This window comes from Nycticebus coucang, chromosome X (genome assembly GCF_027406575.1).
Source record: "Nycticebus coucang isolate mNycCou1 chromosome X, mNycCou1.pri, whole genome shotgun sequence".
NCBI classification, from domain to species: Eukaryota; Metazoa; Chordata; class Mammalia; order Primates; family Lorisidae; genus Nycticebus; species Nycticebus coucang.
The window spans coordinates 180754370-180825599 of NC_069804.1; the positions used below are offsets into that span (position 1 = coordinate 180754370).

Genomic DNA, 71230 nt, shown 5'->3' on the forward strand with positions numbered 1-71230 from the left:
TTAAAGCTTAGCTTAGCAGGATATAGAATTCTGGGCTGGAAATTGTTCTGTTTAAGTAGATTAAAGGTAGATGACCATTGTCTTCTGGCTTGAAAAGTTTCATTAGAGAAGTGTGCAGTCACCCTGATGGATTTTCCCCTGTAGGTCAACTGGCACTTATTACTGGCAGCTTGCACAATCTTTTGGTTTGTCTTGACTTTGGACATGTTCATCACAATGTGTCTTGGAGAAGCTCTGCCAGCGTTGAGGTGACCTGGGGTCCAACATCTCTCTGAAAGGAGTGTGTCAGAATCTTTGGTGATATTTGGAAAATTTTCATTTATAATATTCTCTTGTATGTCTTTCATTTCTCTGGTGCATTCTTCTTCCCCTTCTGGGATACCCATAACTCATATGTTTGAATGCTTCATCAAGTCCCATAATTCTGTCACTGAACATTCTGCTTTCTCTATCTCTTTTTTCTGCCTGTTTAACTATTTATCTCAATGGTCTAATCTGTTGTTGATACTTTCTATTGCATCTTTAAGTTCCCTAATTGACTGCTTCAATTCCTTCAGCTCTGCTATATACTTTCTATATTCTTGATATCATTCATCTCTTATTTGATTCCTTTTTTGGATTTCCTTTTGGTTATTTTCCACTTTATCAGCAGGTTCCTTCATTGTTTCCATCATTTCCTTCATTGTTCTCATCATCTGTATTCTAAATTCCCCTTCTGTTATTTCTAACATTTCTTTATAGGTGAGATCCTCTGCAGTAGCTACCTCATAGTCCTTTGCTGGGGTGGGGTGGGGGTGTGTGCTCTGGACTGGTTTTTCACATTGATGGGATTTTTCTGCTGATTCTTCCTCATGAGTGTTTTCTTTTATCTGTTTCCTTGCCCTAATGTTCCTTTCATTTCCTCTTGCTCTCTAAGTTACCATGCCTCTGGCCTAGGGTTTCGATGAGTCCTTTTCGTACAGGACCACAAGGATGAGGTTGAAGAGCAAGAAGGGAAAAAGATTTAAAACAAAAAAAAAAGTAGAAAAGAAGAAAAAGAAAGGAAAGGGGATGAGTAAAAGGAAAAAAAAAAAAAACAGAGGTACAGAAAGAGGGAGACAGGAGCAATATAGGTGTACAGTACGGTACTTTGACCCAACTTTAAAAAACCCCAACCTCTGGTGTTGCTGGCTGGGTGGTTCCATTGAGGTCAGCAGCTCTTTGCCTGTCAGTTCAGACACAGTACCCCACTTCCACCTAGTAGAGAGGAAACATAAAAATGGTATAAATCAAACCGAAACAATCAAACAGAAAACTTTATGAGATAAAATTGGGGGCAAAACTAAATAATAGGAGTAGAAAAAATGCACTAGCAAAAATGAAGTTCTAATTGTGAAAGAAGGCAACAATGGAAGATAATATTTTATAATATATAAGATGTATTTTATAAACTAGAAAAATGAAGAAAGAAAAAAAGAAGTATCTAGAGGGAAATTTAAAAAACAAAAACAAAGCAGTATACATATATATCTTGATGAATATTGTCTAGGCAACAGGTGATCTTCTGGGGTATGAGATGTTAATCACAATGCTGATACAGCTATACAAGATGGAGACTGGAGGCCTCTGCTGATTTGTCAAACCCTGCAGGGTAGAGAGCCTAAATCTCTCCTCAGTCTGCTTAAAAAGCATTTTAAACTGCTAACCTTGGCTAAGCAGAGGCTTTTCCAGGAAAGCACTTATCACTGGGATCCCTCCTCAAGTGGGTGCCTGCTTAGCCAGTGTGGCAAAACTGGTCTCACTCTATGCCCCTGAGGGCCAAGGCTGTGAGGTGTCTCAGTCCCCACTCTTAGGCTGCTCAGTCACTAGATTACTCACCCGAGGTCTCCCGACCAATAGATACTCATTCTGCTATCCTGAGGGCAGAGCTTGCTGGGGAAGTACTCTTACAATGTCTCTGCAAGTCCCACAGCCGAACACTATTAGCTCTGTTCAGGCTCAGCAGCTCAGTCCAGGGCCGTAGACAACACTTAAAGTCCTCCACACTCTCACCCAAGTTCTCCCAAGGTAGTTCAATTGAGTGCAAAGTCCAAAAAAAAAAAAAAAAAAAAAAAAACAGCTCACAGGTAAGGCCTTTTCAGTTTGCAATCTCACTGGTGCTGTACTTACAGCTATGAGTGCAATTAGACTGAACAAACACACGCAACCACTGGCCAGTTCTCCACTGCTTTTGTTCTCCTCAAGGGGTCCTGAAGTCTCTCGCTGACTCCCAATTCCCCAAAGGGATGTTTCTGGGCAGATCCCACCAGTCAGAGATGCCTGGAGTCTTCTCTCCCCAGTCTCATCATGCCCAGTTGCAAGAAAGCTGTTACTTGGCTGCCATCTTTCTCCTACCCCCTGAACTCAGTTTGCAATATGCAATGTCAAAGCACAATAAAAAAGAGCAGGCATCAGATATGGTCGACATGTTGGAATGATCAGACTGGGAATTTAAATCAACTATGGTTCATATTCTAAAAGCCATAATGGAAAAAGTGGATAATGTTTGAGAACAGATGTGTAATCCAAGCAGAAAGATGGAAAATCTTTAAGAAAGAATCAAAAGGAAATGCTAAAAATAAAAATGAAGAATGCCCATGATGGGCCTATCAGGTAGACTTGGCAGAGCCAAGGAAAGAAGCAGTGAGCTTGATTTGTTATTATTCGATTATTGCATTATTGAAGAAATGTCAATAGAAATTTCCAATTTTCCAATTTTTATTGCCATTATTAGAAAATATGATTTTCATGTGTTAAGCTTCTATCTTGCAACCTTGGTAGAACCACTTATTAGTTCTAAGAGATTTTGTGTCGTTTCCTCGGGATTTGCTTCAGTGAAAGTCATGTCTTCTGAGGCTCAGGACAGTGTTATGGAACCCGTACCATTCGGCATGCCTCCTACTACCTCTTTAATGTTCTTGGCTTATTCCACTACAGTCTCACTACCAATGCTGAATAGCAGTGGTGAGAGGGCACATCCCTGCCTTGTTTCTGATCTCAGGGGGAAAGTGCTGTTAACCTGAAATAATCAAAAGGGTCACAATGCAGCATAAATTAGAGTACCCTGAGGGGAAAACTTTGAGGACATGCTTCCCAGAAAGCACAGACTCCAAAGATTGAAGCCAGTGTTCCAAAACATAGAAGTTTGTGATCGTTCATGTAGACAAAGTTCAGGGAAACTTAGCAGAATTTCTACATCTTTCTATGTAAGGCTGGATTCACAGTTACAACGATCTGATTAGTTGAGGTGGTCTTTTCCTTTTGGAAAAGTCCCACACAGAAAATGCAATAGTCACAGGGTCTTGAGCACCATCTGGTCTGAGTTAGGTGCAGGAGAAGAAAAGATCCGGTTAATCCATAACAAATATCAGTGATTGGAAGGGGAAAGTTCTGATGTCTGGCCTCTCCTAGTCATTTCCATAACAAGAACAATGCAAAAGTAGTTAATCTATAATCTAAGAAGAGCTGTAAACATTCTACAGGACTTGTCTCCAGGGCTTACCCCCTCCTTGACAGAATAAAATCAGAGGGTCCTGAAATCTTATTTTCTTTTGTAGCATTCAGTCTTTCACTGTAAGGTGTGATATTTGCTCTAGGTCAGTGGTTCTCAATCTTCCTAATGCCGCAACCCTTTAATACAGTTCCTGTGGGTTGCAACCCACAGGTTGAGAACTGCTGCTCTAGGATTTTGCGGATGTCCTATATTAGTTTTAGTTTAAGTTCCTTTATACTTCTAGTGTTCTGAGAGTTTTGATTGGATTGGCCCCTGGAATTATTCAAAGGAAGACAGACTGTAAACCAATTAGGCTTGCTTGATATGTTCAGTTATATGGGAAACAGTGTCAAATAACAAATGATATTTAGCCTTCTGTGAGCTATATTTGTGTGGATGATATGAATATGCCTTCCAGAAAGTGTATGAAATTCCTAGAAATCTGATATGTTATCAGTCATAATTTTGGCCATTATGTTAAAAGGTCCTGTGCTTCTGAAACAAATTTCCATGTCCGTTATGTCATTATCATCATGAACTCTTTTTTTTTTTTTTTGAGACAGAGTCTCATTTTGTCACTGTTGGTAGAGAGCCTAATGAGATGAGATGGGTAGGTCATTAGTAAGCAGCTCACAGCAACCTCAAACTTTTGGGCTTAAGCGAGTCTCTTGCCTCAGCCTCACAGTAGCTGGGACTACAGGCACCTGCCACAATGCCTGGCTATTTTTTGTTATTGTTGTCAATGTTGCTTAGCAGGCCCTGGCTGGGTTCGAACCCACCAGCCCCAGTGCATGTAGCCGGTGCCCTACCCACTGAGCTATGGACCCGGAGCTCACCAAGAACTCTTATCAGATTTTTAACCATGGCTATTTTAAGTGTTTTCTCCCACACATAATTGTTTCCTGAAAGCTTTAGCAAGCAACCATAATCCTGAAGTGCTTCCTCTATTCAAGGAGATTCACAGAAAGGACTCTGATAAGTGCAGGTTTCTAATAACTATAAGGTCACAACATTCAATCTCAGTAACAATGTCTAGAACTGTAATGAAGAAACTGGTGTCTTCATAAAACTGCTATCCCAAGATCAAACTGAAGAAGAATACAATACACAGGACTAAATGCACTGATGAGGGTAATGTTTTTAAGGTTTTTTTTCTTTGAAATTTTTCCAATTCTTTATTTTAATGTTTTGCTCTGCAGATTTAAGGAAACTTACTCTTTTAAGGTATCTCCAGCTTACAGCCATTTAGTAAAGTAGAATTCTGCAAACAAAAGTGGAAACATTTATTTATTTTTCCTATTTGAGTCCTACACAATTTGGAAAGTATTTGTATTCTTGCTTTTTTTTTTTTTTTTTTGAGTCTCCCTACATCCTCCTGGGTAGAGTGCCATGGCGTCACAGCGCACAGCAGTCTCCAACTCTTGAGCTTAAGCCAATATCTTCCAGTGTTTTTCCTATGCTTTCTTTGAGGATTTTTATTGTTTCATGCCTTAAATTTAAGTCCTTTATCAATCTTAAATCAATTTATGTAAGTGGAGAAAGGTGTGCGTCCACATTCAGTCATTTACATGTGGATATCCAGTTCTCCCAGCATCATTTATTGAATAGGATTCTTTCCCCCAGTGTATACTCTTATATGGTTTATCAAAGATTAGGTTGTTGTAAGATGTTAGTTTCATTTTCTGGTTTTCTATTCGATTCTAAATGTCTATGTCTCTATTTCTGTGCCTGTACCATGCTGTCTTGACCACTATGGCTTTGTAGTATAGCCTAAAATCTGGTATGCTGATGCCCCCGGCTTTGTTTTTATTACTAAGAACTGTCTTAGCTATATGGATTTTTTTTTCTGGTTCCATATAAAATGCAGAATCATTTTTTCCTAGTCTTGAAAGTATGATGTTGGTATTTTAATAGGTATGGCAATGAATCTGCAGATTGCTTTGGGAAGTATAGATTTTAACAATGTTGCTTCTTCCCAGCCATGAGCATGGTATGTTCTTCCATTTGTTAATATCCTCTGCTATTTCCTTTCTTAGGGTTTCGTAATTTCCCTTATAGAGGTCCTTCACTCCTTTGTTAGGTATGTTCCTAGGTATTTCATTTTCTTTGAAGCTATGGTGAAGGGAGTTGTGTCCTTAATTAGTCTCTCATCTTGGCAGTTATTGGCATATACAAAGGCTGCTGACTTGTGGACATTGATTTTATATCTTGAGACATTAGTGCATTTTTTGATGACTTCTAGGAGTCTTGTGATTGAGTCTATGGAGTTCTCTAGGTATAAGATCATATCGTCAGCAAAGAGGGAGAGTTTGACCTCCTCTGCTCCCATTTGGATTCCCTTTTTTTCCTTGTCTTGCCTAATTGTATTGGCTAGAACTTCCAGCACTATGTTGAATAGTAATGGTGGCAGAGGACAACCTTGTCTGCTTCCAGTTCTAAGAGGAAAAGCTTTCAGTTTTACTCCATTCAGTAAAATATTAGCTGTGAGTTTGTCATAGATAAACTTCGATGAGTTTAAGTAATGTGCCACCTATGACTATACTCTTCAGTGTGCTAATTAGAAAAGGATGCTGGATTTTATTGAATGATTTTTCTGCATCTATTGAGAGGATTATATGGACTTTGTTTTTGCTTCTGTTGATATGATGAATAACATTTATGGGCTAACGTAGGTTAAACCAGCCTTGCATCCCTGGGATGAAACCTACTTGATCATGATGTATGGCTTTTTTGATGATAAGCTATAATCTATTGGTTAGGATTTTGTTGAGAATTTTTGTATCTATATTCATTAGTGAAATTGGTCTGAATTTCTCGTTTTGAGTTGGATCTTTTCCTGGTTTTTGTGTCAGGGTGGTGTTTGCTTCATAGAGCATATTGGGGAAGATTCCTTCCTCCTCAATTTTTTGGAATAATTTCTGTAGTATGGGAATAAACTCTTCTTTGAAGGTTTGATAGAATTCTGGTGTGAAGCCATCCGGACCAGGGTATTTTTTTGTTGGAAGATTTTTTTTTTTATTGTTTCTTTGATCTCAGCGCTTAAAGTTGGTCTGTTCAGGAGCTCTATTTCTTCCTGGCTAAGTCTAGGGAGAGGGTGTGATTCCAAATATTGATCCATTTCCTTCACATTGTCAAATTTCTGGGTATAGACTTTTTGGTAGTATTCAGAGATAATCTCTTGTATTTCTGTGGCATCTCTTGTTATTTCCCCTTTATCATTTCTGGTTGAGGTTACTAGAGATTTTGTTTTTCTATTTCTAGTTAATCTGGCCAAAGGTTTATCTATTTTATTTATTTTTTCAAAAGGCCAACTCCTTGTTTCATTAATTTTCTGAATGATTCTTTTGTTTTCAATTTCATTGATCTCTGATTTAATTTTAGATATTTCTTTTCTTCAACTGGGTGTAGGCTTAGATTGTTCTTCTTTTTCCAATTCTATAAGATGGGTTGTAAGTTTGTTGATGCACTCTCTTTCTGTTTTTCGAATGTAGGCATCTCAAGTGATAAATTTTCCTCTCAGGACTACTTTTGCAGTATCTCACAGGTTTTGGTAGCTTGCATCTTCATTGTTGTTATGCTGAAGGAATTTAATGATTTTCTCTTTTATTTATTCCTGCACCCAACTGTCATTCAACAGATGGTTGTTTAATTTCTATGCCTTTGTGTGGGGTTGAACATTTTTTTTGGAGTTGAGTTCCACTTGTAGTGCCTTGTGGTCTCAGAAGATACAAGGTAAATTTTCAATTATTTTGATTCTGTTGAGGTTTGTTTTGTGTCCTAGGATGTGATCAATTTTGGAGAATGTTCCATTGGGCAATGATAAGAATTACATTCTTTAGCTTTGGTATGGAGTGTTCTATATGTGCCTATCAAGCACAGTTATTCTAGGGTCTCATTTAAGCCCCTTATATCTTTGTTTAATTTCTGTTTAGAGAATCTGTCCAGCTCTGTAAGAGGAATGTTAAAGTCCTCTGAATTTATGATGTTATAAGATAGCATGTTGTTCAGACTGACCAGAATAAGGTCTGTTTCAAGAATCTGGGAGCATTTAAATTGGGTGCATAAAAATTTAGAATTGAAATGTCTTCTTTTTGTATTTTTCCCTTGACCAATATAAAGTGACGATCTTTGTCTTTTTTGACTTTGGTTGCTTTAAATCCACATGTATCTGAAAATGAGATTGCAACCCCTTTTTTTCTGAATTCCATTTGCCTGAAAAATTGTGTTTCAACTTTTAACTCTGAGTTTTAATTTGTCTTTTGAAGCTAGGTGTATTTCCTAAAGACAGCAAATGGATGGCTTGTGTTTTTAATCTAACCAGATTAATCTAATCTATGCCTCTTTAGTGGGGGATTCAAGCTGTTAGCATTTATTGAGATCATTGAGAAGTGTGATAGTGTTCTATTCATCTTATTTTGTAAGAGTCCATTGCTTACTTTTATCTTTTGCATCATTGTGGAAGTTAGGTTCTGTCCTTTAATTTCTGAGTTCTTACTTTGCTGTTGATCCATTGTGATGGTCAGTGTGTAGATACTTGCCTGTATGTGGACCTACCCAGCCCAAATCTGTGCTTTTCAAGGGCCTATAGTTAGAATTTTATAATCCATATTTTCTGCAGACTTTTGAATCTCTCATGTCCTCATAATCCTGAAGTGCTTCGTCTATTCGAGGAGATACATATAAAAGACTCTGATAAGTACTCTCACCCTTGACATAAAAAAATTAGAGGGTCCTTGGGCGGCGCCTGTGGCTCAAGGAGTAGGGCGCCGGTCCCATATGCTGGAGGTGGTGGGTTCAAACCCAGCCCCGGCCAAAAAAAAAAAAAATTAGAGGGTCCTGAAGTATTTCCTGTAGGGCTGGTCTTGAGGTGGTGAATTTCATCAATGTTTCCATATCAGTAAATGATTTGATTTCTCTGTGAATTTAAAGCTTAGCTTAGCAGGGTATAGAATTCTGGGCTGGAAATAGTTCTGTTTCAGTAGATTCAAGATAGATGACCATTGTCTTCTGGCTTGAAAAGTTTCATTAGAGAAGTGTGCAGTCACCCTGATGGATATACCCCTGTAGGTCAATTGGTGCTTATTCCTGGCAGCTTGCAGAATCTTTTCTTTTGTCTTGACTTTGGACATGTTCATCACAACATGTCTTGGAGAAGCTCTGCCAGAGTTGAGGTTACCTGGGGTCCAACTTCTCTCTGAAAGGAGTGTGTCAGAATCTTTGGGGATATTTAGGAAATTTTCATTTATAATATTCTCTTGTATGGCTTACATTCCTCTGGGGCATTCTTCTTCCCCTTCTGGAATACATGTAACTCATATGTTTGAATTCTTCAAGTCCCATAATTCTGTCACTGAACATTCTGCTTTCTATATTTTTTTTTACTGCCTCTTTAACTATCTATCTCAATGGTCTAATCTGTTGTTGATACTTTCTATTGCATCTTTAAGTTCCCTGATTGACTGCTTCAATTCTTTCAGCTCTGCTATATACTTTCTATATTCTTCATATCGTTCATCTCTTATTTGATTCTGTTTTTGGATTTCCTTTTGGTTATTTTCCGCTTTATCAGCAGTTTCCTTCATTGTTTCCATCATTTCCTTCATTGTTCTCATCATCTGTATTCTAAATTCCCCTTCTGTAATTTCTAACATTTCTTTATAGGTGAAATCGTTTGCAGTAGCTACCTCATAGTCCTTTGCCGGGGCAGGGTGGGGGTGTGTGCTCTGGACTGGTTTTTCATGTTGCTGGGATTTTTTTATGCCAATTATTCCTCATGAGTGTTTTCTTTTATCTGTTTCCTTGCCCTAATTTTCCTTTCATTTCCTCTTGCTCTCTAAGTTACCATGCCTCTGGCCTAGGCTTTCAATGAGTCCTTTTGGTGCAGGACCAGAAGGATGAGGTTGAAGAGCAAGAAGGAAAAAAGATTCAAAACAAAAAAAAAAGAAGAAAAGAAAAAAAAAGGAAGGAGAGGGGGTGAGTAAAAGGAAATATTGACAAAAAAAACAAAAAACAAAAAACAAAAAAACAGAGGCACGGAAAGAGGGAGACAGGAGCAATATAGGTATACAATATGGTACTTTGACCCAAACTTAAAAACCCCCAACCTCTGGTGTTGTGGGTTGAGTGGTTCCATTGAGGTCAGCAGCTCTTTGCCTGTCTGCTCAGACACAGTACCCCACCTCCACCAAGTAGAGAGGAAAGACAAAAATGCTATAAATCAAACCCAAACAATCAAACAGAAAACTTTATGAGATAAAATTGGGGGCAAAACCAAATAATAGGGGTAGAAACACTAGCAAAAATGAAGTTGTAATTGTTAAAGAAAGCAACAATGGCAGATTATATTTAAACTAGAAAAATGAAGACAGGAAAAAAAAGAAGTATCTAGAGGGAAATTTAAAAAACAAAAACAAAGCTATATATATATACATATATATATATCTCTTGATGAATATTGTCTGGGCCACAGGTGATCTTCTGGGTTATGAGACGTTAATCACAATGCTGATACAGCTATACAAGATGGAGACTGGAGGCCTGTGCTGATTTGTCAAACCCTGTAGAGTGGAGAGCCTAAATTTCTCCTCAGCCTGCCTAAAAGGCACTCTAAACTGATAACCTTGGGTAAGCAGATGCTTTCCCAGGAAGGCACTTGTCACTGGGATCCCTCCTGAAGTGGCTGCCCGCTTACCCAGAGTGGCAAAACTGGTCTCACTCTATGCCCCTGAGGGCCAAGGCTGTGAGGTGTCTCAGTCCCCACCCCTAGGCTGCTCAGTCACTAGATTACTCACCTAAGGTCTCCCGACCAATAGATACTCACTCTGCGACCCTGAGGGCAGAGCTTGCTTGGGAAGTTCTCTCACAATGGCTCTGCACGTTCCATAGCCAAACACTGTTAGCTCTGTTCAGGCTCAGCGGCTTGGGGCCCTAGACAAAACTCTCACCCATGTTCTCCCAAGGTAATTCAATTGAGTGCTAAGTCAAAAAAAGAAAAAAAATAAAAACAGCTCACAGGTAAGGCTTTTTCAGTTTGCAATCTCACTGGTGCTATACTTACAGCTATCAGTGCAATTAGACTGAACAAACACACGCAACCACTTGCCGGTTTTCCACTGCTTTTGTCCTCCTCATGGGATCCAGTAGTCTCTCACTGACTCCCTGTGTCCCCAAAGGGATGTTTCTGGGCAGATCCCACCAGCCAGAGATGCCTGGAGTCTTCTCTTCCCACTCTCACCATGCCCAGTTGCAGGGAAGCTGTTACTTGGCTGCCATCTTGCTCCTACCCCCTGAACTCAGTTATTTTTAATCAGTACATTGTGTCAAGTTTGCAATATGCAATGTCAAAGCACAATAAAAGAGAGCAGGCATCAGATATGGTGGACACGTTGGAATGATCAGACTGGGAATTTAAATCAACTATGGTTCATATTCTAAAAGCTGTAATGGAAAAAGTGGATAATGCTTGAGAACAGATGCATAATCCAAGCAGAAAGATGGAAAATCTTTAAGAAAGAATCAAAAGGAAATGCTAAAAATAGAAATGAAGAATGCCCATGATGGGCCTATCAGGTAAACTTGGCAGAGCCAAGGAAAGAAGCAGTGAACTTGATTCGTTATTATTCAATTATTCCATTATTGAAGAAATGTCAATAGAAATTTCCAATTTTCCAATTTTTATTGCCATTATTAGAAAATATGATTTTCATGTGTTAAGCTTCTATCTTGCAACCTTGGTAGGACCACTTATTAGTTCTAAGAACTTTTGTGCCGTTTCCTCGGGATTTGCTTCAGTGAAAGTCATGTCTTCTGAGGCTCAGGACAGTGTTATGGAACCCGTACCATTCGGCATGCCTCCTACTACCTCTTTAATGTTCTTGGCTTATTCCACTACAATCACACTACTAACGCTGAATAGCAGTGGTGAGAGGGCACATCCCTGCCTTGTTTCTGATTTCAGGGGGAAAGTGCTGTCAACCTGAAATAATCAAAAGGGTCACAATGCAGCATAAATTAGAGTGCCCTGAGGGGAAAACTTTGAGGACATGCTTCCCAGAAAGCACAGACTCCAAAGATTGAAGCCAGTGTTCCAAAACATAGAAGTTTTTTTTTTTTAATTTATTTATTTTTATTAAATCATAGCTGTGTACATTAGTATGATCGTGGGGCACCATACACTTGGTTCATAGCACGTTTGACACATTTTCATCACATTAGTTAACATAGCTTTTGTAGCATTTTCTTAGTTATTTTGCTAAGACTTTTACATTCCACATTTACTAGGATTCACATATACCCTTGTAAGATGCCATGCAGGTGTAATCCCATTAATTCCCCTCCTTCCCCCTCCCTCCCCCTCCCTCCCCTCCCTTTCCCCTTTCTCCTTATTTTTAGGTTGCAACTGGGTTATAGCTTTCATGTGAAGGTCCTACATTAGTTTCATAATAAGGGTGAGTACATTGGGTACTTTTTCTTCCATTCTTGAGACACTTTACTAAGCAGAATATGTTCCAGCTCCATCCATGTAAACATGAAAGAGGTAAAGTCTCCATCTTTCTTTAAGGCTGCATAATATTCCATGGTGTACATATACCACAATTTATTAATCCATTTGTGGATCGATGGGCACTTGGGCTTTTTCCATGACTTAGCAATTATGAATAGGGCTGCAATAAATATTCTGATACACATATCTTTGTTATGGTGTGATTTTTGGTCTTCTGGGTATATGCCCAGTAGGGGGATTACAGGATTGAATGGCAGATCTATTTTTAGATCTCTAAGTGTTCTCCATATCTCTTTCTAAAAGGAATGTATTAATTTGCATTCCCACCAGCAGTGCAAAAGTGTTCCCTTTTCTCCACATCCACGCCAACATCTCTGGTCTTGGGATTTTGTGATATAGGCTAGTCTCACTGGAGTTAGATGATATCTCAAAGTAGTTTTGATTTGCATTTCTCTGATGATTAAAGATGATGAGCATTTTTTCATATGTCAGAAAGCCGAGCGCCTGTCTTCTTCAGAGAAGTTTGTCTTTAAGTCCCTTGCCCAGCCTGCAATGGGATCCCTTGTTCTTTTCCTGCTAATGCGTTTGAGTTCTCTGTGGATTCTGGTTATTAAACCTTTGTCGGAGACATAACCTGCAAATATCTTTTCCCATTCTGAGGGCTGTTTGCTTGCTTTACTTACTGTGTTCTTGGCTGTGCAGAAGCTTTTTCGTTTGATCAAGTCCCAATAGTGTATTTTTGAAGCAGCTTCAATTGCCCGGGGAGTCCTTCTCATAAAAAACTCGCCCAACCCAATTTCTTCAAGGGTTTTCCCTACACTCCCTTCTAGTATTTTTATAGTTTCATGTCTTAGGTTTAAATCTTTAATCCAGTGAGAGTCTATCTTGGTTAATGGTGAGAGGTGTGGGTCCAGTTTCAGTCTTCTACAGGTTGCCAGCCAGTTCACCCAGCACCATTTGTTAAATAAGGAACCTTTTCCCCACTGAATGTTTTTAATTGGCTTGTCAAAGATTAAATAATGGTAAGTAGCTGGATTCATCTCTTGGTTCTCTATTCTGTTCCAGACATCTACTTCTCTGTTTTTGTGCCAATACCATGCTGTTTTGATCACTATCGATTTGTAGTATAGTCTGAGATCTGGTAGCGTGATTCTTCCTGCTTTGTTTTTATTTCTGAGTAATGTCTTGGCTATTCGAGGTTTTTTCTGATTCCATATAAAACGAAGTATTATTTTTTCAAGATCTTTAAAGTATGACAGTGGAGTTTTAATGGGGATTGGGTTGAAATTATATATTGCTTTGGGTAGTATGGACATTTTAACAATGTTGATTCTTCCCAACCATGAGCATGGTATATTTTTCCATTTGTTAACATTCTCAGCTATCTCTTTTCTTAGAGTTTCATAGTTCTCTTTATATAGATCTTTCACGTCCTTTGTTAGATAAACTCCCAAGTATTTCATCTTCTTTGGCACTACTGTGAATGGGATAGAGTCCTTAATTGTTTTTTCAACTTGACTATTGTTGGTATATATAAAGGCTACCGATTTATGGATGTTGATTTTGTAACCTGAGACACTGCTGTATTCCTTAATCACTTCTAAGAGTTTTGTAGTAGAATCCCTAGTATTTTCCAGATATACAATCATATCCTCTGCGAAGAGCGAAAGTTTGATCTCTTCTGACCCTATGTGGATACCCTTGTCGCCTTCTCTTCCCTAATTGCAGTGGCTAAAACTTCCATTACAATGTTAAAGAGCAATGGAGACAATGGGCAGCCTTGTCTGGTTCCAGATCTAAGTGGAAATGATTCCAATTTAACTCCATTCGATATGATATTGGCTGCGGGTTTGCTGTAGATGGCCTCTATCAGTTTAAGAAATGTCCCTTCTATACCAATTTTCTTAAGTGTTCTGATCATGAATGGATGTTGGATGTTATCAAAAGCTTTTTCTGCATCGATTGAGAGAATCATATGGTCTTTGTTTTTTAATTTGTTTATGTGCTGAATTACATTTATAGATTTACATATATTGAACCAGCCTTGAGACCCTGGGATAAAACCGACTTGGTCATGATGTATGATTTGTTTGATATTTTGCTGGATTCTGTTTGTTAGAATCTTGTTGAATATTTTTGCATCTATATTCATTAGTGATATTGGTCTATAATTTTCTTTTCTTGTTGGGTCTTTTCCTGCTTTGGGGATCAGGGTGATGTTTGCTTCATAGAATGTGTTGAGTAGTCTTCCTTCTTTTTCTACTTTTTGGAACAGGTTGAGTAGTATAGGTACTAATTCCTCTTTAAAGGTTTGGTAGAATTCTGACATGAAACCGTCTGGTCCCGGGCTTTTCTTTTTGGGGAGATTTTGTATGGTTGATGATATTTCTGAACTTGATATGGGCCTGTTCAACATTTCCACTTGTTTTTGATTAAGTCTTGGAAGGTGACGTGCTTCCAAGTAACGGTCGATTTCCTTCAGATTTCGTATTTTTGAGAGTAAAGTTTCTTGTAATGTTCATTAAGGATTTTTTGGATTTCTGATGAGTCTGTTGTTATTTCGTCTTTGTTATTTCTGATTGATGAGATGAGAGATTTTACTCTTTTTTTCCTGATTAGGTTGGCCAAAGGTTTATCTATTTTTTTGACCTTTTCTAAAAACCAGCTTTTTGATTTATTGATCTGTTGTATTATTCTTTTGTTTTCAATTTCATTTAGTTCTGCTCTGATTTTGGTTATTTCTTTTCTTTTACTGGATTTGGGGTTGGAGTGTTCTTCCATTTCCAGTCTCTTGAGATGTCCCATTAAGTTGCTTACTTCCTCTCTTTCTGTTCTCCTGAGGAAGGCTTGCAGTGCTATAAATTTCCCTCTTAGAACTGCCTTTGCTGTGTCCCAGAGGTTCTGATAGTTTGTGTCTTCATTGTCGTTTTGTTCCAGAAATTTGGCAATTTCCTTCTTGATCTCAACTCTGACCCAGCTATCATTCAGCGTAAGGTTATTTAACTTCCATGTTTTTGTATGTGTATGCAGATTCCTGTTGTTACTCATCTCAAGTTTTATTCCATGATGGTCCGAGAAGATGCATGGAATAATTTCTATTCCTTTAAATTTACTGAGGTTAGACTTGTGACCTAAGATGTTATTGATTCTGGAGTAAGTTCCGTGGGCTGATGAGAAGTATGTGTATTCAGTTTTTTTGGGATGAAATGTTCTGTAGATGTCTGCTAAATCTAAATTCTGGATGGTTAGATTTAAATCTAGAATTTATTTACTCAGCTTTTTGTTGGAGGATCGATCTATCACTGCCAAAGGAGTGTTAAAATCTCCGGCTATTATAGAGTTGGATGAAATCAAGTTGCTCATGTCTGTTAGAGTTTCTCTTATAAATTGAGGTGCATTCTGGTTGGGTGCATAGATATTAATAATTTAAATCTCATCATATTGAGTGTTACCCTTAACAAATATGAAGTGACCATTTTTGTCCTTCCTTACTTTTGTTGGTTTAAAGCCTATTGTGTCTGAAAATAAAATTGCAACTCCTGCTTTTTTCTGGTTACCATTTACCTGAAATGTGGATGACCATCCTTTCACCCTGAGTCTGTATTTGTCTTTTAAGTTAAGATGTGACTCTTGTATGCAACAAATGTCTGGCCTGAGTTTTTGTATCCAGTCAGCTAACCTATGTCTCTTTAGAGGGCAGTTTAAGCCATTCACATTAATGGAGAGTATTGATAAGTTTGGTGAAATTTGGGGTATTGAGTTTTTTGAAAGTCCAGTGGGCATTTTTAATCCTTTTGCCATTGTGGAAGTTGGAGTTTGATCAGAAGTTTCTGAGTGAGTTTACTTCTGTAGTAGAGGATTGGGTTGGTTATTATGGAGGATAGGTCTGAGAATATCCTGAAGAGCTGGTTTGGTTATGGCAAATTTCTTTAGCATATGTATGTCATTAAAGTATTTAATTTCTCCATCGTAAATGAAACTCAGTTTAGCTGGGTACAAGATCAGGGGTTGAAAGTTATTTTGCTTGAGGAGATTAAACGTTGATGACCATCCTCTTTTGGCTTGAGAAGTTTCAGCAGAGAGATCTGCAGTCATTCTAATGTTCTTCCCTTTGAAGGTAATAGATTTCTTTTGCCTGGCTGCTTTGAGAATTTTCTCCTTCATATTAACTTTAGTGAAGTTAATTATGATATGCCTTATTGGGGTTGAGTCGTGCTGTGGTTCTGAAGCTATCTGCTATCTGAATTTCAGGTTCTCTAGGCATGTCTGGAAAATTCTCTTTCATAATTTCATGCAGAAGGGCCTCTGTGCCCAGTGAGGCCACTTCATCTGTTTCAGGAATTCCTATGAGATGGATATTTGCCTTCTTCGAGTTATCCCAGAGCTCTCTGAGTGGGTGATCCATTTTTGCTCTCCATTTCTCTTCCTCTGTGAGAGTTTGGGAGCATTCAAAGGCTTTATCTTCGATGTCGGAGATCCTTTCTTCTGCTTGGTCCATTCTGTTGCTAAGGGATTCTACTGTATTTTTCACATCTTTGAGGGCTGCAAATTCTTGTTTCAGTGTGTCTAAGTCTTTCATGGTTTTGTCTTTAAATTTGTTAAATTCTTGAGACAGCTTTTGAATTTCTCCACAAATTCCTAATTCCATTTTGTTAATCTTGTTTGCCATCCAAATTCTGAATTCGATTTCTGACATCTCAGCCAGTTGTTTGTGAATGGGATCTTCAATTACATCTGCTGTATCTTTTCTTGGGGGGGTTGATCTATTCTGGTTATTCATGTTGCCAGAGTTTTTCCGCTGATTCCACCCCTTGATTGTTTTACTCCCTTTGATTTTCCTCTGGTGTTTTGTTGAGGACCCGTACAGTGCTGTGGCCTGAGAAACTGGGGCCCTGTTTGGTGTAGAGGTGCTAAGTGGTTCTGATTTGTTTTCAGCTGGTTTCTATGTGACCCTAGTGAAACAGTTACTCTGGGTTGAAGTCTCAGCTGTGGAGAAATACCAGCAATTAAGTCACCCCACCCACCACAGGCAACAAATGGAAAAGGAAAATCAAACCTTCCTACAACCATACACTCAGGGCACCACCTGGATAGTTCCCAGGTGAGTGACTCAGTTCAAAAGGTTCAAGTCAATTGTCTCAGTCAGCAGCTGCCTTGGGTGGGAGAGTTCAAGAGGTCCCTTGGAACTGGATCACAGGGGTCTGGTGACTGCTCTAAAATGGCTTGCTCCAGTGCTGCGTGGAGTCAGGAAGAGCCACCAGTAAATAGATCAGTCTGGGAAGATTGATGCCTCCTTCCCCACCTTGCAGGTCTGTCACACCCAGTCGCTGCTAGTCCCACAGGGCTGTGACCCAGTCAGTTGTCTGCAGTAAGCAGATACTCCAGGGGTTTGCACCTGCCTAAGTCACAGGGTAGTCTGTGTCTGCTCGACTAGGCCACTATTCTCTGTTTTTATCCAGCAGGGAGTGGTGTGGCCTGTCAACCTCGGGCACTTGATGGAGGGTGGAGGTGTTCACTCAGTTCCAGCCCCACCCTTAGTTTATGTTACTGGGTGAAGGGAACAGCCCTGTGGGAGTTTGTTTCTGACCTTGCCAGAATCCTCTGCAGAGGAGAGGCTGATATGTGTTCCCAGAACCTGTGTCTCAGGCCCTGTCTTTAGTCCTGCGGGTTTGTATTCGCAGCACGATCAGTTGTTGGCTGTAGCCTCTTGGCCTCCTTTGTCTATAGGCTGGTGATCCCCTAAGGGCCAGGTGCGTCCCAGGCTCAGTAGAGCGGTTCTCTGGATCAGCCCCACCCTAGGAGTTTCCCGGCTCTGCGGGTGTGTTTTCTAGTCTCCGTGTTCCACCCAGGTCTGTACCGTCTCAGGAAAACCCTTTACTCACGGGGCCTGTGTTTCAGTCCCAGGTCTGTTCCATGGTGTTGCCATCTGAGAAGATGCTCAGCCTCATCTGGTTGCCCAGGAAGACAGGAGGAGAGGCTATGGGATATCTGGCGGTGGGCCTTGTTATTGCTGAAGACGGCTGTTGCTCTGCACCTCGGGGCACCACCGCTCCAGTGTAATTCCGTCTCAGCCGACCGTTGTCTTCTCGCTCCTTTGCTACAGAGTCAGCACTGGCCAGCTACAGTCCAGGTCCTGTCTACACCTCTTGAGAGTTCACCCAAGAATCTGGACTCCTGAGGGGGCAGGCCTCCAGATCACGGAGTGAGAGTGGAGGGGGGTGTTAGGAGCTCAGGGTTGCAGGTCGTAACACCAAGCTCATTGAGACCAAATGAACAAATAAACAGATACAAAGGTTACCAGGCACATGGGCCCATAGATACAGAGATAGACGGAAACACATTAACATACAAGCAATATCCACGACAACAGCAATATAAGAACAACTGCAATAAAAATAGTGATAATCGTAAAATAATTGAAAGAAGGGGAAAAAAAGAGAGAAAAAAGTGGTGTTAGAAGGAATGTTAAGTGAGAATAAAGAACAAATTAAAATTAGAAGACATAGAAATAAAAAATATATCTATATAAAATGTAATAATAAAAAATTATCGAAATCTCCTCTAAGAAAATGGTGAGGAAAAATCAGACAAAAAGAAAACAACAGCAAAAAAACCCCACGAAAACCAAAAAAAAAAAAAAAAGGCACCAACTGCAAAAATATTCTTGTGGTAGAAATATACCTATAAATATCTATATGTCTGCTGTAGGGATCAACTTTCGTAGGAATATATTCATACTGCGATATACTTTCTGGACACCAGGTGGTGCTGTGAGTGGTTTCTTGACTTATACCTGGTTTACAGTTTATACCGTTACCATGGTAACCACCTTCCATGGCCGATTGCCATATTGGAGTTTCCGTAAAAGTTTGTCGCCTAAGAATTGTGCAACCTCGGCTGTTCTTTTCCAGACAGCACTTGCGACCGACCTTCCCACTCAGTGCAGGTGTCCATGCTTCCTAAGTCCCTCCACTCTGTTCCCAGGTTCCCCCGCAAACTGGCGACTGCAATCAGGCATAAGGGGAGTGGTGTTGAGTTCGTGCAGTATCTCCTGTAGCTGGTTCCCGGGGCTTCAGCAGCCAAAGCCGGTCCAGGGCTTCAGTAACTTCGCGGCTCCAGAAGCCAAAGCCAGGTCCTAGGCTTCAAGCCGGTCCCGTGGTTAGAGCGCTCGGGGGATTTATTCTGAGTTTTATGGTTCAGAGTTTTGGATGGGTGTCCGCCAGTTCGCTGCGCAGCCTGAACCGCCAGCCCCCTCCAACACCTGGGGGAAAGGTGCCCGCCCCTTTGGGTAGTTCAAAATGTCTGTTTCCTGGGCAGGATCCCTTCCCTTCAATTGTCCAACAGTTTGCCCAGCTCCCTGTGGTTTTGAGTGGCTCTCCTTTCGGATGCCTCCCTCAGTTCAGGATTAATTACTTGTCAATTGGATTTTGTCAGCATTTACAAGCTGCTGACCTCCGTGGGGGAGGGGCCTGCTGGCCGGCACAGCCAAGCAGGGAAGAATCTCTACAACAGAGTCTGTGATTTTAAATTACCCCTCATATATAGCAAACCACCAGTTCGCTGGGCGTCTCCAGCTGTCTGTCTACTCCAATAATCCACACACAGGGAAGGTCCAGACCACCTTTCCTCTCACTTGGTGGCTTGGGAGAGGTGGGTTACACGTCTGTCCTGTCCGCCATCATGCTCTGCCCTCCCAAAACATAGAAGTTTGTGATTGTTCATGTAGACAAAGTTCAGGGAAACTTAGTAGAATTTCTACATCTTTCTATGTAAGGCTAGATTCACAGTTACAACGATCTGATTAGTTGAGGTGGTCTTTTCCTTTTGGAAAAGTCCCACACAGAAAATGTAACAGTCACAGGGTCTTGAGCACCATCTGTTCTGAGTTAGGTCCAGGAGAAGAAAAGACCCGGTTAATCTATAACAAATATCAGTGATTGGAAGGGGAAAGTTCTGGTGTCTGGTCTCTCCTACTCATTTCCATAACAAGACCAATGCGAAAGTAGTTAATCTATAACCTAAGAAGAGCTGTAAATATTCTAAGTGACTTGTCTCCAGGGCTTACCCCCTCCTTGACAGAATAAAATCAGAGGGTCCTGAAATCTTATTTTCTTTTGTAGCATTCAGTCTTTCACTGTAAGGTGTGATATTTGCTCTAGGTCAGTGGTTCTCAACCTTCCTAATGCCGCAACCCTTTAATACAGTTCCTGTGGGTTGTAACCCACAGGTTGAGAACTGCTGCTCTAGGATTTTGCGGATGTCCTATATTAGTTTTAGTTTAAGTTCCTTTATACTTCTAGTGTTCTGAGAGTTTTGGTTGGATTGGCCCCTAGAATTCTTCAAAGGAAGACAGACTCTAAACCAATTAGGCTTGCTTGATATGTTCAGTTATATGGGAAACAGTGTCAAATAACAAATGATATTTAGCCTTCTGTGAGCTATATTTGCATGGATGCTATGAATAGGCCTTCCAGAAAGTGTATGAAATTCCTAGAAATCTGATATGTTATCAGTCATAATTTTGGCCATTATGTTAAAAGGACCTGTGCTTCTGAAACAAATTTCCTTGTCCGTTATGTCATTATCATCATGAACTCTTTTTTTTTTTGAGACAGAGTCTCATTTTGTCACTGTTGGTAGAGAGCCTAATGAGATGAGATGGGTAGCTCATTAGTAAGCAGCTCACAGCAACCTCAAACTTTTGGGCTTAAGCGAGTCTCTTGCCTCAGCCTCACAGTAGCTGGGACTACAGGCACCTGCCACAATGCCTGGCTATTTTTTGTTATTGTTGTCAATGTTGCTTAGCAGGCCCTGGCTGGGTTCGAACCCACCAGCCCCAGTGCATGTAGCCGGTGCCCTACCCACTGAGCTATGGACCCGGAGCTCACCAAGAACTCTTATCAGATTTTTAACCATGGCTATTTTAAGTGTTTTCTCCCACACATAATTGTTTCCTGAAAGCTTTAGCAAGCAACCATAATCCTGAAGTGCTTCCTCTATTCAAGGAGATTCACAGAAAGGACTCTGATAAGTGCAGGTTTCTAATAACTATAAGGTCACAACATTCAATCTCAGTAACAATGTCTAGAACTGTAATGAAGAAACTGGTGTCTTCATAAAACTGCTATCCCAAGATCAAACTGAATAAGAATACAATACACAGGACTAAATACACTGATGAGGGTAATGTTTTTAACATTTTTTTTCTTTGAAATTTTACCAATTCTTTGTTTTAATGTTTAGCTCTCCAGATTTAAGGAAACTTACTCTTTTAAGGTATCTCCAGCTTACAGCCATTTAGTAAAGTAGAATTTTGTAAACAAAAGTGGAAACATTTATTTATTTTTCCTATTTGAGTCCTACACAATTTGGAAAGTATTTGTATTCTTGTTTTTTTTTTTTTTTTTTTTTTTTTTGTAGATACAGAGTCTCACTGTACCGCCCTCGGGTAGAGTGCCGTGGCGACACACGGCTCATAGCAACCTCTAACTCTTGGGCTTATGCAATTCTCTTGCCTCAGCCTCCCGAGCAACTGGGACTACAGGCGCCCGCCACAACGCCCAGCTATTTCTTTGTTGCAGTTTGGCCAGGGCTGGGCTTGAACCTGCAACCCTCGGCATATGGGGCCGGCGCCTTACCAACTGAGCCACAGGCGCCGCCCTGTTTTTTTTTTTTTTTTTGAGAGTCTCCCTACATCCCCCTGGGTAGAGTGCCATGGCGTCACAGCGCACAGCAGTCTCCAACTCTTGAGCTTAAGCAATTCTCTTGCCTTAGCCTCTCTAGTAGCTGGGACTACAGTTGCCCGCCACAACACCCGGCTATTTTTTGGTTAGAGTTGTTATTGTTGTCTGGCAGGCCCGGGCTGGATTTGAACCCGCCAGCTCCCGTGTGTAGGAGAGTGAGCACCAGGCTTGTAAGAACAGTTACTGGTTCTTGAGGGAAACGCTGAGAGCAGGACAGTCTCCTGGCTGGATTTGAACCCGCCAGCTCCCGTGTGTAGGAGAGTGAGCACCAGGCTTGTAAGAACAGTTACTGGTTCTTGAGGGAAACGCTGAGAGCAGGACAGTCTCCTGGCTGGATTTGAACCCGCCAGCTCCCGTGTGTAGGAGAGTGAGCACCAGGCTTGTAAGAACAGTTACTGGTTCTTGAGGGAAACGCTGAGAGCAGGACAGTCTCCTGGCTGGATTTGAACCCGCCAGCTCCCGTGTGTAGGAGAGTGAGCACCAGGCTTGTAAGAACAGTTACTGGTTCTTGAGGGAAACGCTGAGAGCAGGACAGTCTCCTGGCTGGATTTGAACCCGCCAGCTCCCGTGTGTAGGAGAGTGAGCACCAGGCTTGTAAGAACAGTTACTGGTTCTTGAGGGAAACGCTGAGAGCAGGACAGTCTCCTGGCTGGATTTGAACCCCCCAGCTCCCGTGTGTAGGAGAGTGAGCACCAGGCTTGTAAGAACAGTTACTGGTTCTTGAGGGAAACGCTGAGAGCAGGACAGTCTCCTGGCGGGATTTGAATCCGCCAGCTCCCGTGTGTAGGAGAGTGAGCACCAGGCTTGTAAGAACAGTTACTGGTTCTTGAGGGAAACGCTGAGAGCAGGACAGTCTCCTGGCTGGCCTGGGAATGGTTTGCAGCCTGGGGACGAGCCCTCAAGCACCTTAGTGCTCTAATGAGATGAGATGGGTAGCTCATTAGTAAGCAGGTACTTCAGGGTGGGAGTGGAGCCCGTGGGGAAAGAGCACCGAGCGATCCTTGAGCACGTAGTCCTTGTACGTGGGGCCCCCACACCTGTTGTATATCATCTCAATAAATAGCCACGATAGAGGTTACTCGAGGCTCTCCTGCACCTCTGGGGAGCCTCACCTCTTGCAAGCTTGTGCTTTCAATCCACGAACCGCTGTTTCCTGCGTGCGGCGCCCGCAACAAAGCGGCCCCAACACTGGTGTATGTGGCTGGCGCCCTAGCCGCTGAGCTACCGATGCCGAGCCGCAGTATAATTCTTTCTTTTTAATGTTTTCTTTCAGATTAATATGAGGTTACAAACAATTGGTTAAGATGTTTGCATTTGTTAGGAGCATAACTGATTTTACTAGTTCAATAATGTAATAAGTTGCCCTCTTCATAGCAGGACGCTGATAGAAGTACTGGTTATGGTAACAAGGCTTCCCCTGGGATGCTGTATGTGAGAAGGTACGTAGACTGCCTGGCTTCAAGGGTTCCCAGCCTCGTAATGAGAAAAAGGTCACTTCCTGACAGGTCCCGGAACTTCAAAGTATGTAGTGGACCTTGAGAAGAGAAGAATTCACCCCCAAACACAGGTACTGCAGGTGAAGTCACATGTCTGCCCTGGTTTGGCTTCGTAGCTTCAAGAGGATTTTTAAAGTCCAATCCAGCATTCTTTGTCAAAAGTTCAAGCAAGCAAACCGAAAAAAAACCTCCGTTTGCTAGACACTAACCATTCTGCACATAATCGTCAGGCCGTGCTTGACGAGACTAAACTTATTTTGCAGACAAAGTCATCTTACTCTGATTATCCAAATGGAGATGACTGAAGAGAAAAATTATGATTCTGAAGAAAACTATGGCACATTAAATATGAAATTTCCAATTCAGAACAAAAATTTTACTTTATTATATCTGAAACAAGAAGCAGTACCATCAAAGTGTGTGCCTAACCTATGGACACAGCGTGGCTATATCAAAGGCAGCGTGCTACCCCAGCAGTGAAGAAACCTGCAGAGAAAGAGGTGATGAGATTGTGAAAGGCATTTCCCACAGCTTGTGCGTTTGAAATAGTGGGATGTACCTTAAAGGACCACACACTTCACAATAAAAATAAAACAAGAAGGATCGAAGTGAATTGTCAGAGATGTCAAGTGTCAAACTGAGCACTTAAATCAGACATTTCATACTGAATAAGCTTAATATTAGATTGTAGCCCTGCTAATAGTTTTCTTTTCATGTAGACTGTGCTGGGTTCTGAATTCTATTTGCATCCACTATCTTGCTCTAACTCTCCATCTAAGAGCAGGAACTGCTCAGTTCACTATGCCACAAAAGATGGAACTGGACAACTCAATGTAAACTTAGGGGGGCAACCCTCATGCCTGATGTGTGTCCACTCAGAGCAGCAGTTCTCAACCTGTGGGTCGTGACCCCTTTTAACAATGAAAATACATTGCGGCCTTAGGAAGGTTGAGAACCACTGACTCAGAGAGTTCATCAAAGTATCCCTTTCCATAAGCAGATACATTCAACGTGCAAACGAGGATGAGAAGTTGGTGACTTCAGAACAAGACCCCAATCACAATGAGACCCTTCCTCCTCTTAACTTGTCCTTGCTTTTGCCTACCTCTTGCATTTGGCAGACAACACTGTAGAGCAGGGGTCCTCAAACTTTTCCAACAGGGGGCCAGTTCACTGTCCCTCAGACTGTTGGAGGACCGGACTATAGTTTAAAAAAAAAAAACAAACTATGAACAAATCCCTATGCACACTGCACATATCTTATTTTGAAGTAAAAAAACAAAACGCTAACAAATACTATCACACCACCTCATGTGGCCCGCGGGCCGTAGTTTGAGGACCCCAGCAGTATAGAGCATGGGTGTTGGGGCACCATCACCGTGCATGGTTGGAAATCCCTGAATAACTTGTAACTCCAAAAACTTACTAAGAGCCTACTGTTGACTGGAAACGTTCCTGATCACCTCCTTGTTGGGTCTGCTGCATACATGACATACCATATGCTCCCTAAATCAAGTAAACTAGAGAAGAGAAAATGTTACGAAAATCACAAGGAAGAGAACATATATTTACTATTTATTAAGTGGAAGTGGATCGCCAAATGGTCTTCCTCTTCATCATCTTCACCTTGAATAGGCTGAGGAGATGGAGAGATCAGTCCTGCTGTCTCATGGTGGCAGAGGTGGCAGGAAATTTGCCTGCACATGGACCTACACAGCCCAAATCTGTGCTGTTCCAGGGCCTATAGTTAGAATGGTATAATCCGTAGTTTCTGCAGACTTTTGAATCTGTCATGCCAAACCCAGATCTTTGCATGACCTAAGGGATCCTTTAATCCAGCCAGTGGCTAACTTTGACAACATCCCTAATGCACTGTTTGTTCAACTCGCACTAGTGGTCCCTTTTATAGAGTCCGTCTCCTAGACCCACTTGTTCCCACCCCTGCTTTCATATGACTCTGTCTTGGGATATGAGGTAACGGAATCGCTACTTACTGGCCAAACAGGGGAGAGTCTGCATAGTTGCTGACACATTTCTCCCAAATGAATACAATAAAGCACAGGCTGCTTGGTTAAAATGGGTAGATGGCTCCTCTGTCTCCTGCTTTCATCTATTCAGTTTTACTTGGTTTGGTTCATGGGGGCGCCTGATTAAAGAGCCCCCAGATAAATTAGGGTTCCAGTACCAGAGCGGCTAGCCACCCTGCTCCAATGAGAAATTAAGGGGAGGTGGACGTGGGTGTTTACAGCGTGCCTTTTACGGGATACTCCATTTCCCTAGTCTGACCTGGACCAGGGCTTCCCTTGCACGGGAAACTTGTCTCTACTGACAGGTATCCTCATGGCCCTTGTCTGACCTGTGTCCAGTTCATGCCTCCCTGAGCATCATTCTGGCATTAGGAACTTGTAATCCCTGTGGCATCCTAGGTAAAATTCTGCCTCAGGATAGCCTCTGAGTCTTCAGATGGAAGGTGCAGGTTCAATACAGCACCACAACTCACTGGAAGATTTGTCAGTTAAAGATTTGGGGCAGGGAGAGCACGATGGGACCATTCCCAGACCAAGTGAGGCAAGAGTTAAGGGGCGGGTGGGGGAAGAACCAGCAGTCCATACATAGGGGAGTAAGGTGGAGGTCACTTTAGCTGCACAGGCCAATGCCTGAGTGGCCAGCTTCAAGAAAAGGGTGGAGAGGAAAGAGCAGGAGCCCCGTCTGCTAACTCTGGCCACAGGCTGGAGCCATCTGGGTGTGGTGCTCTACTTCTAATGGCCCTAGGCAGCGACCTTTCCTGTGTCCTTCCAACCTCAAGGGCACACTCCACACTCTTAGAATTATTCTCTTGATATTCATAATAGTAACACCCCTGGAGCACCGTATCCTCTCCAAGAGTCTTCAGTATCTACACACAGCCCTCTGCTGAACGCTACATGGTCTCTCTCCAGCTGGAGTGATGGAAACTCCAAGAGACACGTGATATCACGGGCTCTGTAACCTATGAATGACATGTTGAGATTGAAAACCCAAAACGGTGGTGACTGGGAGGGGCACTGATGTCCTAAGTTTCGGTCACAAACTCACTAGATCCTAACCTGGGGGAAGAAATGTTAAATAAACTTCATGTTTAGACTAGCCCCCCTGCTCTAGTAGGACCAACAGACCACACCAGACCAAACTAGAAGGGAGTCACTTATGCAAAGTGTTACGTAGTCAAACTGAACTTTTAAAAGGACCAGGCCAGTTAACAAATAAAACAAAACTCTGAAGATTCCAGTCAACCCAAGTCGGTGTATCCAAGAAGTCTCCTCTGCTTTAACCTTACAAGGAAAGTAACTTTGAAATGACCCATCTGCTTTCTGTGTTGTTTCTGCTTCCTTCCGCCCTTTCTGAAGCTCACGGGAACATGCATTGCATTTATGAGTGAGGCTCTAAGCATGAGGGTCTCTGACCTGCCGGCCTATTCTGGCTCTCCTGCTTCCTGTCCATGGAACCTGGGCCCATGGCTCAACTCGATGACTCAAGTTGGCTCATCAGAGGGATAGGCTCCTTCCTAATAATCACCCAAGGGACTGTGTGATGCAGAGTAAATAACACTGGCAGAGCTCTTAGCACAGTGGCTGTGATGTGGGAGCTCTCACTAACTGCTCCCTCATCCCTGCTCTAATGCTGAGCCATTTCCAATACTAAATCCCACCCAGGGCCTGGCAACATAGAACATTCTTCATTAACGAAACATATCTACTGAGGGCCAAGTTCACAATGGGGTCTCAAGGACCTCCTCATGCAGACGGGAGACAGTGACACGCCTGTCCTCACAGAAACCACACAACTGGATGTGGAGTCCTTGATGGGTTCTTGGGGAAGGAGCTTCCCGTGGTGACTTGGAACTTGAGGAGCTGGTCCCTGACAAGCTGAATCACCTCTATGTAGAGAAGGGTGTTCCGGACGAGGGGCGGCATGATCACTGTCACCAGCAGGGCAGTTCATGGCAGGCTCAGGGAATAACACTGGGGCCCTAGGGATGAGGGGCCCAGGCCCAGAGCAGATGCTAAATGAAGGAGGCCAAAGGGCAGCTGGTACAGTGGACGCCTGAGAATGTGAGAGGAGCCCAGTGGCAATGACACAGGGAAAGTGAGCCTTGGACGTCTCCAGAAGTTGGTGCAGACATAACCAGTTTCCAGCCATGGTTCAGAAAAGACGCCTCCAGGGTGGGATGAACCTGTTGCAGGGATATAGGCTGGATCCTGGAAGAGAGACCAGCACACGGGAAGTTCCCTAGAAGCCAGGGAGATGGCAATGGGACCGTGAAGGAGGGTGGCAGGCAAGGCACACCCAGCAAGTCTTGCCCCATGGCCACAAGCCCAATCACGACACAGCCACACAGAAGCTGTAACCAGTGAGCCTGGAAGTGCCTTCCCATAAGGCATGATCCTCCTTCCCCAGGCAGCTGCACTCTACCTGCTCTTCTGACTATGGTGATTCCATGCACATGGCAGTGACAATAAGGGGGGTCGGAGTGGGCGGTGCCTATGGCCCAAAGGAGTAGGGCACTGGCCCCATATACTGCAGGTGGTGGGTTCAAACCTAGCTCCGGCCAAAAACTGCCAAAAAAAAAATAAATAAATGAGGAGGGGTCATTCATGGAGGCCATTGAGACATTGAAGAGAATACCAATCTTTCTTCTCAAAGGGACTTGTGCATCACAGACTGCGTGAGTACCAGCTAAAGGTCCCACACTTGAACTTCTGGGCCTGAGGGAGCTTGGCAGAGGAGCCTGGCTTTCCCATATTGCCTTTCCTGGACTTGACTGAGGTCAGTGCTGTGAATAGTCCCTCTTCACGGGATAAGAGGAGCCTGATGTCGGAACCTGTGGCCTTAGGTTACCTGTGCCCTTCTAGATCCATAAAGGCGGCCTTTTGACTTAATCCAAATTTTACAGAACAAATCCTTTCATTAAAAAAGGAGTTCAGCAGAGAGAGATGAAGGTTTTGTTGTTCCTTTGTTGCTTAAAAAAGAACAGTCTTGAAATCAGAAGGCCACAGGTTCCCTACTTGGTTAGACTCTTATTCACTGTGGACACCTCTGACTTTAAACAAAAGAGAATGAGGCAGCATCTGTTGCTCAGTGGGTAGGGCGCTGGCCACATACACCCAGGCTTGTGGGTTCGAACCCAGCCTGGGCCAGGTAAACAATAACATTTGCAACAAAAAAATACCCAGGCATTGTAGCGGGCGCCTGTAGTCCCAGCTTCTTAGGAGGCTGAGGCAAGAGAATCACTTAAGCCCAAGAGTTTGAGGTTGCTGTAAGCTGTGACACTACGACACTCTACCAAGGGGGGTGAGACACTGTCTCAAAAAACAAACAAACAAACAAAAAAGAATGACAGCTAAGGGTCCTACAGGATTCACAGGACATAAGTGTGTCAAATCAAGTAAATGACAGCTCTTTGCTGAATGCCAGAGCTGTGGTTGTCCCACTTATTTTCTTCACTACCATTCCACTCCCATCCAATCACCAAATCCCCTTTTATTGAAGTGATCAACAGAATTCATGAGCTAACAAAGGCCATAATGAAATATTCTCAGTCTTAAGACTTTGCTTAAGAAAAAAAGATGTTGGTATGGGAGTGAAAGATGTTGTTTATGCCTCCTTTGGAGATGCCACCAATGGACTCCATTTTAATTCTTAGCCTCTCAGTGTACATGCCTACAGGTTAAATTGAGTTTAACCTTGAACAGATGCTTTGAAAACCTGTTTAAAACCCTGAGTACCACGAACCAATAGAATCTAAAGGGAATTGGGTTGTGATCTGCACAAGGATGTGATTTGTGGGTAAGCAAAGTTGAGGATGTGGATATCCAATCACATAGAGGTGCTTTGAGTAACACTAAGGTTTAGGAATGAAAGGAGGGCTCCCACTGTGCTCAGGCCCAGTATGCACTGGGGACAACTTGACCCAGTGGCAATAAGAAATAGTCTTTAGTTGGGCCCATTGGAGCAGATCCAATCACTCATTAGTAGTAGTTTGTAGAGTCCAAGGCAGAAGTGTGGGGGGAAGTGTGATACCAATAGAGATTAGGACAACCTATCACCTATTAGGAATAGTTGGTAGAGTAAAAGGCAGAGGTAGGGCGGGCGGCGCCTGTGGCTCAGTGAGTAGGGCGCCGGCCCCATGTGCCGAGGGTGGTGGGCTCAAACCCAGCCCCGGTCAAACTGCAACAGAAAAATAGCTGGGCGTTGTGGCGGGCGCCTGTAATCCCAGCTGCTCGGGAGGCTGAGGCAAGAGAATCACGGAAGCCCAAGAGTTAGAGGTTGCTGTGAGCCGTGTGACGCCACGGCACTCTACCCGAGGGCGGTACAGTGAGACTCTGTCTCTACAAAAAAAAAAAAAAAAAAAGGCAGAGGTAGGGGGTGGGAGAAAGGTGAACCAACTGAGACCAACCAATAACCCATTACGAGTAGTTGGTAGAGTCCAAGGCAGTAGTGGCGGGGGAAGAAAGGGGATACCAAGTGAGACTACGACAAAAAATCATCCATTAGGAGTACTTGGTAGGCTCCAAGGCATTAAGGGGCGGGGGGAGGTAGGGGATACCTGTTGAGATTAAGACAACCAATCACCCATTAGGAGTAGTTGATAGAGTTCAAGGCTGGGTTGAAGATGGGTGATACCAACTGAGATTAAACCAATCACCCATTATAAGTAGTTGACAGAGTCCAAGTGGAGGTGGGTAAAGAAGATGGATACCAACTGACACTAGGACAACCAATCACCCATTAAGTTTAGTTGGTACAGTCCAAGGCAGAAGCGGGGATTTGGGGGAGAGAATGGTGATGCTACATGAGACTAGGACAACCAATCACCACTTATTAGGAATATTTGGTATAGTCCGAGGCAGAAGCAGGCAGGGATGGGGAAAAGAGGAGTGAAACCCACTGAGACTAAACCAATCACCGTTAGGAGTAGCTTGTAGTGGGCAGGAGGAGGGGGGAGAGAAGGGTGATACCAACTAAGACTAGGACAAGCAATCACCCATTAGTAGTAGCTGGTGAAGTGCAAGGCAGAAGTGGGTTGGGGAGAAGGAGGGTGATTATTTAGTACTTGTCTCCGTGCCTATGGCTCAAGCGGCTAAGGTGCCAGCCACATACACCTGAGCTGGTGGGTTTGAATCCAGCCCGGGCCTGCCAAACAACAATGACCGCTGCTACCAAAAATTAGCCGTGTGTTGTGGCAGGTGCCTGTACTCCAGCTACTTGGGAGGTGGAGGCAGGAGACTCACTTGAGCCCAGGAGTTGGAGGTTGCTGTGAGCTGTAATGCCACAGCACTCTACCCAAGCGTGACAGCTTGAGGCTCTGTCTCAAAAAAAAAAAAAAAAAATATGTTATTTAGTACAGTCCAAGGCAGAAGCAGTGGGGATGGGGGGGTGGTGGTGAGAAGGGTGATGCCCCCTGAGACTAGGAGAATAAATCAGGCCATTAGGAGTAGTTGGTAGAGTCCAAGGCAGAAGCAGGGGTGGGGTGGGGGGGGATGATCGGTGAAACCAACTGAGACTAAACCAATCAGAGACTAAACCCATTCAGAGTAGCTGGTAGAGTCCATGGCAGAAGCATAGGGAAGTAAGGTGATAACCAACTGAGACTAGGACAACCAATCACCCATTAGTAGTTGGTAGAGTCCAAGGCAGTAGGAAGAAGGGGGATACCAACACTGAGTCTAAACCACTCACTGAGTCTAAACCACTCACCCATTAGGAGTAGTTAGTATAGTCCAAGGCAAAGGTGAGTGGGGGGGTGGAGAAGGGTGATACCAACTGAGACTAGGATAACCAATCACCCATTAGGGAGTAGATGGTGAAGTCCAAGGCAGTAGGAAGAAGGGGGATACTAACTGAGTCTAAACCACTCACCCATTAGGAGTAGTTGGTAGAGTCCAAGGCAGAAGGGAGGGGAAGGGTGATACCAACTGAGACTAGGACAACCAATCACCCAGTAAGAGCAGTTGGTACAGTCCAAGGCAGAAGTGGGGAGAAGAAGGATTATACCAACTGAGACTAGGATAACCAGTTACCCATTAGGAGTAGTTGGTAGAGTCCAAGGAAGAAGTGGGGAGGGGCGCAGGGTGGAAGAAGGGTGATACCAACTGAGAGTAAACCAATTACCCATTAAGAGTAGTTGGTAGAGTCCAAAGCAGAAGTGGGGGGAGAAGGGTGATACCAACTGAGACTAGGACAACCAGCCCAATACAGAGCACCATCTCCTAGGAGGTACAGTCTACCAGTCTGGCTGTTGAGCACATCAGAGACACCAGGAACAGTCTCCTCACACATTTTAAGGGATGGGATTGCTGATGGGGACTGTGACTTCTCGACTCATCCTGGCAGTTCAGAACACTGTGCCTATCACCAGATGGGAGACTTCTGTGGGAAATAGAACCGTAACTTTTATATACTTTAAGAAAAGAGAGGATTTGGGGCCCTTTCACCTGTCTCCCCCCAACCCCATACTTGGCCAGGACCCTCTCTTCAGATTGGCTGAGCCGTCTTTGTGACATCACATGACAAATAAAGGGGACAGTGACTTAAGCAGCTGGTTGCCCTGATAGTGGGACTCTAGAATTTCATGGATGGCATATATTGGATGCCCGGACTCAGTCCAGAGCCATTTCTGACTCGCTACCATAGCGGTAACAGTCTTGGTTCGAAAATGCTCCTGACGCTGGCCTAGCCCCATGGCTAGTCAGAATATGGACGAGAAATTCGAATGTATGCCAGCCCCAACAATTGGTGGAGAGCCAGAAAACTGGGTCCCACCCGACACTTCAACTGATCCCGAGGTGGAGTCAAAAGAGGATGAGGACAAGGACAAGCACGGTGATGAAGACGTGGACAAGCATGGTGATGAAGACACAGACAAGCGCCGTGATGAAGACATGGACAAGCACGGTGACGAAGACATAGACAAGCATGGTGACAAAGATGCAGACAAGCATGGTGATGAAGACTTGGACAAGCACAGTGACGAAGATGCGGACAAGCTCAGTGACAAAGACACGGACAAGTGCCGTGATGAAGATGCCAACAAGCGCCTGGACAAAGATGCGGACAAGCAAGGTGATGAAGACATGGACAAGAACGGTGACGAAAATGCAAGCCAAAACCAAGGCAATCAAGATAACGTGGAGCCAGAAGACCAAAACGAAAATGTAGCTGATGTGCCAGACAACATTGACTTCTCGGGGCTCTCCTTCCCCAGAAAGCTTTGGGTGATAGTGGAGAACAACGTGTTCGAGTCTGTGAACTGGAGTGATCAAGGAGACACTGTGGTCATCCAGGAGGACCTTTTCCAGAGAGAGATTCTTCGCCGGAGAGGCGCAAAGAAGATATTTGAAACAGACAGCTTGAAGAGTTTTATTCGTCAACTTAACCTCTACGGGTTCAGGAAAATACGCCCCGACAACTCCTCGGTTCCATCTCAAGGAAAGAAGATGATGGTAATGTAGAAAGTGTCTCTGTTACCCACTTTCTGTTACTCAGACATCTCTATAGGACACCAAGACAAATGACACAGTACAGGAGTTTTGCTTCTGAAGATAACTTAAGTTGTTATTAAACTATAACATTGCTAACCCGCAGGTCTGAGAAAAGACTCAGGCCAGTTAATGTTATCTATCTATCCATCCATCCATTTCACTATATATATATGACCACGTTAAGCTGTGAATAGTTTGTCTTTAGTGACCTCATGCCGTAGGTCATAATGACACCGCCAGCAACTTAACAACATTCTATTCTCCACTGTAAAACAAAACCAGTATGACTCGGGGATAGAAGGGAAAAAATGAACATTCTATTCCACAATGGCTGAAATGTTTATTCTGTTTCAGATCTACCGCCACTCCAACTTTCAGCGAGATAAGCCTCAGCTCCTGGAGAAGATCCAGAAGAAAGGATACCTCCAAAAGACCACTCTGCAAGCACCTGGAGAACCAGCGATGAAGAAAAAGAAGCTGGTGGCTACAAGACATTCCCCTCGAATCCATCAGAATAATGCCAAGAAGAAAGCTAAGCAACAGTCCCTTACAGGAGCCCCCAGTGTTCAGGGAACCAGTGGCACTCAGTCACACTTGCGCTCTGGAATGTCTCCCATGCGCAGTGCCACTGGATGTCCCCAGGGAAACCGCTCCACTTTTGAGCCAAATGGCTCAAGTGGGGAAGGTACCTCTAGCAGTGCTACATTTACACCCATAGCTACTGCTAGAATGGAAAGCACAAGGGAAGGGCCTGCCAGCCTTCAGGAGTACCCAGAGTATGCTTCCATAGTATCTTTATACAACACCTGTTACTCCATCCTGCTGGCTGCCCTCTCGGTTATGTCTCCAAACGAGCCCCCTGAGAATGAGGAGCCAGAGGACTCCTCAGATTATAAATGTGCACTATGCGAACAATTCAAGAATAATCCAAATCCAAATCCTTGAGCTGAGGCCACTAATGACCAATAAAAATTGCCATATTCTAACAAGGAACCTACTATTGGTCTTAGTAATGAAAAATAAAAAGGCTATATGAGCAAATAAACAATTTAAATGAGAATCTCGAATCTGTGTTCTTTCTACACTTCTATAATATACAGATCTCCTCAGTACAAGCCAGGAGGTTGAAAATCCTGTCCAAGACAGGCTTTGGCCCCCATTGTCCTCTTTCCCATGGAGAAGCAGCATTATCTATCACACACTTAGCAAAGGATGCTGCCAGAGTGTTGAGGGAAACCCATGAAGGTCTGGTGCCCTAACACTTGCTCCTTGCTCAGAAGACAGAACAGCCTTGGTCCTGATCTTGGCAGTATCACCTTACATTGTTCATGGGTCTCAAAAGAGTAAACTTTCTCCTCATGGGTTCCCCTGTACTCCCAATGAAGTCAGGAAGCTTCTGGTCAGTGGCTCAGCGTCCCTAGCCCAGCATCCAGAGGCCCTCCAAGGAGACCCACCTGAAAGTCAGGTCACTCCATCAGCCAAAGGATGTGTGACCACTCCCTCCTGGTGCAGAAGAGGACAGGAAATCAATGCCTAGGGGGAAACCCCCATCATCCTCACCAATAAGAACCACTAGAAATTTAGCTAAGAAATCAACAGCAAAAAAAAAAAAAAGAAAAAGCCTTGCTACAAATAAAATAACATTATCACTTTCCAAAGTTAACCTCACTCTACCATTTAGGTAGGATCTTTTGGATCCAAAGTAGCTGTGTGATGTGTGGGACACACATTTCCTGAACCAGCACACACGTTTACAACAGAGCAAGAGGTGCAGGAAAGGACAGACAGCTGCTATGAGGCTGATGTCCTCTTCATCCTGGATGGTCAGTCCATTCAGGGCTGGTCACCCTCAGGCAAACATTCAGGGCCGGTGCCAGACTTGCCACCAGGTCCCATAGGTGCTGCTCAGACATTTGATGAGTTGGGACCGGGATGAAAGGAGGGGAAAAATGGACAAGGGAACCCCAAATAATGGTTACCCACAACAAATTTATTGGTACAATCTGGAAATTAATCAGGACCAAAGTTAGCAGAAACATGGAGAAGTTCCCTGGCAGCTTTTCCTTTTACACAAAGGTCCAAGTACCTGAGATTATGTCAATGACCCTAAGGGGTTTCTTACAAGGAAAGCCTAACCCCCATTCCCTTTGTCTGAGAGGAGGAGGAATCTGTTTATATGACTGACAGTGGATGGTGCTGTGCAATGCAGGGACAATTCAGAATTAGCAAGACGTGCACAGGTCTGCACCATGATGCTGAAATGATGGTGTCATGGTTGAGCTCTCAGAAGCCTGTACTCCTCATGCCCTAAAGGGATCAGGTGCTCTGGGATGTCTACCTGGAAGATATCCTTTCCTCCTTTCCTAGGTATGGGCTCCAGTAACCACCTGGGGTTTGAAATCACAGTCAGATACTTCTGCTTCAGGTTGGTCAGCACAGCTTCATTTTCCAGTTCCACAACCGCATCCAGAGCTAAGTTTTCTGGGCACTGCAAAGTTTCCCCAATGTCAATGAGCCCTGTGCACAGAAAAAAACATGAGATGTTTTCCCCTTCCACAGCCCAAGGCCTGCCTGTGTGACAACACAGTTATTCAAAGTCACAAGTGCTACAGGCTAAGATGCTATCACCAAAAAGCATGAAGCCAGTCCTTCATACTAAGCCCTGATAATGAGCCAAACTCTTCAGGGGATCCTAGGTGAGGCAGAAGGAGGGCTCCAAAAAGGAGAAGGAGAGGCCTTGTCCTCAAGGAAGCCACAGGAGTAATGTGCAGGTCCAAATCACACTGCTGAGGGCAGCACAGACAGGTTGGAAGGGCACCAGCCACTGTTGGAAACCTATAGGTGATGCCAAGGCTGGTTACCAGGTGGCAGGAGTTGACATCTGTCCTCAAGCACCCAGGAGCTAGAGAACTTGCCCAGGATGCCATGAGCAGAGGACCTGGGGCAGGTGTGTGAAGCCTGGTGGGCAGCCTGACTTTCAAGGCCACCCGACTTGGTCAGCATGCCCTGCAGTCTTTCGTGGTCTCTGCCATGCACACGGGCACACTCAGCCAAATGCCACATGCAGACGTGGACCTGACCCAGCCTTTCAGATCACACACAGGATCTGAGGCCTAGAGTGGAGAATGATTACCAGAGCTCCTGGAATATAGGCCTGCCGACCCCAGGCCAGGGCCCCTTGCTGCCCCTTCAGAGCTGTGTTGCTGAAGGAAACCACAGCGAACACACCAACCAATTCACATGGAAACGGAGGCCACAAAACTCCCCAACAGCATGCTATGTGGTTGCTCTTAGAAGCGTCTGTACAACATTTGCGATGTCGCCACTTACCAGCTACCACTCCGCGACCGAACTTTTCCCCTTCCTGAAGCAGGGCCTGAATCTGGGCAGGAGTCATCCCGAGCCTCTCCACCAGCAGGTCCCTCCAGGCATCGTCTTCCCAGTCCCTGTGGGCAATGTGGATGGCGATGGTACGGTTCTGGTGGCTGCTCAGCAAGGGACGCCAGCGCGTCTCCAGGGTCTTGACTCCATTTAAGACAAAGCCAGCATAAGGCTGCCGGAAGGAGAGGCAGCCAAACTTCATCTTCCACAAGCTCCTGGGGCACCCTGGGGCCTACAGAAACACAGAGGCATGCCACATACCAGCCCTCCGAGCTGCCAGGGAGCGGGCCTGCTCTTCTGCCATGGCTCCCAGGTGTGCTGAACATCACTGACCTCCACAGTCTGCTGCTTCTATCCCCACGCAGTCACTGGTGTCCCATGCCCCAATAGGCCCAATGGAAGGGGTTGGGTTCAGAGGAGTCAGGTCTGTCCCATGACGTCTTTGGGGAGCTCACCAGTAGGGTGGAGACAGCTAGAGAAAGGCACAGGAAGGACAGTTTGTTGTTAGTGCTATGAGAGGTCTACAGAGTGCTACAGAGGTCACTCAGCCCTAGGGTAACACAAGAGGACAGGTCCCTTGGGCCCAGGGAGAGTTGTGGCTGGCCTCAGCTGGCTCTCCATGCAGAGGGAAGATGGGGGCCTGGGCTCTGCCTCTTTTCCTTCATTTCCCTCACCCCATCCCCACTGCCTCCTGGCCCTGGCACCGAAAGGCACTGCAGGCCCCCATCTTCCCAGCTCCTGTCCCAGGGCTGCTGACCCCTAATCCTTGGTATCCAACTTCAGCTCACCTCTCAGCATTCTCTGTGACCTGACATGAGAGATGGCTTCTCTCATGTATGTCCTCCTGAGCCCCTTGGGTGTCCCTCTCCTCAATCCCTTTCTCCCACCACTGCTCTCCAGGGTCAGCGGATGTCCCTGATCTGTTCTACGCCAAAAGAAAGGAAAAGGAGAATTGTAACAACTGGCCCCAGTGCACACGCACCTCCTATGTGCCAGGCCCAGGGACAGGCTTCAGCCAGAGGTCCTCAAATTTAATCCTCAAGTAACCCATCAGGGGCAGTGTCGCTATGAGGCCAGCGCCACGGCTGAGGAGGCGGCACTGAGCAGCTACAGCCCACGGTTACAGTGGCCCTGACCTCACGCGCCCCCGCCCTGGTCCTGGCCTCCTTTGTGTGGACGTCTGGAGAGGTTCCCCTCCTCCCAGCTGGAAGACAGCACTGTGCTGTGAAGGAGCATGGGCCCTAGGCCTGGAGAGCCACGGGCTTGAAGCTGGAACCTGGGCCCAGTCATGGGATCTCCAGAAGCCTCAGTTTCCCTGAGGCTGTGAACGGACGGACACAAGGCATTGAAGGCACCCAGCCTAGCACCTGGCACCTAACAGAGCAGTCACAGAGGCGATTCCTCTCACTGTCGACCTCACAGTCATTACTGGGCCTGGAGTCCCATCCCCTGGCTCCATACTCCACTCATGAGCTGCCCCCTCACTCCAGCAAGTGTCCCCTGCCCTTCAGGTACAGACAGTCAGCCTCAAGTACCTCCCTTGATTATGGGAAAGCATGCTCACCCCCACAAGACCAGGCCCTGTCAGGACCAGAGCTGCCAGTATTCACTCCTCTCCAGAATCACACTCCTACCTTCTGGGCACACCTTCTGCCCTCCTCCCACTTCTGGGGTGAGCGGTCCCCCACTGTGCTCTGGACCCTGTCCCCACCCCCCAGTTCACTGCAGGCCCTAGGTGCTGCCACTGTCTGCGCTAGCTCAGCATCACACTTTCCCCTCCCCTACTAGATGACTGTCTTCAGAGGACCGGATTGAAAGGGACCAGATTCCGGTCAGTGTTGGAGATAGTGCCACTCAGACAAAGCCCTTCCTCTGAGCTCTGCCTCCCTGCTCTTAACCCTGCGCAGGAGAAACATTAGGAGAGCAGTCTGCACTCAGTCTCTCTGAACATTCTGCACCATTGCCCCACTTCCTCCCTTTGCCTCCCGTCACCTCCACTCCACTAACAAGCTTGTCTCCACGGGTACCAATTGCCAGACTTGTGCCAGCTCTGTATCCATCTTACTCAACACTCTTTCCCTTCTTCTCAGCTGCCACATGGCTCAGTGGCCTGCTCTGCCTCCCCCGGCACAGGCCATGACCCTTCAGTCTCAGGCTTGCACGGCCAGGCTGACTGTCCCAGGACTCCCACCACTGCCACACCAAGTCCACCTCCCTTCCACCTCTCTAATGGCACTGCCATCTCCTCCCTTCTCCTGCCCCTGAAGTAGCGGCTCTCTGCCCTCCCTCTCTTTCCCACAACCACCAGTCACATCCTGCAGCACTATCTCCATCCTTGATCCCAAATCTAATTACTTTTAATCATCTCCATGGCCATAATCCCATTCAGAGCCCCTAATACCTCGCTCCCTCCCCTGGCATCCCAATCAGCCCCCTCCTTCAGGTGCCTGCTCTATGTACTGCATGTCCACACTGCCATCAGGGCGACCTCAGTACAGGGGCCAGCAGATCATGTCACCCATCTGCTGAAAATTTCCAAGGGCCCCCTGCCCAACCTGGAATACAGTCCCTCCTTCCCACTATTAAGGTCCCTTGTGATCTGGCTTCCTGCCATCTGTTCTCCTCTGCCTGTTATTTCATCCCCCTGCAGTCACACAGGCCTGCCTTCCATTCAGGAACATGCCAAGCTTGTTCTTACCTCAGGGACTTTGTAGGCTATTATGAGTTATGTTGTGTCCCCTTAAAATCCATGTGTGGAAGTCCTAATCCCTAGCACCTCAGAATAGTGACCTATGACAAAGATAGAGTCTTTACAGAGGGAACTGAGTAAAAATGAAGTCATAAATGTGGTCTCACCTCCGAAGTCACTGGTGTCCTTGTAAAAAGGGGGTATTTAGAGACAGTATGCACACATGGAGCGAACCACCAGAAGATGGAGGCAGAGGTCAGGGTGATGCATCTACAAGCCAAGTAATGCCAATGACTGCCAGCCACCCACAACATATAGGAGAGAGGGACAGGATTGATTCTTGCTCACAGCCCACAGAACAAACAGCTGATACCTTGATTTCACACTTCCAGTCTCTAGACCTGGGGAGACAACCGGTATCTGTTGTGTAAGCCACCCTGTCTGTCTTTTATTACGGCCACCAAGGCAAACACACATACATGTAAGATGTTCCCCACACGTCTCTATGGGGTGAGGCCCAGATTTTCCACTCAATAGCACACCAAGCACATTCTCCCTGTCTGTACATCTTTACCTACCTTAGTTTTTACTGCCTGCTGGCATCCCACTGCTGGTTACCCCATAATTTACCTAAACATCCCTCTACTGGTGGAAAGTAACAAGCTGCTCCCCATTTTCTGCTACTAGAAACGATATTACCCCTAACCCTCACTGTCTGAAGCCTTGCTGAAGAGGATTCCTGTGTCTCATGTGACGCATATCTGAGGTGCTGGGACTGCCAGTAAGTGGCCTTCCACAAAGACCCACCTGTGCACACTCTATACCACCCATCCTGCTGATGGGTGACAAAGTTGCCCTATTCCTTGGATTTGGATTACTTATGAGGGGTTACTTAGCCAATCCTTTTCTCATCGACAACATATAATCACAGCAATCAAACGTGAAGCACAAGGGTGGAATCCCTGGTGGGAACTGAAGTAACTGTAGCAGCAAGAAGGGGGTCAAGTACCTGCTTTGTGGTCTGAGGAGAAAACGGTCTTCCTCTTGCCTCAGTGTCTTTACCTGCACAACGACAAGGGCCACAACGACAAGGGCCACAGGGAAAAAGGTCATTAAACACAAGTCAGCGACAGTGGGTCAGGGTACTAGGAAGGTCTTCCACTCAACCGGCTTTGGAGGGTTTGAAGGGCCTAAATCCCATTCCCCTCGATCTACTTCTGGGCAGGCCACACTGGACCCTATGTCATGGCCACAGAGCTGAGCACTACCCAGCCTCAGGTCTTGGCGAGTTCCCAGCTTAAGTTATGAGGTTTTTTTTGTTTTTTTTTTTTGTAGAGACAGAGTCTCACTTTATGGCCCTCGGTAGAGTGCCATGGCATCACACAGCTCACAGCAACCTCCAACTCCTGGGCTTAAACGATTCTCTTGCCTCAGCCTCCCGAGTCCAGCTTAAGGTATAAGCCAGAGTCAGGGAGGACCGGGCCAAGATGGGGCTGCTGCATATGAAGAACACTTACTTTTGACAGACAGCCACAGGCTTAGAAGGAGCAGGGGGTTCGACACTGGTGGGAGGAGGGGACAGGAAAAGGGTCCCAGTCTCACAGCCTGGCAACCTTATCCCAGAGATACCGTCTGCGGCGGGCCAAGCCTACAGACGCTGGTATGGCGGGTCCTGTCTCCTCGGTCTCGCGAGAGCCTGGGGCCAACTGCAGCCTTTGGCCACCGGGCAGCAAAGCCTCCCTCCACATCCCCGCGCCCAACTGCAGCCTTTGGCCACGAGGTAGCAAAGCCGTGGCCCAGTGAGGCCACCGGCCCAAGGATCACAGGCCCCCACGCTCAGACGAGGAGATGCCATGGGCACAGAGTCCGTACCGCGTTGTGAAGCCGCCACGGACTCCTGGAGTAAACACGTACCGGTTACAGGTATCCAAGGGAGTTAACCATGTCGCGTTCGTCCATGCCTGGTGCCCTTTTTATGCGTAGCGCAAGCAGGCACGTACCCACGCACGTACGTACTCCCCACGCACGCACGTACGTACGCAGCCAGGCAGGTAGACAGCTATGTGCTTAGGTATCCCCGCACCCACAAAGACACGTACTTACGTAACACGCACGTACACACGCACTGGCCACTAGGACGCTGTTCCACTCACGGGGCCCTCACGAGCGCTGGCCAAAGAGGCCGCTGCCCAGAGTGGGGACCAGAAGGAGGAAAAAGGACTGGAGGGAGGAAGAGGAAGGGGAAGGGGCGGGACAAGGCCAGCCTGCAGCCCTGTGAGCGGTTGGTCTGTGACAGATGGGGTGGAGCTGAGACAAAGTGCTGGGGGCGTGTTTGGGGGACGGGACTGCGGCAGGAGCAGGGCGGGATTGGGGGAGGGGCCAATGCACAGCGGTTAGGTGGGGCTGAGAGGGAGCTGTGGCGCGCTCGCCCTGGTGCACTGGGGAGGGGCCAAAAGCCTTGGGGGAGGGGTTGGGGCAGGTGTGAGACAAGCCGGAGGAGGAGCAGGGCGGGGCCATGGTGAGCAATGGGAGGGGGAGCCGCGCAGGGGCAGGGCTGGCTTGTGGGAGGTGTGGAGGAGCAGCTAAGGGCTTGGCGCTGGGAAAAAGCTGGAAAGGCAGAACTGTGATTCATATAGGGCAGAGGGGTGGGAAGTGCTGGACAGATCTTGTTGAGGTGGGGGTGGAGATGCGGCAAGGCTGGGCTGTGGTAAAGAACTGGTGTAGGTGCTCCTGTGGACCGGGTGGCTGGAGGAGTGGGGCTAGAAATGAGGGAGGGGCCGGACCAAGCTGGCAGAAAATAAGCTGGGGACCGAGCTGCAGGAGCATGACTGAGCTGTGGGAGGAAGATAGGGAAGCTGGATTAGGGGAAAGACGTTGGGGACGGATTTGGAAGAGGAGGTGGGGGCGAAACCGCCAGAGAGGGACGGTGGAACTGTGGGAGGAGCAGGACGGAGCTTGAGAGGGCCGCTTGGGCGCTGCGCCCTTAGGCAAGAGTCTAATGACAGGCTGGGCGCCCATAGCACAGTGGTTACAGCGCCAGCCACTTACTCCGAGGCTGGCGGGTTCGAACCCGACCTGGGCTAGCTAAACAACAATGACAAGTGCAACAAAAAACAGCCGGGCTTTGTGGCGGGCGCCTGTGGTCCCAGCTACTTGGAAGGCTGAGGCATGAGGGTTGCTTGAGCCCAAGAGTTTGAGGTTGCTGTGAGCTGTGACGTCATAGCACTCTACTCAGGGAGATATAATGAGACTGTCTTAAAAAAAAAAAGTGAAAATGACAACCCTAGGGTCCTCTTGACTTAATGCGACCTTCGGTGTATACCCCAGAGGGTGTGGAAGATGTGAGAGAGGCAAGAACTCTTGCCTGGGTCCAGGGAGCTCTAGGCTGAGTCTTACACAAGCTCAGCTCTCCTTTGTCCCAGCTGCTGTGTCAGCCACTGTCAGTGGGGTACTGAGGGACCATTAATTTAAGGCCTTTCTTGGAGGTGAGGAGAAAATTTTCCACTCTATACGTACTGCTGCCCCTCAAACCTAAGTTGCCCAAAACACAACCCAACTTCCAGTCAAACCTTTTGCTGTCTCCCCCTCAGTTAAGGGTCTCAGCCTTCCCTCAGTGCTGCCAGGCATTGCTTCTCTGTCCCTTCCCTACCCTAGTCACCCATATTAACTTGATAACCAACTTCCATGTTGATAACCAACTTCCTCTGAAGTACCTGATAAGAAAAAAGTGTCCCTCTTCTTGGGTCCCTACTGCTCTTCCTGCACTCTTGTCTGTGGTCTCCTGCCTGTGCTGTTCCATGAAGCTCGACAGGGGACCTGTCCTCTACGCTGCACTGGTTTAGCTAGCGTCTGAATTGCAAGTTTGTCCCCAGCAATCCCCTGTTGAAAACCCTGATGGTTCCTTGAAATAGGAAATGTGAAAAAAAAAAAAAAAAAAAAAGAAAGAAAGAAAAAGAATAGAAAATCCTGCCCAGCCTTACCAAGTCCAAACCCCTCAGGGAGCTGCCCAGTTCGCTCCACTGTCACTGACTAACAGCTTCACACTCTTCAGAGTTGCCCTGTGCTGCATGGTCACTGCTTCCTGACCCAGCCTGCTTTCCTAGGACTCCTTGCTCTGCACAGGTGGTTCCCACAGCCTGGAATACATGTCCTCCTCTTGTCTCGGGGAGCTCTTGCCCTCATTCAAAGCACAAGTATAAAGTTACATATGTTTTTCCACCCCCAAGTGTTAGAGAATTTTGTCTCCAAGATCTGGTACCATTTTATGCCTTGCCCCCACTCTGTGTCCATTCAGCTCTAGTAACCCAGGGGTGCAATTGCTCTCTGAGTGTCTGTGGCCTATGCAGGGTCTCTGAGTTCCTTGAAGGCAAGACCTTTTCTTATTTCCATAAGTTGTGTTGGAGGACACAGTAGCTGCTTAGCAGTGGTAAATCAGCAAAGGGCTGCTTTCTCTTCTTATCTAGTGAGAGGCACCTACTCTCTCCTCGGAGGAGATTGAGGAAATAGGAATGCAGGAGATAAGGTGAGGAGGAAAGTATCCCTCTTCATGGGATGTAGGCCTCAGGGCTGCCAGGGACCTTAATGTCACCAACTCCAATCCCCAACCACATTAGTGTGCCCTCTTGGGTTCCATCCCCCTTGAAAGGTGGCCAGCTTCTGAATACCTCGGAACTTCTTTGGAATAGTTTCAAATCACAAGTAAGGGTCCCCTGAATGGTAGACTGATATTGTCTCTCCTGTGCCTTGTCGAAGAACTAGCATTTACCTCATGAACCCAATACTTATACATGGCTGCTAGCAGGGAAACTCATGGTCCTGTTATGAGGGCTCCCTTTTCTGACTCTCCCACCTGCTGCCCACTTTCCTGTGCTTGCTGAGAAGTGCAGTATGATTTGCATGATAGTGCACAGTCTCCCTGGGTGGCAGCAAGCTACAGAGGTCTGCTTTGTGATCTTATCAGGAGAGTAAATCCCAGGTTAGCAGCTGCAAGTTCAGTTCACAGCTGCAGTGGTGGGTGGGCCTTATAAGAATGTCTTCATCAGATTGCAGGTAAGAATAGGGGTAGCATTTGGCTACCCCTGTGAAAATGCATCCCAGTCTTGATTTTTATTACCAATTACAAGGCAGCACCAAACCTTAAAATGCTCTGATTTCTGACCTCTGTATCACATTCTCTTTATAGACAGCTTCCCCATCTCCTCTCATTAACAAAGTCTTGGCAGGAAGAAGCCTCTCCCTCCCACTCTGGTCGTCACTCAGCCTTCACCTCCCCAGACTCATCCATTTCTGCCTTCTGATGCATAGCCCTCTGCAGGTACTCTGGAGCCCCCAGGCAGCAGTCAACTAACTGGAGACAGGGTAGCCTTCTCAGATTCCTTGCTCTGCTCCCTCAGCAGCTGCTGCTGCCAGTGCCTTGGCTGCACCCACCTAGTGAGCACTCAGCTAGGGCCAGAAATGTATCTCTTCTTCAAACTCTGCTTCCTTCTCTAGGCCTTGATTTTATCTCATCATGCTACGTATCTTCCTTTTAGGAAATCTTGCCTTTTCCAAAGATCACTCTTTGCAGCCAACTGCCTACCAGGAAATTGCCTCATTTCCTGAGACCACAACACCCACCTAGAATTTTCCTCCCTCTCTGATCCCTGAGGAGTAACTTGCAGGACTCTCTGTTCACCCCAGTGGCCTTCTCAACTCTGTATTTGCATTGCTTATTCCTCTTCTGTCCTCTCTATTGCGTGGGAGGCTAGCCTCCGTGGCTGAAGCTGTCCTCTGAGAACTTGCAGCCATCTTCCCTTTCTACACTCAGCACCCCTGGCTGGCAAAGCCTGTTTTTAGCCTAGACGCTCCCCTACAGAGCCATTCTTTATTCTCACTGTGACTTCTATGTGACTTCTCCCTTTCTCTGAGCTTGTCGCCCCCTTTTTCTTCTCTTGTCTTCTGACTATACCTTCCAGAATGCCACTTCCTCCCCTCCCTGTGCTTCTTTGAATCTTGAGCCCTAGCTGGAATGTATTCTCCTCCAGAGAGGGCTCCTACTTGGTGTTCTGAGGGACCACCAGTCTGGGCCTACTGTGACCCAAATTCATGGTTTCCCTTCAAATACTTCTTGGCCAGTCCACTTTTCTCTTCTAGGAAGTGCCTTTTCCCATTTTTCTAATTGAGTTACTTATCTTGGTATAGAGCTTTCAGAAATCTTTATGAAGTTTGTGTCTAGTTGAGCATTGATTATTTGTATTTTAGATACCTCTTCCCCTCTGGGGCTTGTTTCCATCCTTACTTTGCGGGGCTACTTTGGATTCAATGTTCACTTAGGCTCTCTGAGTTTCTTTTCTTTCTTTTTTATTGTTGGGGATTCATTGAAGGTACAAGATATCAGGTTATACTGATGGCATTTGTTAGGTAAAGTCCCTCTTATAATTGTGTCTTGCCCCCAAAAGGTGTATCACACACTAAGACCCCACCGCCTCCCTCCTTCCCTCTCTCTGCTCTTCTTTTCCCCTGCACCCTCCCTCCTTCTCTCTCTGCTCTCCCTTTCCCCCATCCCCCACTGTGTACTTGGTCATTAATTGTCCTCATATCAAAATTGAGTATATAGGATTCATGCTTCTCCAGTCTTGTGATGATTTACTAAGAATAATGTGTTCCACTTCCATCCAGGTTAATACAAATGATGTAACTCTGTCTTTTTCATTTTATTTTATTTTATTTTATTTTATTTTATTTGAGTCAGAGTCTCACTATGTCACCCTTGGAAGAGTGTTGTGGCATCACAGTTCATAACAACCTCAGACTCTTGGGCTTAAGCGATTCTCTTGCCTCAGCCTCCCAAGTAGGTGGGACTACAGGTGCCTGCCACAACACCCAGCTATTTTTTTGTTGTAGCTGTTGTTGTTTGGCAGGCCCAGGCTGGGTTTGAACCCACCAGCCTTGGTGTATATGACCAGTGCTCTACCCACTGAGTTACAGGCACCACCCTCATCTTTTTTAATGGCTTAATAGTATTCCATGGTATACATATACCACAGCTTGTTAATCCATTCCTGGGTTGGTGGGCATTTAGGCTGTTTCCACATTTTGGTGACTGTAAATTGAGCTGCAATGAACAGTCTAATGCAAGTGTCCTTATGACAAAAGGATTTTTTTCCTTCTGGGTAGATGCCCAGTAATGGGATTGCAGGATCAAATGGGAGGTCTAGCCTGAGTTCTTTGAGGGTTCTCCATACTTCCTTCCAAAAAGGTTGTATTAGTTTGCAGTCCCACCAGCAGTGTAAAAGTGTTCCTTTCTCTCCACATCCACGCCAGCATCTGCAGTTTTGGGATTTTGTGATGTGGGCCATTCTCACTGGGGTTAGATGATATCTCAGGGTGGTTTTGGTTTGCATTTCTCTAATAATTAGGGATGATGAGCATTTTTTCATATGTTTGCTAGCCATTCATCTGTCTTCTTTACAGAAGGTTCTATTCATTTCTCTTGCCCATTGATATATGGATTGCTGGCTTTTTTCATGTGGATTAATTTGAGTTCTCTATAGATCCTAGATATCAAGTTTTTGTCTGATTCAAAATATGCAAATATCCTTTCTCAGTGTATGAGTTGTCTATTTGCTTTGGTTGTTGTCTCCTTATCTTGGAGACAACAACCAAAGCAAACATTTATGGACTAAAATCTAAACAGAAGATTTTCAGTTTAATTAAGTCCCATTTGTTTATATTTGCTATTGTTTCAATTGCCACAGAAGTCTTCTCCATAAAGTCTTTTCCCAGACTGATATCTTCCAGTGCTTTTCCTGTGCTTTCTTTGAGGATTTTTATTGTTTTGTGCCTTAAATTTAGGTCTTTTATCCATCTTGAATTAATTTATGTGAGTGGAGAAAGGTGCGGTCCAGTTTCAGTCTTTTACATGTGGATATCCAGTTCTCCCAGCACCATTCACTGAATTAGGAGTCTTTTCCCCAGTGTATGTTCTTGTTTGGTTTATCAAAGATTAGGTGGCTATAAAATGTTAGTTTCATTTCCTGGTTTGCTATTTGATTCCAAATGTCTATGTCTCTATTTTTGTGCCAATACCATTCTATTTTGACCACTATGGCCGTGTAGTACAGCCTAAAATCTGGTATGCTGATGCCCCCTGGCTTTGTTTTTATTACTAACAACTGCCTTAGCTGTACAGGTTTTTTTCTGGTTCCATACAAAACGAAGAATTATTTTTTCCAAGTCTTGAAATTACGATTTCGGTATTTTAATAGGGATGACGTTGAATCTGTAGATTGCTTCGGGAAGTATAGACATTTTAACAATGTTGATTCTTACCAGCCATGAGCATGGTATGTTCTTCCATTTATTAATATCCTCTGCTATTTCCTTTCTTGGGGTTTCATAATTTTCCTTATACAGGTCCTTTGCCTCTTTTGTTAGGTATATTCCTAGGTATTTCATTTTCTTTGAAGCTATGGTGAAGGGAGTTGTGTCCTTAATTAGCCTCTCATCCTGGCTGTTATTGGCATATACAAAAGCTACTGACTTGTGGACGTTGATTTTATATCCTGAGACATTAGTGTATATTTTGATGACTTCCAGGAGTCTTGTGGCTGAGTCTTTGGAGTTCTCTAGGTATAAGATCATGTCGTCAGCAAAGAGGTAGAGTTTGACCTCCTCTGCTCCCATTTGGATGCCCTTTATTTCCTTGTCTTGCCTAATTGTATTGGCTAGAACTTACAACACTATGTTGAATAGTAATGGCGACAGAGGACAACCTTGTTTGGTTCCAGTTCTAAGAGGAAAAGCTTTCAGTTTTACTCCATTCAGTAAAATATTAGCTGTGGGTTTGTCATAGATAGCTTCGATGAGTTTAAGTAATGTGCCACCTATGCCTATACTCTTCAGTGTGCTAATTAGAAAAGGATGCTGGATTTTATTGAATGATTTTTCTGCATCTATTGAGAGGATCATATGGTCTTTGTTTTTGCTTCTGTTGATATGGTGAATAACATTTATGGACTAGTGTAGGTTAAACCAGTCTTGCATCCCTGGGATGAAACCTACTTGATCATGATGTATGGCTTTTTTGATGATAAGCTATAATCTATTGGTTAGGATTTTATTGAGAATTTTTGTACCTATATTCATTAGTGAAATTGGTCTGAGGTTCTCCTTTCGAGTTGGGTCTTTTCTTGGTTTTGGTATCAGGGTAGTGTTTGCTTCGTAGAATGTGTTGGGGAAGATTCCTTCCTCCTCAAATTTTTGGAATAATGTCTGCAATGGGAATAAGCTCTTCTTTGAAGGTTTGATAGAATTCTAGTGTGAAGCCATCCAGACCAGGGCATTTTTTTGTTGGTAGATTTTGTTATAGTTTCTTTGATCTCAGCACTTGAAATTGGTTTGTTCAGGAGATCTATTTCTTCCTGGCTAAGTCTAGGAAGAGGGTATGATTTCAAATATTGATCTATTTCCTTCACATTGTCAAATTTCTGGGCATAGAGTTTCTGGTAGTATTTGGAGATAATCTCTTGTATCTCTGTGGCATTTCTTGTTATTTCCCCTTTATCATTTCTGATTGAGGTGATGAGAGATTTTACTTTTCTATTTCTAGTTAATCTGGCCAAAGGTTTATCTATTTTATTGATTTTTTTTTTCCAAAAATCCAACTCCTTGTTTTACTGATTTTCTGAATCATTCTTTTGTTTTCAATTTCATTGATCTCTAATTTAATTTTGAATATTTCTTTTCTTCTGCTGGGTTTAGGTTTAGATTGCTCTTCATTTTCTAATTCCATAAGATGGCTTGTGAATTTGTTGATGTACTGTCTTTCTGTTTTTCGAATGTAGGCATCTAAAGTGATAAATTTTCCTCTCAGGACTGCTTTTGCTGTATCCCACAGGTTTTGGTAGATTGTGTCTTCATTGTTGTTATGCTCAGGAAAGTTAATAATTTCCTCTTTTATTTCTTCCTGTGCCCAACTGTCACTCAGCATAAGGTTGTGTGATTTCCATGCCTTTGTGTGGGGTCAAACACTTTTGTTGAAGCTGAGTTCCACCTTTAATACCTTGTGATCTGAGAAGATACAAAGTAAAATTTCAATTCTTTTGATTCTGTTGAGGTTTATTTTGTGTCCTAGGATATGATCAATTTTTGAGAATGTTCCGTGGGTCAATGAGAAGAATATATATTCTTTAGCTTTATGGTGGTGTGTTCTACATACATCTATCAAGCACAGTTGTTCTAGGGTCTCATTTAAGTCCCTTATATCTTTGTTTAATTTCTGTTTAGAGGATCTTTTCAGCTCTGTAAGAAGAATGTTAAAGTCCCCTGTTATTATGGTGTTATAGGATATCATAGTGCTGAGACTAAGTAAGGTGTGTTGCAAGAATCTGAGAGCATTTAAGTTGGGTGCACAAATATTTGGAATTGAAATGTCTTCTTGTTGTATTTTTCCCTTAATTAGTATGAAGTGACCATCTTTGTCTTTGACTTTAGTTGCCTTAAATCCACATGTATCTGAAAATAAGATTGCAATCCCTCCTTTCTTCTGAATCCTGTTTGCCTGGAAAATTGTCTTCCAACCCTTAACTCTGAGTTTTAATTTGTCTTTTCAGGCTAGGTGTGTTTCCTGCAGACAGCAAATGGATGGCTTGTGTTTTTTAATCCAATCAGCCAATCTGTGCCTCTTCAGTGGGGAATTCAAGCCATTAACATTTATTGAGATAATTGATATGTGTGGTAGCACTCTATTCATCTTATTTTGTGAAAGTCCATTGCTTAGTTTTATTTTTTGCATCATTGTGGAAGCTAGGTTCTGTCTTTTAATTTCTGAGTGCTTACTTTGTTGCTGGTCCATTGTGATGGTCAGTGTGTAGAACAGGTTAACGTATTTCCTGTAGAGCTGGTCTTTTTGTGACAAATTTCCTCAATGTTTGCATATCAGTAAAATATTTGATTTTGCCATCAATTTTAAAGCTTAGCTTAGCAGGATGTAGACTTCTGGGCTGGAAATTGTTCTGTTTAAGTAGATTAAAGGTAGATGACCATTGTCTTCTGGCTTGAAAAATTTCATTAGAGAAGTCTACAGTCATCCTGATGGATTTGCCCCTGTAGGTCAATTGGCACTTACTCTTGGTGACATGCAGAATTTTTTTCTTTTGTCTTGACTTGGACAGGTTCATATAATGTGTCTTGGAGAATCTCTATTGGAGTTGAGCCAACCTGGGGTCCAGTATCCCTCTGAAAGGAGTGTGTCAGAATCTTTGGTGATATTCGGGAAATTTTCATTTATAATATTCTCTAGTGTAGCTTTCATTCCTCTGAGGCATTCTTCTTCCTCTTCTGGGATACCTGTAACTCATATGTTTGAAGGCTTCATATAATCCCATAATTCTGTCAGTCAATGTTCTGCTTTCTCTCTCTTCTTTTCTGCCTCTTTAACGATCTAAGTTATCTCAAGAGCTTTATCCTCTGCCTCTGAGATTCTTTGACATTCTGTATGGTCTAATCTGTTGTTGATACTTTCTATTGCATCTTTAAGTTATCTAATTGACTGCTTCAAATCTTTCAGCTCTGTTATATCCTTTCTATATTCTTCATATCGTTCATCTCTTATTTGATTGTGTTTTTGGATTTCCTTTTGGTTATTTTCCACTTTCTGAGCAATTTCCTTCATTGTTTTCATCATCTATATTTTAAATTCCCCTTCCGTAATTTCTAACATTTCTTTATAGGTGGAATCCTCTGCAGTAGCTAACTCATGGTCCTTTGGGGGGTTGCTCTGGACTGGCTTTTCATGTTGTCAGGATTTTTCTGCTGATTCTTCCTCATGAGTGTTTTCGTTTATCTGTTTCCTTGTCCTAATTTTCCTTTCACTTCCTCTTGCCCTTTAAGTTACTCTGCTTCTGGCCTAAGATTTTGATGAGTCCTCTTGGTACAGGACCAAAAAGATGAGAAGAATGAAGAGCAAGAAGGGAAGAAAGATTTAAAAAGAAAAAAAGAGAAAGGAGAGGGGATGAGTAAAGGGGAATATTGACAAAAAGAAGAGAGGCACAGAAAGAGGGAGACAGGAGTAATAAAGGTGTACAGTAGGGTAGTTTGACCCAACCTTAAAAACCCTCAACCTCTGGAGGTGCTCGATTGGGTAGTTCCCTTTTTCTCAGCAGCTCTTTGTCAGCCAGAGCAGACATGGCACCCCACATCCACCATATAGAGATAAAAGACAAAAATACTATAAATCAAACCAAAACAAACAAACATAAAACCTTATGGAATAAAATTGAGGGAAAAAACAAATAATAGGAGCGGAAACACTAACAAAAATGAAGTTCATATTTTTAAAGAGGGTAACAATGGAAAATTATATTTAAATTAGAAAAGTGAAGAAAGAAAAGAGAAAAATCTAGAGGGAAAATGTTGAAAATAAAAAACAAACAAACAAATAACAAACAAACAAATAAAACAAAACAAAAGCTATATATCTATATTGCTGAGTATTGTCTGGGAAACAGGTGATCTTCTGGGGTATGAGGTGTTAATCACAATGCTGATACAGCTGTATGAGATGGAGCCTGGAGGCCTCCGCTCATTTCTCAAACCCTGCAGGGTTGAGAGCCTAAGTCTCTCCTCAGCCCACTTAAAAGACACTTTAAACTGATAACCTTGCCTAAACAGAAGCTTTCCTGGGAAAGCACTTGTCACTGGGATCTCTCCTGAAATGGCTGCCTGCTTATTCAGTGTGACAAAACCCATCTCACTCTATGCCCCTGAGGGCCGAGGTTGGAAGACAGCCCTCCTACTGCCAAACACTGAAAGCTCTGCTCTTCCCCAGCATCTCAGTCCCAGCCTTTGGCGCTACTCAGTCACTAGTTCACTCTCTCAAGGTCTCCCAGCCCAAGCCTGGCTCTGTGACCCTGAGTGTGAGTTTGACCCTGAGTGTGACCCAGCCCTCTGAGTTTTTTTTTTTTTTTTTTTTGAGACAAAGTCTTAAGCTGTCACCCTGGATAGAGTGTTGTGGCATCACAGCTCACAGCAACCTCTGACTCTTGGTCTTAAGCGATTCTCTTGCCTCAGCCTCCCAAGTAGCTGAGATTATAGGCACCCACCACAATGCCCAGCTATTTTTTTTTTTTTTGGTTGTAGTTGTCATTGTTTGGTGGGCCCAGGATGGATTTGAACCTGCCAGCTCTGGGGTATGTGGCTGGTGCCTTAGCCACTTGAGCTACAGGTGCCAAGCCTCTCTGAGTTTTAATAACCCCCAAGGTCATGTTCCTCCTTCTAGAGGCTGTGGCAGTCCCCCCCACCACTACCTTGGATAAGTATTCCCCTAAGGGGGAGGTGCTCGTGTGTTGCACTCTGCCCTTTGGATCAGATGGGGCTCTCTTCTTTGCTTGTTTGCATTTAAGCATTCACCATTTCACTTCCCTTTTGTGCACTGGACTCACACAGTGTCACACACAGTTCCCCCACACAGGAGAAACCCAGGAAACCATGCAGCTGTGTGAAAAGAGGGAGCTTAGTATTCTTCTGCCTAGCAGCTTTCTATTTCATCCTCTCATCCTGAATCCAGCCTGTTTGCTAGGCTCCCCCCTTTCCCCTCTCTGTCCTTTGGGAAACTTCTGTTTGGCCATCTCCCTCTCAACATGGCCCAGATCACGTGGTGCCACCCTGAAAACTGCATTCATTTCTAGTTTTGTCTTAGTGACACTCTAAGTGAACAGAAAGAAGCTGCATCCCAATAAAACTGCAGATGGGTGTGCTACTTTGACTTCATTGGTTAGATGTGGTACCTGGCATAGATAGTGAAAGAAATGAGTTTATACTTCTGAGGTTTTGTGGACTTGGGGCACCTGTCTTCCCCTGGGTCCCCTGCTTGCTTGCATATTACAAACTGATGGAAGATATTAATTTCCATGTCTCTATGACTCTGAGCTCCTCAGTCAGTCTGCATTTTATTATTTTCTCTCCTCTTCTACTAGATAAGCCTTTGTGGAAATAAGTAGAAACCCAAGTGCCAGGCCCCCCAAAGCTGAAAAAGGGCCTCAAAACAGTGTGCCGTGAATGAGTGAATGTACAGTTCAAGTTATCTGTTTACATAATTCATATAGGAGAGGGGAGTTTGCAGACATGTGGCCAGCCCATAACCATGGTTACAGGGCCTGAATTGTCAAATTAATGTACTCCACATAGAAGACCCAGTCAACTGACTCTTGTATACCTGCATGCTCACTGTGGCAACTTTGGAAAGTACAGAAAAGTATAGGAGAATCACGAACAAAGAACTATCATAAGGCCATTTCCCAGAGGTATGATTTGGAAATATTTTCCCTAGTTCTTTTTCTATGTATTTTTTGTTTATTCTGTTAAGTTTGTGCTGTATTGCAAGTTTGTCTTATAGCTTTTCATTTATATTAAGCTCGTATTCTAAAAGATACCTCAGAAAATTAATCTGGTATCTCACTAGTTCTGTAGCCTGTTGTGGAGTATATTGGATTCCAGCTTCTCCCCATTCAGGACCAACAGATAAATATTCAGAAAATGGACCATCATACTGTGAATCTAGTGGACACCCTTTGACCAAAAACTTGAGCACAAAAGGTGTTCCTGAAACCAGCCTTCAGATGTAGTTGATCAAGAATTCAGATATCAATGTCAGATTGGACACTGTGTGCAGTAGCCCTCAGACTGCCTAATTTATTCCCATTTTCCCAGTATTCAGTCACCCAGTACGTAGCCATAGGTTTCTTTGGGAAGGGCTGTGGGATCATTCCAGCATATACTTGACATGGTACTACATTGCCCTTCTCCCTGGGGACTCTGATGTTTCCAGTTAGTTTTCACTTGTTTGATAATCACCCTCAGCTTCTCACTAATCTTTTTTGGGTCATCCATGCAGAGTAGTCACCACCATCCATTCTGACTGTCCTCTGAGTTGTCATTCCCATATATGCCATATGCCTGGATGTCTTCACCTGCCAGAAACTTCTCCAAAAGCCAAAGATCCCAGCAAAAAGTTTTAACATCAAAGGTCTAGCACATAGGCTGCCACCTTGTGTTTGGAGCTATCTGTACACCACCTACCTCTGAGATGGGATCCTCCTTACCAGTTGGGCAGATGCAGATCAATCCTGTGCCAAGACCTAATCTTATTACCTGCTTTCTTGGCTCACTCTGTACCTAGCTGTCTCAGACTGGGGCCTCCAGGAAGCAGCCAATGAAAGGGAGTGAGAAGAGCAATAGGTTTGTTGGGGTTAACACCCGTGAAAGGGACTGGAAGGAAGCAGAATTAGGAAGCAGGTTGGGTCCAACCTGACAGTCACATTGCCCATTACAGGGTCATGCATTGGATATAGATGGTTTGGTCCACATAGTGCCTGGCACAAAGCAGGCCATGCAATCCATGTTCACACACTAGATGAGTTAATGCCTGGCCTGGGGGCATAGTGAGTAACACGGGAAAGGGCCCAGTGTCTGCATTTGCACCCTGGCTCACAGGCAGCTTCCTGGGAAGTGCTTTGGCCTGAGTTCTGAAGGGAGTGTGCTTCCAGGGCATTTGCTGACAGGGCATCTCATGATCAGCTAGCATCGGTATGGGCACAGCCTGGAAGGACAAGGCAGATCTGAGTACAAAAGCGTCATGATGCAAAGAAACCTGAAGTCAGCAGACATCCCTCCTGTAAGAGGCTTCTCAAAGATGTACACTCATCTCTATGTCCCTACGTACTCCCAGGCCTGGGAGGGGACAGCTTATAGCATACCTCTGAACCACAGAGTCTGAAGCAAGGCAGAGTGAGTTAGATAAATGTGAAGAGGAAGGAACAGTGCTCACTCTGGGCAAGGGGCTGGGGAAGGCTTCATGGGGGTGAGGAGAGGGTATGGAGCTTGGTCTTCAAAGTCAAATGGATTTTCTAAGGTGGGAAATGGGGAAAGGGCAGCCTGAAAGGGTTGGATATAGTCAGGGAACTGAAGGAAGGTACTAGGCTGGAGCAGACCCATTTGTTGAGCAAGTTCATGGGGGATGAGGCTGGGAAACTAGATTGGGCCCAATTCATGGAGGCCTCCCAAAGGTGTCCGGGCTGCACTCTGGCCACAGTGGGTCAGTATCCTCACTTGGGTTTCACTGTGAGCATTTTTAAAAGCAGCCTGTTTCTCTTCTTGAGAAGAATTCATTGACTCACTGTTGGCCAGTCAGTCATCTGGCCGGGGGTTGGTGGAGAGATGGTAGGGGTGCAAGTGTCATTTTCGGTCATAGCATATCTGTCCTTCCTTTCATCCCTCTCATTTAGATACTTCAATGCTTCCTCATGTCCCATTCCCCCTCCTTCCTTCTCCCTCCCTAGCTGAACTACTTATCAGAGGACTTCTTGTTTATAAAATAACTGTTAGTACTATCAAATTAGTATAGTCAATTTTCCCCTATGATATTGGTAAGACAAAAGCTCAAAACTGCTTGTGCATTAGGGAGAAGAAGAGTTCGTGAGAGTCAAGGTTTTCTGAGAATTGCAACTGTGTACAAAGAGATAGTTCAACAGGGCTCTTGTCTCCTCTGTAGTAAAGCTAAAATTTCTGCAAGGCTTTGCAGCTTACATCACACTTGCCCATGGGTTTTTGTGGTGTTTTGGATCAGCAAGAATGCCTCTCCAGTCCTTTTTCTCAGCCTAGTATCATACTGAATTCTTGCTGGGCACCTGGGATCACATTATCATTCTCTCCACTTTAGAGGTGAGGAAGCTGAGAATCAGAGAGGGGAAAGTGATTTGCCTCAGCTTGCACAGTGATCAAGGCAAGACAGCCAGTATTTTTGATTCTCATTATGGTGATTTTCTGTCTATACCCACACATGGTGGTGGGGCCCAGGAATATGGCACCTAAAATGGCCTTTGATGCTGTGACTGTACTGTTTGCAAACTCAGTCATGATCAATTTAGGAGGCAGTTTTTCTTCGCTGTCTCTTTGGTTCCTGGTTTGCTCAATCTGATTCTGTGCCTCCCTGGCAAAGCTCCAATCTGTCTATAGTCCAAGATGCCCCACTCCCCTGAAGTAGTTCCTCCTCCTGACTACCCAGTGTCCACAGAACCTCGTGCTAGGTTTCCACATCGACTGTAGAATAAAGCCAACTCTGTAGCTTCTTCCTTGTGTTGTGTCCCAGCTTCAGGCCGTCTTTCCTATAAGATCACTTGGCGGTCACTCATTTCCAGGTAAATTTTGTACTTGCTTATCTGAAATTCACCCTGATTTGCTTATCCTTATGTCTAGTTTTGTAATCTCCCCCTTTCTGCCTCATTGTCTGGGTCCTGAGCCTTTTCTCAGAGTTTGAGTTCCCTTCTGTAAGTCTTTGGGCCAGACACAGATGAACCTGTTTTTTTTCTGAGTCTGGAGTTTTGGTGCACACTAGGCAGAGGGTGCCTATGTGACCAGCCCCCAATATCACCTGTGGGCACTGAGTCTGGACTTTCCTGGGCAAAAACATCTTACATGTTTAACTGCATTTTTGTTGCTGAGGGAAGAGTGTGCTCTGTGTGGCCCTTCATGGGAAGGAGAGCGCAAAACGAAGCCTATGCATGGCTTCCTCCACACTTTGTTGGTGTCTTTTCTTTCCCCAGGTCATCTGGCTGTGTGCTGTAATGATATTGCTGTGACAAATCTTAGTTCTGATTACAACTAGATACTGAGTCCTGTGAGTTTCCAGCTACAATAAACAAGAAAAGTAGAAATAACATATTCCTACATATAGGTGTGTGAACTGGTAGTTAACTAATAAAGATATACTATTATTTATTTTGTTATTTTTTATGAATTTTGATATATTTCTAATATTTTTCAACTTTTTTTTTTGAGACAGAGTCTCATTATGTTGCCTGTGGTAGAGTGCCATGGTGTCACAGCTCACAGTAACCTCAAACTCTTGGGCTTAAGTGATTCTCTGGCATCAGCCTGCCAAGTAGCTGGGACTACAGGCACTGGCTACAATGCCTGGCTATTTTTGTTGTTTTTGTTGTTGTTGTTGTCATTGTTGTTTAGCAGGCCTGGGCCAGATTCAAACCCACCAGCCTGGGTGTATGTGGCTGGCGCTTTAACCACTGTGCTAAGGTGCTAAACCATATTTTTCAACTTTTAAAAATGTGTATTCCGTTGTATTTTTCTCATTTTAAATATTTACGTTTATTCCCAATTTTATGTTGGTAATTTTTTATTCTTATACTTAAAGAGGGCCCCACATGCATTTTATGTTGCAGACCCCACAAAACCTGAATCTGCCTCTATCTTGGCTCCGAGATGTGTTACCTCTTGTTGGTTTTGTTGTGGTCACCTCATATTTCACAGGTGGGAAAATGAAAACTTAGAGAGAAGTCAAGCTTATGTGGCAAAACCATAAAAGGATCCAGTTCAGCCAACTTCTAATTTAGACTTTCCCTCCATTCCATGAAGTGTCTTGATGATTTGTCTGTAAATGGTACTCATAGTATATTGTCCACTGGATGGCACTCAGGAGACTAAAGTTCTAGTCCTTTTTTTCTCAGTAGATGGGTAATCTTAAATTAATCTCTTTTCCTCTTGGGACAGAATTTCTTCTTTTGTAAAATAAAGGGGCTGGACTAGATGGTTTTTAGAGAACTTTCTCTCTCAGATGTTCCCTGAGTTTTCCATTTTAGAAATTTTAGAATCATATAATCATAGTTGAAACCAGTCATCTTCTTCTTGTCCTTGGGTTTTCTTTATCTCTAAAATGGAGGTAAAATGTCTCATTCTCCTGGTTGTTGTGAAGCCCCTACCACCATTTGTGATAGAGTGGGCAATCAAAAGTTGCTGTTATCCTTTTTTCTAATTAGGAACAAAAGTATTTATATATAATACTTTTATATATTGGGCCAGACACAGATGAACCTGTTTTTTTTCTGAGTCTGGAGTTTTGGTGCACACTAGGCAGAGGGTGCCTATGTGACCAGCCCCCAATATCACCTGTGGGCACTGAGTCTGGACTTTCCTGGGCAAAAACATCTTACATGTTTAACTGCATTTTTGTTGCTGAGGGAAGAGTAACAAAATTACTCCACTTTAGAGGTGAGGAAGCTGAGAATCAGCAAAAATTTTATGATGGAAATAAATTGAAATATATATACGTATGCACCACTTTTAAGACATTTTTAATAGAAATAGAATTTGAAAACAGAAAAAAATGCACAAATATTAAGAGAACAGATTGATGAATATTCACAAAACTAACACAATTGTGTAACTAGCACTTGAATAAAGAAATAGATCACTGCTGGGACCTCCTTTTAATCCCTTCCATGTCATATTTTCTGCCCCAAAGTAACCACTATTTTGACTTGTAACATTTTTGATTTATTTACATAAATGGAATCCTACATTATGTACTGTTATTATTGTCTGGATTCTTATACTTGATATTTTTGTGAAATTCATCCATGTCATCGTGTGAGCAGTAAGTCCTCATTGCCATACAGTATTCCATTGAATATGTCATGATTAACATTGTAATTGTTCATAGGTTTTGCTGACACAAATGGAGCTACTATGAACATCCTTGTATTTACTTTCTTTGGTGAATATATGTTTCTGTTGTGTATATGTCCAGAAGTATAAATTGATGATTTATAGGATGTGCATATGTATAATTTTAGCAGATGTTGCCAAATAGTTTTCCAAAGTGACTGTAGCAATTTACACCACCACCACCACTATCCTTGATAGCATATGCTGTCTCTTAGGTGGTGGTACAGGAGGATCTTATTTCTGCTTATCTTTTTATTTGCATAGAGCAAACTTTTGCAGTGTACAGTTTTATGGCTTCGCACAGAGCCAAGTCTCTATCATCACAATCAAGGTATAGAACGGTTCCATTACCTCCCCCCAAGTTCCCTTGTGTTGCCCCTTTGTAGGTAACTCCTTCACCATCCCCAGCCCCTGGAAGCCACTGATCTGGTCTCCAGCCCAACAGCTTGCTTTTTCCAGATTATCAAATAAAATTATATGACTCATCATCTTTTGGATTAGGCTCCTTTCACTTAGCAAAATGCTTCTGAGATTCAATCACGTTGTTGTGTGCACCAGTAGTGTGTCCCTTTTTATTGCTGGGTAGTATTCCATTGGACAGATGTCCCACATTTTGTTTCTCAGTTCTCCAGCTGAGGGACATTTACTTTCTTCCATTTTTCTCTACTATTATGATAAACATTTGTATACAAGGTTTTTATAAACATAAGTTTTCATTTCTCTTGAAAAAATATCCAGGAGTGCAATTGCTAGGTTACATGGGAAATTGCTGGGTTATATGGGGTATGACAGTGAAGTTCGTGAACTCATCCTAGAAAAAGTGTTGCATACCTCATGGCAGAATATCACTACATTCACCTTCGAGGTACTCCCCCTGCAAACTATGCACTGATGACAGAGCCTAGTCCTCTTGTTAAAGCAATTTTTGACCTTGTTTTCTGAAATGGCCATCAAAGTTGTCATGTTGCTCAGGCTGGTCTTGAACTTCCTCTTCTTCTTTTTTTTTTTTTTTAGAGACAGAGTCTCACTTTGTCACCCTTGGTAGAGTGCTGTGGCATCACAGCTCACAGCAACCTCCAGTTCTTGGGCTTAGGCGATTCTCTTGCCTCAGCCTCCTGAGTAGCTGGGACTACAGGCGCCTGCTTCAACACCCGGCTGTTTTTTGTTGCAGTTTGGCCGGGGCCAGGTTCGAAGCCACCACACTCGGTATATGGGGCTAGTGCCCTACTCACTGAGCCACAGGCGCCGCCAGTCTTGAACTTCTTGCCTCAAGTGATCCCCTTGCCTCAGCCTCTCAAAGTGCTTGGATTACAGACATGAGCCATTGCTCCTAGCTGCACTTTTAGTTTTAGAAACACTGCCACTTTATTTTCCAGAGTGGTTGTATCATTGTATATTGTGATGAGTAAGGTAGGCGATCCATTTTTTCCATATCTTCATTAGCATTAGTGTTGGCAGTTTTTTTTTTTTTTTAATTTTAGCCACTTTGATAGGTTTGCAGTAACATCTCATTGTGGTTTAAATTTGCATTTCCCTAATGGCTAATGATAGTGAACATATTTTCATGTGCTTATTTGGCATCTGCGTACCCTCTTCTTTGGTGAAAGTTTTCCTCATGTCTTTTGCCCTTTTTTAATGGAATTGTTTGGTTTTCTTGATGTTGAGTTTTGAAAAGTCTTTCTGTCTTTACGTATGTCTCAGATGGTCGGTCTCTTTCCATGCCCTTCTTTCTCTGCCCCTTTCCTAGCAGTATTCTGCTGTTACTAATTACACAAACTTGTTTGTTTAGTGATGTAGGGAACTGGGGGGAGGACATTTTCTGCTGTTGTGCCTAAGCCTCAATCTTTGGTACTGTGTTCTTGGGTCTCAAGGCTATGGCCTGCTCAAGGCTTTTGCCAGTCTCCTTACATATTCATGGGCCTTGTGCATATTTCTAACCTTCCTCCAGGAGTAGTGTTTTTTCCTGTTTCCTTTTCAGAGCTGCAGTGAATTTCCACCAGTATCCTAATGGTGAGAAAGTTTGGTGTCCTTTCCCCAGAGAGAAAGGCATTTTTTCCTGGGGTGAGATAGGAAAACTGCATGAAATGGAGTTAATGTTATTCCTCTTGCATGGCTAATGTTCCCCTCTCCAAAGTCTGTGCCTCACTGGGTCCTCCTTAGGCCTCCTTCTGTTCTCTTCTTTGAGAACTCAGGGAAGTTCCTGGATAAAGAGCCTTCAAAAGACTGCATACTCACGCAATTTCTGAGGCTTCGTACTGTCCTGCCAGCCCACATTTTGCCTTTACCAATGTGTGACTATTTCTAGCTGAACTCTTCTTACTGGTTTTCAGTGAGCTTACCCCAGATAAGAGAGTGCTCATATCTCACTTCCTATAGTGAGTATATATCAAATTTTAGGCAAGTTTGTTGCTCTGTAAACTCAGCTCTCCAGTTCATTAGAAAAAATTGATGAATTTCAAGTTGGTCTGGCTCTTTTTTTTTTGTATTAACTATGGCAGGAATGCTTCTTCCAGCTTACCCAGAGTGGAAGCTATCTTCTGGCTGCTGAAATTTTTAGATTTCCTTGAGTCCAGACTGTTCCAGCCCTTCAGACCTCTTGAAGTTACTCACACAGTGGAATGTGTAGAACTCCTTGTTGTGACTGTTATTGTCAAAATGTTCTGCTGAGCTTTGTAGGAAGTACATGCTGATTATTTTGGGGTACTCTTATTTTCAAGTATTTCAGATACTCTTATTTATCTTTCTGCTTCCTCTCAGTATTGGATCATAGCTATTAGTTGATTGTCTCCACCTGTTTTCATATTTTGAGTTTACTGGAATACTTTGTCAGATGGTTTTGTTGATATTATTTCTGAGGATTTTTTGTTTTATAGTCTAGCTCTCTATTTTTAAAAACATAGGCGAATCAGAGAAATTCAAAAACTGTGATGAAATTGGTGACATTGTCCTCCCTGCCCAAAATCTTGCCTTCATTTTTGAAAGACATTTTCACTAGTTATGAATTCTTGTTTGATAGTTACTTTCTTATCTTTCTGGTTAATGTGGTTTCAGAATTCAGTAACTATCTTTAGGTAAAACTGGTAGTTTTCTTCACTCTCACTTCTTGCCTGAATCCTAGCTCCTCAAGTCTCTTGATATTTTTTCCTATCCCCAAAGTGCTGAAGGTTTTTCTCCTCTAGGTAGAGGCCTCAGTCCGGACTTTACTCATACTCCACCAATTTGCTTGATAGCAGAATCAGCAAATGTTCTGAGGGAAAAAGTGGCTGTAGAGTGTAATTGCTTCTCTCTTCTAAGTCCTGGTTGCCTAAACATTGCTCCAGTGCCTTCAGACAAATGTTTTAAAATTTTATTTGGCTTCATAGTTATTCTCAATAGGAGCATTAAACTGCTGTTACTCCATTGTAGACATAATCAGAAGTCTTTCTATACACAAAGTATTTGAAAATTAAACATTTTCTTCATGAATTCAGAAATTCTTGAAGGGTGACATTTTAGGAGGTTCTTTTTTAGATATTTATCTCACTGCTCTCCAAGAAGAAAGACTCTCAAAGGTGAACAAATATGGCCAGGATTATGTTGTTTTATTGAATCATTTCCCTAACTTCTGTTTGAGGGTGAAAAAGATAAGGAATTATACAAGACATAAGTTAATACCAGATTAATTAGGTTTGAAATCTAGTTTCTCATAGATATGGAAAAGATAGGCATCATTCTTAACGTCTACACTTTTAGAGTATAAATGAATGTGGTACTACTGTTCTCTGGTCATTATGTAGTCCATAGTAGTACTGCTACTCAAAGTTATTTCATTTTGGTAGATTAATTGTTCTAGTAAAACACCAATAATCATCTGTTCTGTTTTCAAGGACTCAGACATAGGCATTGGCAAGTAATCACAGGAGCAATGTCCCTCTTCAGAGATAGAGAGCTCTGCTCTGAGGAATCCATCAGGAAAGAGGAAGTCTCTTGGGAGTCAAATTGACTCTACTAATTACCATGTTTCTGTCACAGTGCCAAAGACACCTTTGGATGTATATTCCACAGCTGTGCAAAAAGTTTTCAAGAGATGATTACACTGTGTTTTCTGCAAGGTCTGCATGTTGGGGACTCACCAGAAAGGGTGATAAGGCCACAGAAAAACCGAATAGCATGGAAGGGAGTGTTTGGATCTTAGCTCTACTACTCACCAGCTGCATGACCCTGGGCCACCCATTCACCTCATTGTGCATAAATTTCCTTATCTCTAAAATCATCCTAACAATATTGGCTTCATAAAGCAGTTGTGAAGGTCAACAGTAATAATAGGGAAGCAAGTCATTGGTAAATTTCAAACTGCAGCATACTGGTCAGGGATCAGTGTGTTTCATGTTTCATGTCTTATAATGTTCATTGGGTCCCAAGGCTGGAAGAGGTCTAATCTCACATTTCATCAAATTCAAAAATCTTCTTTACTATGTCCCATCCAAGTGACTTGTTAGCTTCTGCATGCTGAGCTCCTTCGGAGATGGGAGAGCATTCCCTTGTGCTTGTCTCCAAGCCCATATACCAAGTTCTGGGAGATCTACAACTTCCAAGCTTCTGTGGTTGAGGGATGAAGAGCAATGAAGACTTCCAAAGCCCAGTGATATGCTGTGCGTTTGGTTTTGCCTACCTTCTGATCTGGGAAACTTGCAGTCTCCTGGTTGGAATGTCTAGTTAGCTCTGAGAATGGGTTCTAGTTTAATCTAGACCCTGTTCCCTAAGTATACAGAAATTTCTAGGGAAAACCAAGTGCCAGTCCATCACCCCAGGGTTTCTTTGGGTCTTTTAAAGGATGAATTTCTGTTCTTAGAGGTCAAAGCCACATGTGATTCTGTGTTAGAGCTTGAGTAGGTTACCTGGTAACCCAAGCAGTTGTTTAACAGGACAAAGAACAAGAAATACTTAAGCGTTGGTGTCTGGAGCTCAGTGGGTAGGGCACGGGCCATGTACACTGAGGCTGGAGGGTTCGAACCTGGCCCGGGCCAGCTAAAACAACAATGACAACTGCAACAAAAAAAGAAAAGCCCGCTGTTGTGGTGGGTGCCTGTAGTCCTAGCTACTTGGGAGGCTGAGGCAAGAGAATGGCTTAAGTCAAAGAGTTTGAGGTTGCTGTGAGCTGTGACACCACAGAACTCTACTGAGGGTGATGTAGTGAAACTCTGTCTCAAAAAAAAAAAAATACTTAAGCAGAAAGGATTATTGAACACAAGTAGAAGCTAATTGAGCAATTGACTAAAAAATAATTTATACTAGCTTGGTTTGTGTATGCAAAAAAAGTCACAAGATCTTATTATTTAATCATGTTATTTGAGATTGTACAATGTATGTAGTTTATTTCACATTAGTTATTTTCACCTTCGTTACCAAGTGACACCTTCTTAAAATTAGGCCTATAGAAAATTAACATAATACTTTTGTTCTCTGTGAAAGGCTACAATAAGTGATCTCTAGAGATCTTTTTTTTCTGGCCCTCAGATAACTCTTCAAATTCTTGGATTATGCCTTAGTCAATTTAGGTTGCTATAATGAACTATCATAAACTCTATGGCATATAATCAACAGAAATTTATTTCTCACCATTTTGGAGGCTGGAAGTCTGAAATCAGTATGTCAGCATGGTCAGGTTCTGGTGAAGAGCTGCTTTGGGTCTTTTAAAGGAGATGGCCATCTTCTTGCTATGTTCCCACAGGCAGACAGATAACAAGCTATCTCTCTGGGCTCTTTTTATTTGGGCACTAATCCCCTTTATGAAGGCTTCACCCTCATGACTTAATCACCTCCTAAAGACCCCACCTCCTAGTACCGTTACATTGGAGGTTAGGATTTCAACTTATGGATTTTGGAGGGAGATACAGACATTCATTCTATAACTGATTCCTTCATGTAGTTCGTTTAGAATGTCACAGACTCTTTCCCAGTCTACTTGGGTTGGGCTTCTTGTCCAACCTGGAGGCAGAGCAGTAGCCTGTGTGGCCTTCCCGTTCATCTGGGAATTTGGTGACTTGGAGAACTCATATTTATAGTGATATAGTTACAGTCTAATATTTCCCAGAAACTTGCTGCTTTGAGAAGCTTAATCTCTTAGAGATAGTTGCAGTAAAATAATTCTATCAAAAACAATTTGCTGAGTAGTGATTACAAATGAAATAGCCGTGTGGTGATAAAATGCACTCCAACAAGGCAGCCCTATGTTTGTTTTCCTGCCTCTTCTCCCAGTGCTTCACTTCTAATCTCTCTGCAGAAGGAAACATTTCAACAGAGAACCAAGTGAACATAATGACATATTATCTTCTCAAAGCTCCAGTTCTTACCTCAGAAAGGACTCTTTTCACAGAAGGTAAAGATAGTCCCAAAGGCTAGTTCCTGCCTAAGGGCACCTCTGTTTGGGTGTTGAATCTACACCTTCTCAAGCATGGCTATCTCCACGTGTTAGTTCAGTAATATAAATGTCTTTCTGCAGTCTGAAAGAATTTAATGTCTCTCTTATCAAGTAATATGATAGTGTCTCATATTTTGCTAGTAAAATTTAAAATGTCAATCTCATACAGAGATTTTAGGCCTATGGTTAAATTGCTTTATCTAAGTTATATAGGAGTCCTTTATTCTGGGGAAAGCAAAGATCTTTATGTGTAGCATGTGTTCTCATAATATCCTGGCTGGGAGCCCTGGGAGAGAGTATAGAACATCACTAGTTCCGCTTCTTGTGAGTAGAAACAAAGCATGGAGAGACCAACACATTAGTGAAGATACTCTTCTCAACTTCATGTTGGGGACATTTCAGGGTATCTCATAGTATTTTAAAATACCTCATAAAATTATTCTAAAATTATCAAAGCCACATTCATTTTAATTGATTTTAAAAATAAAGTTATAGCATTTGGTGGGGGTGAATTTTACAAAAATAATACAAAAAATTGTTTTGAGTGTAAAATTTCAAAACTCCAAAAATGTTTAGAAAGCAGTGGAATAGTCAATATCAGAACAAGCATCAAAATGATCATGTCTGGTGCTGAGAGGCATAAATGCTTGACTCATCCTCCTTGGGTCCGGATTTCTAAAAGCAGTGTCTTGGGTGATAATATGTCTGAGGATACTTCTTTTTCTGGACAGGGTTTTTACAGCACTTGAGAATGATCCTTACAACCTTTTGGGGTGAACTGATATTTTTCACTACTAGAGAGGTGAAAAAATATTGACACATGGGAACAGCAAGAAATTTAGCTTGGCTGGAGCACAGGCTCAGAATAGTAGAATTGTATCAAATTGTTTGGAAAGGTAGTTTGGAGGGCCCAATTTTTGAGGGCTTTGACTGCTATACTGAGATGTTTTATCATTTTAGTAGGCAGTGTGGAGGCATTGAAGGTTTATGAGCAAGGGTTAGAGAAGAATATGAAATGGGTGGAGTTAGGATCTAAGAATATTAATATGATTAGACTATGTAGGTTTGCCTAAACCGAGACAAGAGAAGTCAGAAAGATCAGTCAGAAACTTGAAACACTTTGGATGAAAGGTTTCATGGTAGTGGTTCAACTTTATCGTGAACTCTCTTATTGCACCAGTGTTTAAAAGCATGTGAAGTGTTACCTCTTGAATCCCACAGACTCTAGTTATGCTGGCCATGATCTCTCCTGGCTCAATTAAAAGAAAAAATCCTTTGCCTTGCCTTTCAAAGGCACTTACTAAGAATGGGCTTCTCAAGCTGTATCTAATACTCTTGGCATCAGGTGTATGTGGTTCCATGAGGCTCTAAGTCCTAAGTGACTGCCTTCAGTCCATCTCAGATCAAGTGTGAGGCATTTAACCCACATACACTTTTAGACCTGGTGCACGCGAACTCGAGTAGTGGAGCCTTATTGCATTCTGACATTAGAGAAAATGGAGAGATTTCTCTGCACTCAGTTCAACAGCTATGATTTGACATATTTGAAGGGGCAAAGGTAAGGGCTGTTCAATTTTGACCTGAGTTTTTCTGTTCCTGAAAGCTTTTATCTAATACTAGTTAGTGCCTTGAGGCACTTAGGAAATATTAAAAAAAATTTTCTTTGATGAAAAAAGTTGTTTTTCCATAATTTTCATTATATAGACCTTTAGCAAAGGAGATTTCCCCCCTTATGTACTTCTTATGACAGACAAAATCTATCTCAACAGAGATAAAATACTGACAAGTGGAAGAATAATTTTAAAGTTATAGGACTACTATAGCATTCACAAGAACCTTGAGTAATTACCATGAACCCTGACCTTCAGGTTGAATTTACAAGCCGTTGGCAGTGAGATGGGATGTTTTCCTTCAGCTTCAAACAAATAAAACCTATTGCATCACAGGTAAGTTTTCATATCTATGCCATATTGACTTCGGCTCTCATGTCTTTACACAGTTCATCGGATCCCCACTGTTGAACTTACTGTGGTAGCTTGTTTAGTTTTATTTCAAAGAAGATCTGTGTGATCCAGTTTCTATTTCTTCATTGACCCGCTTTCATCACTGCCCATACCTACCCTATTCCACTAGGTGGCATTCTCACCTATGAGACTTCTGCAGCTGTGCACACTTGAGGAAGTGGCCCAGCTGTGGTCTGGATTGTGCTTTTCCTGAGAGGGTGAAACACTTCTGGGTTGCTGGTATTCATGTCCCTCTAAGCCAGGCACCAGGAAGCTTGCATACCTACCTGCCTCTCAAAGTCTCGTGCGGGGCAGTAGGGTAGACACAGAGGCAAGTTTTGAGTTAAACTACAGGCTGGGGTCTCCAGGAGCTCAGTCTGGTGGTAGGGGGCATAAAAGCTGGAGCAGAAGGTCATGTCAGGGTAGAGAACGCTGCTGATTTAAGGCTCTAAAGGTTTAGAGATCCATGACCTAGATATGTGGGGCTGTTGGAGTAGGGTCAGGGGCTCTCTGGCATGTAGCAAGGGGAGAGACTAGCATTTCTGTGTTATTTCCCTGGAAGTGCCCCCAGAGTTTAGCCCATGAGACCAGGGGAGGAAAGCAGTGGCCATGAGTGCTCCCTCCCATCCCAGGAGCTGCCAGGCTCTTCACAGGCTCAGAGACAGAGGAGACAATGTGCCCGCACTGCTCCAGCACCACTAAGTAGAAATACTTACAGCTTTCTCATCTTGCTTTGCTCTTATTTTTCATATTTTGAAAATTAAAAAAACAAAGTCATACCCACAAAAGTAACCATCCCTCATTTCCTACGAACAAGAATTAACCATTCTTAATCTCTTAATATATTGCTTTCCAGATTTTTTTGTTTATGCTTTTAAAAAATTACACAGACAACATATTGCCTGTTTTCTCATTTGTTTTGATCTATATTCTTCCCATTCATACTGGACTAATTCTTGAATGCATTCACCACATGCTCTGACATAAATGCCACACAGCACAATGGCAACAGAGAAAACTATTTTGTTTTTCTACATTTTCTCTTTCCTTGCTCCTCAAATACAAATTCATTTTTTTGAGAGCTTAAAAGTATATTGTAGAAAATGTGTGAAATGCCAGAAAATGAAAATAAATAAACCACCTGTGGTCCCACTGCTTGGAGAGAACCATAGTGGATGTTCATTTTGGTATATTTCCCTCCAGTCTTTTTTTATATATTTTTTAAAAATTAGCTTCATATTATATTTACTATTTTATATCTGCATTTTCACTTAATTTTCTACATCTTTATATGTTCTTCTACCTCAGGATTTTTTTTTATTAAATCATAGCTGTTTACATTAATGCAATCATGGAGTACAATGTGCTGCTTTTATATACATATCCCCTCCCCTCCCTCTCCTCTTTCCCTTTCTTTTTGGGCTATAGATGGGTTATAGCTTTCATAAGAAAGCTATAAATTGGTTTCATTGTAGGGCTGAGTATATTGGATAATTTTTCTTCCATTCTTGAGATACTTTGCTAAGAAGAATATGTTCCAGCTCCATCCATGTAAACACGAAAGAGGTAAAGTCTCCATATTTCTTTAAGGCTGCATAATATTCCATGGTGTACATATACCACAATTTATTAATCCATTCATGGGTCTTCTTCCATGACTTAGCAATTGTGAATTGGGCTGCAATAAACATTCTGGTACAAATATCTTTGTTATGAAGTGATTTTTGGTTTTCCGGATATATACCTAGTAGAGGAATCGAAGGATGGGATGGCAGTTCTATTTTTAGATCCCTTAGTGTTCTCCAAACATCTTTCCAAAAGGAACGTATTGGTTTGCATTCCCACCAGCAGTGCAGACGTGTTCCCCTTTCTCCACATCCACACCAACATTTCTGGTTTTGGGATTTTGTGATATGGGCTAATCTTACTGGGGTTAGATGATATCTCAAAGTGGTTTTGATTTGCACTTCTCTGATGATTAAGGATGATGAGCATTTTTTCATGCATCTGTAGGCCATGCACCTGTCTTCTTTAGAGAAATTTCTCTTCAAGTCCTTGCCCAGCCTGAGATGGGATCACTTGTTCTTCTCTTGCTTTTATGTTTGAGTTCTCTGTGGATTCTGGTTATTAAACCTTTGTTGGAGACATAACCTGCAAATATCTTCTCCCATCGGAAGGGAGTCTGCTTGCTTTACTTACTTTACTTACTTTTGGCTGTACAGAAGCTTTTTAGTTTGATTGGATCCCAGTAATGTATTTTTGGTGTTGCTTCAATTGCCCTGGGGGGTCTTCCTTATAAATATTCTTTCAGGCTGATTTCTTCTAGTATTTTTAGATAGTTTCATGTCTTAAGTTTAAATCTTTAATCCAGTGAGAGTCTTAGTTAATGGTGAAAGATGTGGGTCCAGTTTCAGTCTTCTACAGGTCGCCAACCAGTTCACCAGCACCATTTGTTAAATAGGGAATCTTTTCCCCACTGAATGTTTTTAATTGGCTTATCAAAGATCAAATAAGTAAGTAGCTGGATTCATCTCTTGGTTCTCTATTCTGTTCCATACATCTACCTCTCTGTTTTTGTGCCAGTACAATGCTGTTTTGATCACTATCGATTTATAGTATAGTCTGAGGTCTGGTAGCGTGATTCCTCCTGCTTTGTTTTTATTTCTGAGTGATGTCTTGGCTATTTGACTACCTCAGGATTTTTAATAGTGCCTAGTATTCCATTCTGTAGTCATAGCTATGTCATACATTATAATTGCTATTACTAGACATTTACTTCATTTTCTTTTTTTACTGTTACAGTAATATGTGTTCTTGTACATAAATCTTTACACGAGTGTCTGATTGCAAGAATAAATGTCTAGCAGCAGAACTTCTTAAAGAGTACAAACATTACAAGATGCTCTTTCATTGTACTTTTTTCTTTAGCAAAATGATACATATTTATTATACAACGTAGAAAACACAGCTATACAAAAAGGAGGGCATAAAAGTCATCCTCATTTCTTCTCACTCTGAAGTAACCACTATTAACATTTCATTATAATCAATCGGTCTTCTTTTCTCTGTACTCTACAGACTTTTTTTTTTTTTGCAGTTTTTGGCTGGGGCTGGGTTTTAACCCGCCACCTCCAGCATATGGGACTGGTGCCCTACTCCTTTGGGCCACAGGCACCGCCCTACTCTACAGACTTTTTACTTAATGTGTCCTGAATATCCTTTGAAGTTTATTATTCTTTAACACCTTCACTGGTTGCATGGTGTTTCATTGTATGAAAGTATCACAATTTATTTGGCCAATCTGCTACTGTTGGATATTTCAGTTATTTCCTGTTGTTCTCTACTGTAAAAAATACAGAGATGAGTATTCTGTGGCTGTCATTGCAAAAGTCCTTGATTGTTTCCTTTGAATAAATTCCTAGATGGCACTTGTTAGTTCTACCTGTATGAACATTTTTAAGGCTTTTGGTAGATATTGCCAAGTGGGCCTGTAACAATTCTCCTCTCAGAGGCAAAGTATAGGTATGCTTTGATATTACTGAATATTTTGGCACTTTGACTACAAAAAATTGTCATCTTATTGCAAAATTTACATTTATTTAATTACCAGTAAAGCTGAATTTTTTTTCTTTTATTTTCTGTTTTGCCCAATGTTCTGTTCTGGTGTAAGTTTTTTCCTATTTTCTTAAGAAATTTTTAAATGAATTTAAATGTTAATTCCTTGTCATTTGTGCAGTTTTTCTCCTTCAACTGATTGTTGTGATGAACTATATGTCTAGATTTCTTAATACTAAATTACATTCCTGGAATAACTTCTCCCTGCTTATGGTATCTTGCTGGATTTGGTTTGCTGGCATTTCATTTAGGAGTTTTGCATCTATATTTGTAAGTGACATTCGTCTTTAGTTTTCTTTCTGTGTGTCTTTATGTGTGTGTTGATTAGGTTTTGTGGTCAGGATAACTTTAGTTTTGTAAAATGAATAGGCTCATTTCCTTCTAAAACTGGGAAACACTTTTAGAGCATGAAAATTATTTGTTCCTTGTAAATTAAAAAGAACTTTCTCATAAAACTGTCTCGGCACTGTAATAATCACTGGAGGCAGTGTTTTTTAGCAGCATATTTTTTCCATGTTTTCTACTTCTTTGTGATTCTAGTTTCCTAATTTTCCTAGAAAATTGTCTATTCATTGAGACTTTAAAATTCGTTAGTATTTTTACAGCTTTACTGTGATATGATATATGTACATGTATCATACAAGTCACCCACTTAAGTGATTTTTAGTATATTCACAGAGCTCTACAACCATCATCACAACCACCACGATAAATTTTTTTTAACATTTTTAACCTCCCCAGAAAGAAACACCATACCCTTCATCAATCACCCTTTACGTTCCCTTAATTCCTCCTAGCTCTAGATAACAACTAATCCACTTTACATCTCCATAGATTTGCCTATTATGGACTTTTCATATAAATGGAATCATAT

At 43.2% G+C, this 71230-nt stretch overlaps 2 protein-coding genes across 8 annotated transcripts; one reads left to right on the top strand and one right to left on the bottom strand.

Moving 5' to 3' along the window:
- The first annotated feature begins 31973 nt into the window (after positions 1 to 31973).
- Positions 31974 to 33830, top strand: HSFX4 (heat shock transcription factor family, X-linked member 4). Its single transcript, XM_053580912.1, has 3 exons — positions 31974 to 32078; positions 32352 to 32735; positions 33129 to 33830. The coding sequence occupies exons 1-3, from the start codon at positions 31974 to 31976 to the stop codon at positions 33717 to 33719; spliced, it is 1080 nt and encodes a 359-aa protein (XP_053436887.1). The 3' UTR covers positions 33720 to 33830.
- Positions 33831 to 34743: 913 nt separating this feature from the next.
- Positions 34744 to 41130, bottom strand: LOC128578423 (protein EOLA1). 7 transcript variants are annotated; one of them, XM_053581065.1, is made up of 6 exons: positions 40759 to 40925; positions 39854 to 39906; positions 36944 to 37080; positions 36489 to 36627; positions 36105 to 36387; positions 34744 to 35291 (listed from the first exon to the last, which is right to left on the bottom strand). In XM_053581065.1, exons 5-6 carry the CDS (start codon positions 36355 to 36357, stop codon positions 35044 to 35046), a joined length of 501 nt encoding a protein of 166 aa, XP_053437040.1. In that variant the 5' UTR covers positions 36358 to 36387; positions 36489 to 36627; positions 36944 to 37080; positions 39854 to 39906; positions 40759 to 40925; the 3' UTR covers positions 34744 to 35043. The 7 variants fall into 7 exon arrangements, with proteins under 7 accessions (XP_053437040.1, XP_053437042.1, XP_053437044.1 ...); XM_053581067.1 differs by lacking the exons at positions 36944 to 37080; positions 40759 to 40925 and adding an exon at positions 40948 to 41130; XM_053581069.1 differs by lacking the exons at positions 36944 to 37080; positions 40759 to 40925 and adding an exon at positions 40944 to 41130.
- Positions 41131 to 71230: the final 30100 nt, after the last annotated feature.

Excerpts from the sequence above, each read along its gene's own strand:
- HSFX4 (XM_053580912.1), top strand. The coding sequence starts at position 31,974 with ATGGCTAGTCAGAATATGGACGAGAAATTCGAATGTATGCCAGCCCCA. Across the intron at positions 32,079-32,351 it reads ACACTTCAACTGATCCCGAG|CAAGGTGATGAAGACATGGA; the intron begins GTGGAGTCAAAA and ends GATGCGGACAAG. Across the intron at positions 32,736-33,128 it reads CTCAAGGAAAGAAGATGATG|ATCTACCGCCACTCCAACTT; the intron begins GTAATGTAGAAA and ends ATTCTGTTTCAG.
- LOC128578423 (XM_053581067.1), bottom strand. The coding sequence starts at position 36,357 with ATGAAGTTTGGCTGCCTCTCCTTCCGGCAGCCTTATGCTGGCTTTGTC. Across the intron at positions 35,292-36,104 it reads CGGTCGCGGAGTGGTAGCTG|GGCTCATTGACATTGGGGAA; the intron begins GTAAGTGGCGAC and ends TTCTGTGCACAG.